We start from the raw sequence: 72,089 nt of genomic DNA, 5'->3' as shown, positions 1-72,089 counted from the left end.
AACAACCAATATTATAAAGATCTGCCAATTTCCCAATAAAAACCCAAATCGGGTATGTCCAAATTAGAGCCAAAAACTTCACAACTTCACAAATTATTAATAAATCTGAAAATGGACATTTTTACAAAAATTTCAGCAGCATCACATCCTACAAAATGACATTTCCAGATTTGTATAGCCTTTACACAACAGCTCACAAATGTAGGGCAAAACTATGCTCAATCGGGCTTCCGAAATTAACACAAAAATGCCCGAAAACACCACAAAACACTCATAAATTATCTCAAAAGTTTAATCACGACCCAATACATATATTTAGCTATATTTTAACATCATAAAGTCTGAAATACAGCAGCAAACCAAACTGATATGAAACACTCAACTGAAAACCCAAACTCAAACCAAAAACAACCCCGAAAACACCCAAATCGGCACTATTCAGCACAAAGGCAAACTCTGTATGAGCATGCTCATGGAATGGCTTCAAACTCCCATCCTTAGCCTTCCTAGAAACTTGCAAACTCCCATTCTTGGGTCTCCTTCTCCACAGGTTTGGCAGCCTCTGAAGAACAACAAGAAAATTAGCAAGAATCAAGATGTAGAATGAGCCCAAAATGCCTCCAAACCCCTTTTAAAGAGGGCATAACCCTAACTCACGTCCAAGAGGGGTTAATAAAATATAATTTAATAATAATTTTTATTTATTAGTTCATTGCTTTCCAAAGATTAACCCCTTTTTCTGAAATTTCACCTTTTTGGAGTCTGCCTGCCTTAACAAAGTTTTTTTTTTTTTTTTTTTTTAATAATTATTTGAATAGGGGACATGACAGATGTTAGCAAGTACGCAAGGTCAAATTTTGCATGTGTGAGAATTTGTAAAGATTGTGAGCCAACAATAAATTGTAATCGTGAAAAGATGAAATATCTTAATGAGATCTTATTATAATTAATTGGGAAAGTCTCAAGGCCGAATCAAGGAATTATTTTGAGGACATGATATAAGGAAGGTCATTTTCCTTGTTCTGATGTATGTATTCAAGTGTGATTGAGGTTGATGTAAGCAAGAAAAAGAAGAGTATTTGGTAAATGCATGTAAGCGATAAGGGATTCTATGATGCAAAGTTAGTGATATGGTATTGAGATCAAAAGAGGTTTGGTCTAATCAAGAGGACAGAAATGAAGCCGAGGTTAATTTATTTCTATTTATTCTACAAGGAATAATATAGAGACCAGTTAGACAATGAGTTCGGTGGTCTTTCCCCTGAAGTTATTTGGACATTGGGTCCATCTACCTTCTACAACTCCTAACAGGGTTGGCACAACTCCTAATAGGGTTGGAATCTCCTAACAGGGATTCAAAGTCTCCTAACAAGGACTAATATGTACTAAATATATTTAATTGGCTCCTAACATAGTCCATTCTCTTACAAGGAACTTTTATATCAATACGTCATTTTGTGGGTTCCATAGTCATCAAGGTTTTCCCTTGAATCAAGGGTTTCCATAGTTAACATATCTAGTGTTATTGAGTATGTATATCTTCTTATGGTTACTAATTATATTGTTCAAATGGTTAAGGATTAATAAGGTTGATAAGTGTTTTAATAGCTGGATAGTTGATTGCCCCCCCACCCTAGTTATCTTGGTGGACTTTACTTTCTAACAATTAGTATCAGAGCATCAGGTCATTGAAGGAAAAGCTTAACAACTAAAGGAGATCAATGGCAGATCACTTTAGAAAAGGAAGTCTGAAGTCTAATGGAGTCACTTTTGATATTCAAAAGATGTAGTTCCTTTGTGAGATATTAGAATTATCTACAAAATAAAGGATTGAGTTTTTAGATCCAAAACATTTTTGTTGCATACAAAAGAGTAAAAGCACAAATGAAGATAGATCTAGATCCAAAGAAGACAAAAAGATCAAAGAAGGAATTCACCTACTTATGAAAATAGAGCCAAAAGGTATGAATTTTTTTCTTCTTCGTTTGTTGGACCTATAAAGAATTTGGTCATTTTTCATCCAAATATCTTAAGAAAGTAAGGAAAATTAGAAAGGATTTTTTTTCTAATGATGATGAATAATTTAAAGCAAGCATGGAAATATTCTTGAATGATAGTGATGATAAAGATAATGAGCTTGAATTGGTTGAGAAAGAGGAAGTGATGGAAGAAACAACTTTAGTAACTATTATTGATGAAGAAGAAGATAATCCCAAACTTGTTATAGAAAATGTTTTTTTTGAGACTAACAATGATTTGTAGAATGATGTTCAAATTTTTGAACAAAGAGAAGAACCAAGATCTAAACCTAGAGAAGAAGTAAGAGTTGAAACAACACCTACACTGAATAGGAATTTGATAAAGAATCAGTCTACTAATCAGATTATTAGAAGCAAAGACAAAGGAGTTATGACAAGAAAAAAAGTACATGAAGAATTGTGTTTGATTTCTCAAGTTGAACCAAAGAGTGTAGATGAGGCGTGCAAATATAATCATCAAGAAATGAAGGAAGAACTAGATCAAAATGTGAAAAATGAGACATGAGAATTGGTTCATAGACCTAAAGACAAGAATGTTATAGGCACTAAATGGGTATTTAGAAATAAGATGAATGAACAAGGTGAGGTTGTGAGAAATAAAGCAGATTGGTATGTAAAGGATATTCACAGCAAGAAGGCATAGATTATGAGAAACATTTGCCCCTATTGCTCGACTTGAAGTAGTAAGAATGTTCTTGGCTTATGCAGCAAGTAAGAAGTTTAAAGTGTATCAGATGGATGTAAAGTCAACACTCCTAAATGAAGAACTTGAAGAAGAGGTCTACATTGAGCAGCGCAAAGGATTTTTGTTGATAGGAGAAAAAGACATGGTATGCAGATTGAAGAAAGCATTATATGGTCTAAAGTAAGCACCTAGAACCTAGTACACAAGATTGGCCAAGTATTTGACAAAATTAGGATTTGCTAAAGGTATGATAGATAGATATTGTATATGAAAGAAATTGAGAATGGATTATTGATCACTGTGATATTTGTTGATGATATAATCTTTGGAGGAAATGATGAAGCAAGTGATAAAACTTCTGATGAAATGAAGAATGAATTTGAGATGAGTATGGTTGCTGAGATGATTTTTTTCTAGGGTCTACAGATTGTATATAATAGTGATTGTATTATCTTATCACAAGCTAAGTATTTGAAAGACTTATTGAAAAGTTTTGGCTTGGAAAGTTGTAATCTTGTTGGTACACCTATGATAACTGGTCACAAGTTATCTAGCAAAGATGAGACACCTACAATTGAGCAAAAGAATTATGGATCTATGATTGGAGGTTTGCAATAGTTGACTCACACTAGACCAAATATAGAAAAATTAGTTGGGATAGTAGAAAGATTTCAAGTTGATCCTAAGGAATCACATTATGCAACAGTAAAGAGAATAATCAGATACTTGAAGGGTACACTTGATTTTGGATTATGGTATGACAGATCAAGTGATTTTAGTTTGTGTGCATATACTGATGCAGATTGGGAAAGCAAAATGGCTGATAGAAATAGCACCAATGGTGGAGCATTTTTCCTTGGGGGAGGATTAGTTTCTTGATTGAGAAAGAAATAGGATTGTCTTTCACAGAGTACAACAAAAGCAGAGTATGTAGCAGCAACAAATAATTGTAATAAGATCATGTGGATGAAGTAGATGCTAAAGGACATTGGGATAGAATTCTCATAGCCAGTTATCATACATTGTGACAACATAAGTAGAGTGAGTATGTCTAAGCATCTCGTGTTGCATTCTAAGACTAAGCATATATCTATTAAGCATCATGTTTTGACAGAAAAACTTACAAAGAAAGATATCATATTAGAGTATGTGAGTACAAAAAAGAAGATTGAAAATATATTTATGAAGCCTTAGCCTAATGATACATTTGATTATTTTTGAGGTATGCTTAGGGTTATGCCCCTACCTACTTCTGAATAAATAATGCAGAGAATGCATCAATCTAGTATTATAGAGCACTATCATTTATCTGAACTGAATACTTATGGACTTCCTATATGGGGGAGTATTTGTGATGAATAGAGTCATCAAGGACTCTTGGTAGTTATTATAAAATAGAATCTTTAGACACTTGAGCTTATTAAAGCCTTTGAGCAGATGATATTGAAACAATGAATCCTTTGTGATTGATGTCAATGGGGGAGAAGTATACATGAAAAACATCTTTTGGTAGTATGTGAGAGATGTATGTCATCTTATGGTAGTATATGGGAAATCTGTATATGGGGGAGAAGTGTTGTAACAATGAGAGAGAAAAACTATTGAAAGTAATTGATGAAAATGGAGAGAAACGTTGAATGGCGGAGAAGTGTGAAAACTGATGGAGACTTGTTCCTAAGAACTAGAGTGTGAACAAATGATGTCAATCCTAAGAATGAGAAAGCATAGATAGAGTAGTGTTCCTGCAAGTTTCAAATTTTATTGATGAAGAGGATTTGAAAAGAAGAGAACACCAACAACAGAGTTTGATTTGGTATTCTTGGAACTTAGATATTTTCATCTACGTTGCCATCAATGCCAAAGGGGGAGATTGTTATCATGAATGTCGATGGTATTCCTTTGGGGGACTATCCTAAGCATTGGAGAGACTATTTACATGATTGACATAGATTCTCTAGACTGTCTCATTTTTGCTTCTATAGATTCTAATCTTCCAAGCAAAGTTTCCTTAGTGAAATATTTGGTGTAGGGCACTACTAGCTTATTCATCTGAGCTATTTTCTTGAATGGTGGTGATAGACTTTTCAAGATATTCCATATAGCCTCATCATCATATTTAGTTCCACCAAGAAATCAAATACCTGCAAAAATTTCTGATATTCTTTCAACATAATTTTTTATGGATTCATCTTCCATTAGCTCAGCATCTTGAAATGCACAAATCCAACTTTCTAATTTCATTCTTTTTGCATGATCACCACCTTCAAAAGTAACTTCTAATGCTTTCCAAATTTCATAAGAAGTTTGAAATGTCTTTACTTGATTGTATTCATTTTTTGGAAGAGATTATAGTAGGGCTTCTTTGGCTCTCATGTTACACATGACCTAATCTCTTTCTCCCTCATTACATTCTTCTAGCTTAGATTCTTCAACAATTGCCTTCTTAGCTTTCGTCAAAAACCAATATCCTGGACCCATGCATAACAAATGAGTCTTCATCTTTTCCTTCCAACTATCATAGTTGGCCCCATCAAATCTTAGACTATCTTTCTTGAACATATTTTCCATTGATCTCCTAAATTTGTTAAGTCTTATCTTTAAGGACTTGACACTTTGATACCAATTGTTAGAATATATAGTCCAATGATATAACTGGGGGGGGGGGGGTTGAATTAGTTATACAATTATCATCACAAACATTAACCTTAAATAAACTTAACCATGTGAGTAATATAAACTAAAACCACAACAAGATACTCATGCACAATTAACACCAGATATGTTAACTAGGGAAACCCTTGATCAGAGGGAAAACCCTGATGGGGATGGTACCCATAAGATGATGTACTAATATAAATATTTTTTGTTAGAGGATACACCTTATTAGGAGTATGTTACAATATTCAGTACATATGAGTCCCTATTAGGGGACTTTGAATCCCTGTTAGGAGATTCCAACCCCGTTAAGAGTTGTGCCAACTTTGTTAGGAGTTGTGGGAGACAACTAGACCCACTGCCCAAACAAATTCAAGGTTAAGATCAAAGAACTCACCATCTAAATGATCTTTATATTATTCCTTGTAGAATAATAGAACTAAAATGTACTTCCTCCCTCCATATCTGTCTTGTCAACTAGACTTTTGCTTCTTCAAATCTTGTAACCAGATCTCATATTGCACATCAAATGATCCCTTGGATCACTTACATGCATTTATTAAGCATTATCCTCCTTCTTGAGCTATGCACTAATACTTCACATTCCACTAGATCCTCTAAATCCAAGTCTCTTTCCAAATAAGGAAAACAACTTTCCTTTATACCATATCTTCATAATAATTCCTTGAGTCGGCCTTGAGGCTTTCCCAATTAATTAAAATAAGATAATTAATTAATTCACAACATTGTTGACTCATAGTCTATACAAAACTTCACACTTGTGAAACCACATCTCATACACATGCTGGCATCATCACACGACTTTTCTCTATCACTGTTATCCATGCATCACCTTTATTGCATCTTGGCTAAAAGATATAATGCAAACATTAGAAATTGTTGCACTGCTTTGAGTAAAACAAGTGTAACTTTTGTGCAACATCGAATCAGACTTGGTCCTTTAAACCACATCATCAGGACAATTAGGAACATGTCCTCCACTACACATCATCTAAAACTTCCTCAACTTTTGTGCATACTAAGATTACTGATTGCTATTCTTCCAGTCTTAACAAAATCACTACTATGTTGACATAAATGACAAATACAATCATGAATGCAACATATCAATACTCTTCAATGCTTAGGATACTCCCCCAATGTAGTATCATCAACATTCACGCTAACAATATACAATTAAGGAGACTTTTGTAAGTTGATCTATTGATCAAATAAGATTAATGTTATCAAAATTTTGGCAAACAAACCCTTCAATTGTGATTTGTGAGCTATAGAAGGAAGGTAATAAAATGATTTACAAAATAAGATGGAGCCTTTAGAAAGATTCAAGGTAAGAATTAATAATTCAATTGAGGAGGTACTAGCACTACAACACATTTATATCCAAGTGCTCGCTATACTAAAAATAGTAAAATGTCCAAACAAAATGGTTGGGGATCAAGGTTAGATTTGGATATAATGAGAATTTAAATGCAATCCAAGGAAAAGGGAGGGATAAGGTTAAATGAAAGCTACTAGAGTTTGGTTGGATATAACTTGATCTTCACGGGGTTGTGAAAGGTAATCCTAGGCCCTTGTGAGAAGAGATTATTGTGCATGATTGGTCAGGAAATACATTGACCTTTGCAACACTAAAATTGGAATAAGGAACAAATAATATGGTAGATGCAATTAAAAATCATCTTGAAAGTATTCTCAAATTATGGTGCAAGCTATTCAGAAAGATAATACACAAGCTTGACATTTACAAATTGCTATAAATGTTATAAGGGAGATGCTAACTTTTTTTGAGGAGTTCAAAATTAGCCATGTGAGGAGGACAAGTAATATGGAGGTTGCTACGTTATCAAAATGGGCTCTTACATTTGATATAGAGATGAAATAAAAATAAAGGACTTATGTTTATTGCATTTAGATTCTTATTAACATGTTTAAACCTTATGTTTTTTTTGACATGGGTGTCTTGTTGCTTGAATGATTCCTTCCCTTGATCATATCTTGAAATGATTTAGAAATGGTAAGTGGTGTCATCATATATTACAAATTAAAGGATCTTTGGAAGGGATTTATGTTTATGTTAAGCTTTCAAGCCTGACTTCAAGTGCGTGAAATGACAAGTAGTGTAATCAATATAATCTACAAAGATTGGGTGGGATTCACTTTTCTATATGAGCCTAATGTGGGTATTATTTAAAAATATGGAAAGGTGAGCCATGTGCGGTTCTAAATAGACAAGAGAAGTGTGAATGATGCCATTATGGCTTGGTGAAAATAATAAAGTGTGTGTGGTTTCAAGTTGTAGAGAAGATTTATTGAGTGAGAAATGGAAGTGACTTTCTTGGTGGACACTAAAAAGTAACAAAAAGGTTTTAAAGACCCTGTATGAAGGGAAAGGTTGATGGGGCTAATTAATGTCAAAGATGAAGTCATTGTGGAAGTTGTGTTTGATGTTAGCAGGAAGCAATTCATGGAAAGGAAGCAAAAAATGGAGGGTCTATTTGGACATGATCTCCATGATTATAGCATGGGGGCTTGAGATCGATGTGACAACTATGATGATAAAATGGGTGGTGACTCCATTATGGAGTGAGCGATTCTAGGGATAAGACTATATATGTTTGAATTCTTTGAAGACAAGGATGAAGGCTAGGTTTTCAGTTTAGTGTTGCTTATCAGATGATGGGAGAAAGTAGATAAAGGTGCTTATAGGGTCAAAATTGCCATTGCTTAGGGCAAACTAAAGCAATTGATAAATGATCATGATGCACTTGTTGTGACATGAGAAATTTTCTAGGGAGGGAAAAGGTTGATGTTTGGACTCTTTTTTGGGGAGCATTTTTTGATTGATGATATGGGATTACAATGATGGCAAGAGCTACGCGCATGTAGTGAAACCTTGAGTTTTGATACACCTAAGGATAGTTTGGAAGTGTAGTGAGGAAGTTGAGGAAGGGTTGAATACAAATACATGCTACGATCATTCAAGATGAATAAAATAGTCTTCATAATTTTGTGTTATGCTGCAATGTGAGTTTGTCAAGCCATAAAAGAGCTTTGTAAGAACTTTGGTCCTAGTCTTTTAGTTGATTACTATAGGTGGATGATAATGTTTGTGTCTCGTTAGGTAGTAAATAATATATTAATGGTAGACTTATCTTAATCTATAGTTTCAGATGGTTCCCTTTGTTTAATATTTATTTAAATATTACAAATAAAATTCTCATAGTGAACAATAAAAAAACAATTGTTAAATAATCATAAAATAAAACAAGAGACGCGATGCATCACAGTTCCTGCCATATGCTACAAAGGAGCTTGGAGTAGATTAGAACAACAAAAAGTAAAATGTAAATACGTACTACTTATGTAGTGATTAGAACACTTGCAATAGCGAAATTGGAGAGGGTGAAGTTTTTCATAAAACGTATCAGAACAACAACAATATAAGAACTTGAAAAATATAAAAGCTATACAAACCCTAAACCATGGAAACCCAAAGCCATGGTTTTCATAACAATTTAGGCCGTCAGCCAATATCTATACTGGAGATATTGTCATTTTTAAGTAATCTGTATAAAGATAGTCTACAAATATGACAAAAATCAAATCGACTGTGCATGTCGACACTTCAAATTTTGCCCAATGTTATTACAGACCAAATAGGCATTCAACCAATAAACATGTATATCTGATATTTGTCTTTACGTGGAAATGACCTGGATTATCCTTTGCAAGTCAGATCATCAATTTCTGCAAGTTAGATACAAATATCAAGTATCACAGCATCTTTAAACTTGTGTCATTATTGTGTATGTCTACATGATAGACAATTACCTCTTTCCATTTCATATAATGAAGCTAATGAATCTGAAACAACCATGCCTTCTGAAACTATCTGATAATGTAGTCAATGGCAAGTTTCTTTTGTGAATGGAGCATCTTATAGTGGTGGTTTTTGCAAAGAGATTTAATTTTTGTTAAATATCATAGAGTATGTGTGATTACATTTTTCAATACTCTTTATTATACATACAGAGTTGCATCTGATTTTTATCATTAACTATAAATGTATCCAGTAGTTAGAATGCAAATAGTTGGTTATTTATAGCCAGTTTCCAAGCTACAAGTAAATAGGAAAGCAATCAAATTTATATTGCTAAAAGACATTCTTTTCTATTATAACTACAATTTTTTGAGTCTTTGCAGGGATGAGCCCTTAAGCACAATTCTTTTTTGAATCTGTTAATTTACAAGGAAATTGGAATAAGTGTGAGAAATGCCAAGTTTTCTGGAAGCCTAGGAACCAGTTGGCATAAAAACATTAGATGAGGCAAAAGATGGGTTAGGTTTTGAGGATGGTAGGCTAAGAAAAGGAAGGCTTTAGGAAATGTGCATGGAAGCTGGACAGAGCAAGACAGACCCAGTTAATGACAGAGAAAGCTCGCAGTCTGTTGCAGGGCTTCTTTCCAATCCTTTAATTGATATCTTAAAGTTCCAAGAAATAATTTTCCCATGTAAGATGAAATAATTTAATATTAATGTTCATACTAGGTTAGTAGAGATACAAAAATTTATTGAATAACTTTCATGTAGGTATTATACAAAAGTGTATATTATATAAAAACTGCAATCGCATATTTTTCATGAACTTCAAACAGTAGTCTTGTCTTAATGCAGTTGCTGCACAAATAATGTGAGCTTGATAGAACTTAAGAATTACAGACAACTAAAAAGCCATGCCAAAAAAAAAATACCATAAAAACAACTTCAGAGTTCTGATGGAAACTAAGGCAAAATTAATTGCAATCAAATCTGTGAATGCATAATCAAATAAAAAATTCTTAAAACACATACGCAATTAATTAGAAAAGCCGGGTATGGTAGATAATATGCAAATCAAATCATGGATAAAACTCTATTACAATATATCTTGATACAGGACTGTACATATATTGTTCTAATATACCAAAAGCAAAACATAATATTGTTGTTATATTAATTAACTGTAGACTTAATAATAAAAGTGCATGTAATTTATGTGCAATAGAATTTGACAACAAATAAATACATTAGCATTGTGCCAATTCTATGACTATCCGTGATATCCACTTTCATAATGCAAAATCTGTATTGTTTTTTATTTCCTGACTTGCATTGCCTTTCCATTTTGTGGAAGAAAGGTCCAACCTGGAATCCTATTTTAGATCCTTGCAAAACAAAATAGTAAAAGAGAAAAAACAACACGAGAAAAATAATAAGTGCGGCCCATATCCTTTCAGATCTAGTAAAAAGAACAAGCTTCTGTTAGAGAGATGAATTGTTAAGTATGTTGATAAATTAAATTAAAATGAAAATAGATAGATGCGAGATAAGTATTGGGGAGGATATCTGGTATTTAAAATATTAAGCATATGACTAGGAAAAATAGTGATATCAAGCTTTGTCCTAAAGCTTATCACAACCTCTAACTCTACACCCTACATGTTATTAAAAATCAATAGATTTCCTGCTAAAAGAAAACCCCAATCTTCAATTTAATGTCTATGATAAATTATCCGAATCCTACCAGATCTAGTAAAAGATGCTATCTAAAACCCATGCTTAAGCAAAAACATGAAGTTCTGAGTAATTTAAACCTAAACTTAAAATAGGCTGCAAAATTTATATAACGTCTGTCAAATCCCATCAGATTTCAATAAGTTTAAAAATCTTGAGCTTCATAAAGGAGTCAAGCTTCTATTTACAAACACTACCTAAAACCAAACATTGCCCTTCATGCAATAAATCCCGCACAAAACCTGATCGAACTGAGACTATACAAACTAAGTCTGTCACTCTACTACGAAAAAATTAAATATTATTAATTTCAGAGTAGTGGGTTTAAATATATTAGATTAAAAGACCAAAACCCCTTACTGTGGTTAAATTTTTTTATCAGTTTTACAGAAAAAGTTTAACATGCTGCACTCCTAGGTAGATTTTTAGATGTTTTTTCAGAAACAAATACTTTTAGAACTGTATCCTCACCTATGATTCAAATAAAGTGAAATTAAAACCTCAAAAATAACTAAATAGCCACTACCAATTTCGCATTTGTAAAGAATTCAAACACAAAAAGGTGGGATTTGAACAGATAAATTAAATGAAGGCTCCAGCTGTGTTTAGGAAAAACAAGCTTCCCTTAGCTAAATCGGCCTTTAAGAAACTCCAATTTTGAATGGAAAAAGTCATTCCTAATCCTCAGAGCAATGAATTTATGACTTCTTGTGTCGTCAACGATAAAGAAAATGCATGAAACCTCAAAACTATAGATAAAGAACGATCATTGCTTGAAGGAATGCATAGGATTTTTAGCTTAAAAGAAAAAAAAATGGGAATTTTAAAAAAGAATCTCACCTTATTCACGTACTCAAAGCTTCCTCGGGCCAAATCATCCTCAATAAAAATCCAAATTTGAACCGAAAAATTGTTCCAAATTAGGACAATGATTTATACTGCCATGCAATAAAAAGTCTACAAGGGGAAAAATAAATAAATAAATAAAAAGTCAAAATTCAAAAGATGCACAAAATTTAAGATGAAATTAAAAAGATGCACAGAATTAGGAGTTTTCCACCACTATGCCAGTTTCTATTCTCAGGTTAAGGGATTCCCCATATAACATCGCGGCCAACAAAAAGATGTTTAACCAACAACTTTTTCAGAATTTATTAAAAAAATTGTAATAACCTATCCGTAAAACACGATTCAATTTCAAAGTTTTGTCAACATTTAAAGGCAGCCCATTGTAGCAATTAAACAATGATTCACAAACTTTACCTATTTCTGTAGCCGCTCGCACAGAAGCCAGCCTGCAAGTGATGAGTATAGAGAAATAACCAAACACAAATGCACAGAATCAACTAAGCAGAAAAGCAGAGATCTTTGCAAATGTAAAAAGTCGAGATAAATGCTCAACGCATCGGTGAAAGATAAAGATAAAGCCAAGCATTTATGAGCATTGAATGAATTCTAAACAACTGACATAAATGAAGAAATCAAAGTCGGACAAATATGCATTGGATATGTTCGGCGTGTAACAATTTTCACCCGATTTTTGTTTGCAAAAACAAATTTTCTCCTTGCCTAAATTGCGTGCAGCCAATGAAATGTAGGATAAATGCTATTAATAATTATTTTTAAAATGGTTACTAAAAATAAACATTAAAGTAGACTTAAGAAATGAAAAAATACATTGATGGCATTGGTCAAATTAAAAAGAAACCTCATACTCATTGTCTTCATCCTCAACATCATGTTGTTTTGTTGCTGCATCTGGATGCTTAGTATCTCATAATTTTCTAAATGTTTCATCCTCAGGTAATTATTCAAAATTTGCGAAGGTCTTAGTGTCCCTGAGATTCTTCCTCATTTCCCAAAAAGCATTAAATTTTCATTGATGCCAATTTGTAGCTACACAGTCTTATTTATGGCATCTAGAAGACTTTTTTACTTGGGTGATCCACTTTTTGGTAGAAATTGTAGGATGTCATAGGCTACACTTTTTCTTTTTGACTGTCCAATTCTTTAATTTGTGTTGACAATTCTTTTATTGAAATATTGTTTTCATTGCACATTTCTCCATCTCTATTGTAACTGCTTCCCAAGAGTCTATGTTTTTAAAATTTTAATCAATAGTATACTCTCATGCTGACATTTGCTTGCAGAGTTCCCATTATGTACAAGCTTTATACCAATTGTGTTTAGTGGATCATACTGCTAGTGCATGTCAACATCAAATTTTAAAAATGTAAAAAAATTGTGTGCCACTTTGAATGCTCTTCTCTCAAATGTGAACCCTCTGCACGTGATAGGCAAGGAAAGAAATTGGTTTTATTTTGCTGACCATGAAAGAGTACATATGTGCTTTCCATATGTCATACATATTCCAATACAAATTCTCTCTCTGTCACATGTATTGGAAGTTTGCAGGGTTCTACCACAAACAGTAAAACCTTAATACAATGTAATCTTCCATAAAGTACCAGTCGACCAATTGGATTTGACATCCCAGTTGAATTAATTGTTTACAAGACATAAGCAATCTAGGCATTGAAGTGCCTATAATTTTATAATAAAGGGGTGACAAAAAGAACTCTATGAAGTGTTTGTAGTGCCTTTGGGGATCACTCATCTTAATCATTGGTGTCCATTTAAATGTTTGTTTACCAAAATCGAGCTAAAGCTCTCTTTTTTTCAAATATTTAACAATAATTTGATAACATTAGATAAAGAAGTAGGTTGTGTATCTAAATGTATTTTGTGAGTGTGACTATAAACTTGTTTTAATCATTAACAATTTGTTCTTGCATGTCATGAACATTGTGCTCAATATAATAATATATTATTGGATCTCATAGACAATAAATATTGAAAACCATTTCCAGAATGTTGGCACCCACTTTCTAGTTACTTTCCAAACCCAAAGACATTGATAGTAGGGATATAGTATCATGAACCCATTGCAAAAAAATTCCAATCCATAAGGTAGTTTATGATCATGAGGCAGATTAAATCTGTCTACTAATCCGTTGATATATAAATGTTTTCTATCTGGTCATAAGTTCTCATATGTTTCTACCAATTTTTCCATGTCAATGTGGGTTGGGTTTTGTGCTTCATATTTGGGTCCAATAAACTAGAAAATTCCCTTTGTGTTATTGACAGAATTACCTCGTGTATTTTGATTGATAATTTTCTTTCTTTTTTCATCGTACTTTTTGACACAAACCATTAAAATTTTTGGACAAGGGATTACTAGAGGAAACCACAAGTAGGTTGTTCCCATAGTTCATGTTGCAAATTTATTTACAATGGACCCTATTATTTTGTTGTCTTTAATATATTTTGACTTCTTTTTTGGATCATTTCACTTATTTTGAATTGCATGTCTGGTTGCCTTCATACTCCTTCCATAGATAATTGGATCACAAATAATATGGAATTCATTAGTAAAACCTAACATTTTAACTAGTTTGTGCAAGTCAAAAAATTATTTCCCCATCCCTATATTTTATTTTGGGTTGTACTTCCACTGCTAGTGCCAGTATTGCTCCTCTTGTATGCATTTGTCATCATTGAAAACTTTACAGAACTATACATAGTCACAAATTACAATTTATAGGCACGATCAATATTTAAACCCTAAATTATAATTATAATATTTTACTTTCATGTTACCTAGCTATTAGAATGTAAATAATTTAGGCTTGTAATTCATAATAAATTAAAAATTAAATCCTAAACTATATGGTCGATACTACATTTGCAACAATTTTTTTAAAAATGTGTTTAGGATCTTACCTTGAAAGTTGAAACTCAAATGTATGTAGTCTGTGAGTTGTCTTAGAAGACTGGGACTACATTGTAACTTGCAAATCATAAGTTTGTGACACCTTTTTGATCAGTGATGCTCCAATGATTTGGCAGATATCATGGTAGTTTGTACAAAGATAAAAAATTGAACAATGAAAACAAAACCTTATGGTCTAGACTCAACACAAAAGAAAATTCTACAAATTGTAGAAGTAGGAGAGCTGAGATTTTGTTTGATATTGATTATTATGTACATTGTATAGTGTAAAACTAGTATAATAATTTATTATGAAACGTGTGACATTACATTATAATTCGAGATTAATTTTGCATATCTTTGAAGAGTTAGAGACTTATTTCTGAAGACTTCTTTTCTCATAAAATTTTGAAGAAATGATTAGTGTAGCCAAAATCATCCCAAAATACATCTCCAACTATTGATATTTGATCATCGAACAGTGGTCCATGCATCAACCATCACCTCTTTAGAGGTTGTGTCAGTGCATAATGTCATACTCATTTCTCATCATACATACCATGTGTCTACTTCCTAGGGGCATTTAAGAAAATGAGTTATTTGTTGCCAAAATTGACCCAAAATACATCTAGAGTCATTGATCACTATTGATTGAATGATGGTCAACATGTCCTCTTAGGGCCCTTTTGATACAATATAAATGATGTCAATGTTGTGCCACTATGTTATATACTATGTCTAAATGAATAGAGATTAGTCACATGTGATACATATATGTTATGTGTCTTCTCTCTAGGGTGATTTGAGGAAACAAGTTGAGTGTTGCCTGAAATACATCTTGAGTTGTTGATCTTTGTTCATCCAATGGTAGTTGGGGCATCCCCTTTATTATATTAACACGTGTGAAATTATATTATATAATAATAATATTAATTATCTAATAATAATAATTATTATTATTATAGACTGCATTTGCAATTATATGGGATTCAAGAAGGGATCATTTTCGTGCAAGAACTTAGATACACACTTAGAAAAAGGGGCAAGGAACACTAAAGACTGGAGTAACATTTTGGATAGAATCGATAAACAAACTAAAAGTTGGAAAGGAAAATGGTTAACCAAGGCTGGTAGAGCCACAAAAATCAAAGCCATCCTCTCAACTATTCCCACTTACCATATGTCATGTCTCCCTTTTCCTAAATATATCAATAAAAAACTAGAATGAAAAATTATAAACTTCTTTTGGGGTGGAACAAAAGAAAAAAAGAAATCTACATTAATAAAATGGGAGAAGATATGTAGACCAAAAGAACTAGGTGGTTTAGGTATTAAGAACTTTAATTGGCAAAATGAAGCCTTAGGAGCAAAACTAGTATGGTGAATGTATCAAGAGAGAGATAGTAAGTGGGCTAAAATTCTATAGAACAAATACTTGAATGTAGAAGACCCATCCTCACTGTTGAGAATTAGGAATCCACCTAAGGGATTAGAGGTGTGGAACTTTATTACTTGTTAGAAAGGACAAGGTTGCTATTGCACCAAAAGATTGAATTGTTAATGCCTGATACAACCAATAGTCTTATAGAACCATAGGAGGTGGTTATGTCATGTTGCACATCCTATGAGGGACATTGTCCCACTGCCAACAATCCCCCTCCCAACGTCACTCACCATGGCCATCAGGATTCGAACCTATGACCAAGCTTTGATACCAACTGTTAGAAAGGATAGGGTTGTCGTTGCACCAAAAGATTGACCTATTAATGTCCAATACAACCAATAGTCTTATAGAACAATAGGAGGCAATTAAGCCATGTTACGAATCTTGCGATAGACACTAGCCCACTGCCAACAATTATTGAGTGTCAATCTTTGATTAATAAATACATAATGTGGGACATAGGGGAAGGGGAAGAAGCTCTATTTTAGAAAGATTCTTGGGATGGGCTTCTGGCTCTAGATAGTCTCAATATTGCCCCAAACATTAAAAACACTTTAGTCAATTTATGGGGTAAATAGGTAGCAAATTATAAACAACTTAATAGGGTGAGTGGGGAGGATATATGGTCATGTAAATCTCTAGAAGGTGTAGGCCTGAACTCTAAAGATAAAGAGATATTAGATCAAATACTCAAATAGAGAAAGGTTAATCATAAAGATGGAGTAGAAAAATTCATTTGTGGGGCTTCGAAGGATGGGAAATATAAGGTAAAGACAAGGTATAACACTATAATCAACTCTTAGAGATGGGAAAATATTAACATTCCTATAAAGTTGTACTAGGATTCAACCTATTTGCTAAAGGAAGGCATCTTTCTATGGGTAGTAACACAAAAAAGTATTCTAACAACAGATAGATTTCAGAAGATGGGATTTGAAGGTACTTCGAGATAAGGGAGGAGACAAAAAAATACCTACTTTTTCAATGCTCCTATGTGAAAGAATGCTAAGATTGGCTTCACCAAAAATTAAACTAGACTTCTCCCATAGCTAGGGATATCGATAGTCAACTAATTGGATAGCCCAATGGTAATTACTCCAAGATATATAATAAATTATGGAACATATCTCCATCTATTCTAGTATGGGAGATCTGGAAAGAATGAAACATGCAGATATTTAGTGATATTAAGCTTAGAACTGCTTCCTTGCTCAATAAGGTAGAAGCAAGCATAACAAAAATCATGAATATTCATTTAAGAAAACAAACTATAGAAGAAGGCACTTTTAACAAATGATATGCTTTAATGAAATAGAATTGTTAATCTAATCAATCCTCCATTAGTATATTATAAGAAAAACCAAAAAGCAAGGGAAGAATGTAGACGAGAACCTCCATCATATGGGTGGAAGAAATTAAATTTTGATGGACCTTCAAGAGGAAATTCAGGTATGGTAGGTATAGGATGTATTATATGCACTGATTCTAGAAATTGGATCATCAAGAGAGCCAAACAACTAGGAATCACAATAAATAATATAACAGAACTAGAAGCTCTCCAGGAAGGACTTAGACTGAGTCTTCAATCGAGTATGAGATTAATTATAGAAGGGGACTCTCAAATCATCCTTAATTCTTAAAGAAAAAGGAAGCCTCCAAATTGAATAATGAATTTGAAGCTTGAGATGTACTAAGTCTCCTTGATAAATTTGAAGATACAAGATTTCAACATATATTTCGAGAAGGAAATATAGAAGCAAATTTTCTAGCAAAAAAAGGTGTAAAGGGAGAGGACTTCACTATTCAAGCTACAAAAAACCATACATAACCTATGTCTAAAGTTACATATTTTCCAATTAAGTTTTTAGACTCTGGCCTTTAATCTTATTTTAGTCAGTTTATTCTTTACCTCTTTAATTGGAAAAATAACTTTTATTTAAAATACTTACTTAAGTGTGTTACGATCTAGAGGGGATCACATACATAACTATTTTAATCATCAAAAAGTTACCTAGAATCTCCATGACTAAGCTTAGTCTTCTAAGTTCTAGAAGTTTCTAGGATGATCGCGAAGGCTTAAGTATTTCGATGCCTATTTATTCAGGCCTTCCTTAAGTATCTTCCTAGTTGTGATCTTTAAATTTCTTTATTAGTTGTCTAGTTTGAGTGTGTTTATGAGCTTAGAATGGAGTTGACTATTTGTTTATTCTACTATATAGAGTCTTGCACCATGGCATTTAAGAGACCTATCAAACATGAAAGATGGAATAAGATTGTAAACCTGATAGACAACATGTCTAGAGTAGTCATGAGTAGGGCTATTGGGGAGTATGATTATGATTATGAATTTGCATGGCGTACCAATAGTTCAGTATTAGGTTCACTTGTAGCATGTCTGGTTAGAGCCCATGTAGGTTGCTAGGAGATTGTCAAGTTATGTCAAAACATCTTTGATCCCTCTTGGTTAGAGGACACGAAACGTGTAGTGTTTGGCATTAATCACCAGATGGAAATCCCTCTTGTAGAAGTGTATATGACGAATCCACCAAGTCATTTGGAACTAGCCAATGTCATTAGATGACCAATTCTTCACATTAGGGATCCCACTTAGTTTAATAGGGAATGACCTAAAATGGAGGCTAGTATCAATTTTCTCCTTCACTGGAGGGGCATAGTTCTAGAATAGAACAAGGATTGGCTTGTTCATTATTTGCATGCTTTTAACAGCTACATCAAACCTAGGGTTGTATTCCATAATCTGAATAGGTTGGACATTTCTCTCCCCAACTTCATCAAATCTAGCAAGACAAAAATAACATTTGTTTTAGCTCTAGGAGCTATGATTACTAAATCAGAGGAAATAGATGACCTAATCATGATTGTTTGGAAGAATGAGGAGATGTGACCCTTTCCTATTATGTTTGTCTCTTTTTTCTATATCACTATCTTTGCTTTCCTCTAGTAGGTAGTATTTTGGGTCTCTCTTATGGTATGGTTAGGGAATCTTCTAGTTCTATTGAGAAATTTTGGTGATTTATATAGGGCATAGGTTAAGTATGTTTGATTTTTAGACTTATTGATAAGATGGATTTTGTATATATTGATAGATATTGCTTAAAGCTAAAGGGATCTCATTCCATTTTGACTCCCAGATCCCTATATATAGACTCGACCTCTATGATATCTAAAGCTTATATATATTCATAATGTCAAGATAATCAATCTACGTTAAGGTGTATAAATGGAGTCTTATGTGAATTATGATTAATAGATGGTTTTGGCTCATTTTCTAAGATTCTTGCTCCATTTTCATAGTATGTAACATAATCAATAGTTTAGATTTCAATAGTTTGAGAACTAATGTATAAAATTTTTGAGAACTAATGTATAAAAATTTTGAGAACTAATATAATCAATAGTTTAGATTCTTGCTCCATTTTATTTGAGAACTAATGTATAAAAATTTTGAGAACTAATGTCTAAAAATAAGTATGGAGTTTTTAAGTTGCAGGGAACCAGGAAGGATCAACATATCAAGATAATCTAACTTGTTACCAATACAACTAGAGGTTTAACATTCGACTTCATTTTGGATATATTAAGCGTAGAAACACCTTATCAAGAGTCATAACATTACAACAAAAGAAGCAAAGGATAGAATACTTTTAAAGAAGTGTATAGTACTAAAGGCATACGTATATAACCATAAACAAAATAGAATTTATATAGCATAGAAGGAAGCATAAAATGATAATGTAGTAAAGAAGAGTTTGCCCATCACATAGATCTAAAACTAGGATAAGCCTCTTTTATTTATGTATTTTGTATGGGACTTAGGTCTCGGGCAAGACTAGAGGTTTTCTTCTCTGGTCTTTCCTACTAGTGTCGGCTTGAATGGAGATATTTGTAATTTTTACCAACTTTATTAATATAATTCATAAGGTTTCGACCATTTACTGATTAAAAAATAATTATTATTATATTATAATAATAATAAAATTGTATTAACACTTGTCCAAAATGATGTAAAGTACATCCTAGATTAAAATTTTAGATTTAAATAAGATCTCTTATGATAAATCAAGTGCCACGTAGTGGCTTGTATTTTTCATAACTTTAACATTTCAATTAAGGAGAGAACATATTTTTATTAAAGATTAAAAAAATCATTAATTAAAAATAAATTGAATAAGGATGTTTTATGTTTTATTTTAAGAAAAAAATTACTTATTTGTGTTATATTTTTTATAAATATTTTGTGATTGAAGAAGAAGACATTCATAGCAAATTAAATAGAAATAAGAATCTATATATTTGTGTATTGAATTTCAAACTTTATCATTTACATTAACAAAATAATTATCTTATTTTATGCTATTGATGATGATTAAAAAATAAATAGTTGGTATGTTATAATCAAATTGTTTGTATGAAATTAAACTAGTTTATGAATATTTAATATATTGATTATTATGTTAGAAAACTACTTCTCTAATTATATTAGGCTATAATTAAGGACCTAATAGAGCTAGTTAAATCAATCTAATTTATATAGCATACTTAAAGTTTTGATTAAAATTTAAAAGTTATTACAATATGAATAATTAAATAATTAAACATCATGATTAATTTATTAGTTATTAGAGTCGACATGAGTCTTCTTTTCAAGTGACATTTATAAAAATGGTTGAGCATTTCCTAGATTTGCTCAAAAATCATATCAGGTCATTGATCTAAGTTGATCAAATGGTGCTAATATGGGTATAGTGATTTCACACTTGATAATGCTTGCCACATGTCATTTTTTTGGGGGCATTTGAAAAAACTAGTCGGTTGTTGCCGAATTCAGCCCAAAATACATCTAGAGCAGTTGATCTTTATTCATCCAATGGTAATCACGACATTATCAAACAATGATCTTTATAATATTAATAACATAGTTCTTAAATATATTAGAATCTTTCTAATTTTTTAAATAAAATAGTTTTTCAATTATACTTTAAATGTGATTATAAAATAAAACCATCTAATCTGGAAATCAATTTGATTGTAAAAGTTAATATCCATTTTGTTTCACATATTCTATTATTCGGTACTAGTGAATACTAAAGTAACTAATTTTTTAATTATATTAAATGTTAAATGTTAAACATCAATATGTTGATTTTTGTATAGATAATAGTTTTGATATATTGATATTCAACAAAAAAAGGTACATTTCTTCTTGCTACATCTATGTAGCCAATATATCAACAAATCAGACACCCCAACTACATTTGATTATCAAAATAGATAAACAATCATCCCCACCCATGCCATAGACACACTACTATCAGAGTAAAGCCATTACATCCTTACTACATAGGATATGACTAGACATGACAAAACTTGATTAGATCACAAATCTTGACTCAATCACAAACCACTTTGCATCCACCTCCTTGGACAAATTTGGAAATTCGATAGCCATAGTTGGATAATTGGACCAATGAGGGCCTTTCTTCCTTGCATATTTCTTGGAGTTGCCTTGAATTGTTTTTTACCCAACAACCACCTCAAAGGTTTTGTCAATCCCACTAATTAGACCAACAGCCATAGGTTCTCCATAGGTTAGCATAGACATCTCCTTTTCCTTCATTCATCCAAATGCATCACAAACCTGCTTCCTAGCACAACCCTGCTTGTTGCTATGCTTCACTTCTAGTTGCCTTCAAATCATTGGCCTACCCATCTCATCAAGAGGCATCATAGATCTTCACGGGGTTACCTTTCAATGATGCAGCATATGGTTTCTCATTAGTACACACTCCAAATTCATGGCCTTGAGGAAATCTAAAATCCTGACCCATCCCCACCTTGCTCTGGGAAGATGGACATGCAATGGAGCATTGGATGCCCACACCACCAAAGGTTAGATTTTACATTGCCTCCATCAATAAGAATCCATGGGTGATGTTTCATGTAGATCTCAACGTCCAACTCAACCCTTTGAATGACATCTTAAATTCCACCCCCATTGAGATATAATGTGCACTCCCTAGCTACATATAGAGCCTTGACTTTTGACTTGGAAACCATCAACGTAAGAGCAAGGAAGAGTGATGAAAGGTCCAAGTTGGTCCTTGGTCACCACTTAGTGATCACATACTCTTCCCAACAGAATAGAGTCAGACCATCCCAAAAATTAGCTCCATCGTACTGAAAAACATGGCTCAATACAATTGCCAAGACATGCTTGGTGAAGGACGGAGCTTGCACACAAGTGAATAATGCTAGATTTACCTCCCTCTGATACCCAAGGCAATACTATGCAAATGTCACTATGGGAAATCCAAATGAAAATGCCAAGTATGGCCTCTCCAGTAAAAGGGAAAGAGGAACCAAGAAGTTTATGTCTGACACGTATGCCTCAGTAATGTGCATTCATTGCTATGAATGATATCAATACCGCTCATACAAAAGCATAGTGTTAGTTGTCAAATCCAATCTGAGCAACATAGAGATCAAACTACTCCTATAAGAAAGGTGTTCTCTCAATTATGACATAGACAAGTGGCCTCCAAATCCATGTCAAACAATTAACTCCCCATAATTAGATATTATGTTGATGCCATTAAGGGGATGTAGGATCATAATTAGGATTCAATTGTAATGAGACAAACACTCCAAGTTTGAACCTTGGAATAGAGTAAAATCCTCCCATATTTCAAAGTTCTCCTCGAGGGAACCACTAACACCAACATTGCAAAGCTTATTCGCAATAATATTCGCGCCTCTAAGAACATGTGACACTTTGAATTCTTCAATCTCCTCTAGGATAATGCATAATTTCTTGATGAATTTTGCCGAGGTGTCAAGAGTCAAGTGACCCTAACAATACCATTAATCACAATCATAGAGTCGACTTCCAAATGTAATTTCCTTGCATCAATCTTCATGCCCATCAATGCAACTTCTACTTTAGCCAAACATTATGTTTGATTGTTTGTGTCATCAATGATTTGTTTTGTACTGAGTGCCAAAATATTTCCTTCCTCATCTTTCGCGACTACCCCAATACTTGAGGACTTAGGATTCTCTTTCAAAGCCCCATTAGAAGTTAATTTTGATCCAACATGGATCCACAGGGATCCATGATGGAAAAATAGGGGAAATGGAAGAATTAACTCTCACAAGCCCATTGATAGGCCCTCAATATGTTAATTTTAATCAATGTTAAATGTTATATTCTATTTCTTAACAATTTAATGGAAAAATTAAAAAATATCAAAACATTGCATAAGTAAGCATGACAATAAAACACAATTTTATATGCAACTCCAAAAAATTCCTTGATATTCCTTGAAAATGAAAAACTGCAGGGAGATGCATGTATAATGATTATAATTTGACAAAATAAAATAGAAAGTGAAACTAGACATAAATGTCAACAAGTTAAAACCTTAGTATAGTTGTATTAGTCCATGTAGAAAGCATGAGCCCTGACTAACGCCGTGAATTCTTGAAGCCACAAGTTGTCCTATGCCACTTCATCTAGATTATACAATATTTGGAGAAAATCCATGCCAATTTGTGCCCGTTTCTTATGGTGCTTCAATTGCCCAACAAAAATGGTTATAGGGCTTCTGGCTAGGTTCCAAAAGCTTATGGGTTTCAATCGCATAAGGGATCCCCACCCCTAATTTTACCCCAAATTTTTTATGAGCAATAATGTCAATGTCATTTCCTAGGTATTCTTCTTTAAAAGTATTCCTTAGGAGCAACAAAATGTTAGCCCCTTTCTTCTCTGAGGTTGAGCAGAGAGGCTAGAAAATGAGACGTAATGTTTGTGCCAAAAAACTTATGCCCTAGAACAATTTTCACAGCAAGAATAGTTAAATCCACAATGGGCACAACCTCATTGCCAATTGACAAGAGGTTTTCATCAGGGACATCCCCTAAAAAGGCCTTTTGGTCCTCTTCCAATTTTCATGTTAGGTGAATTGGAGTATCCATCTTGATTCACAATTTATGAAATAATTAACTATAAAACAATGACTATAGACTACAAAGCAATGAATACCAGTCTACCACATCAAGTAAACCAAACCAGAATTTAATGAGCACTACAACTACCAGATTAGCGACTACCAAAAATAAGATGAGCAATGATGAAAGAAGAATCTCAATTGCCTATAAATAAGATGAGTGGCTAGAAATTTCTTTGATCTTAACTTTGGTGATGGTCCCTAAAGACTTTTCCTTCCAATTTCCAGTTCAATTGTTTTAAATGATTAAATATTTGCAAATCTCCACATGAATACAAGTTTATGCCAAAAAAGTTGTAATGCATGTGTAGGGCGATGGAAGAGGGAATGTCATTGACAATGACAAGACATCTATTTAATGTCCACTACAAGTAGTGTAGGGTGGAAGGAGATGCGTCACCATTCTAAATACTTGAACAAGGTAAAGGCTTTGTTGGAGATGTCTGGTCTAAAATAAATCTTTAATTGTTGATATATAATTAGCAGACAATAGTCTAATAGATGGATGTTACATGCTACACATGTATGTTGGAGATATGACATGTTATTTGAAACATTTCCCAAATATCCATCACTTTAGACATCAATTCTTGCTCGCATGTGTATTGTGTACTAACTAGAAAATTAAATTACGATTCACACAAGTTTGGAAAGTAATAATTAAATACATCATCTGATTTCTATAAATAACTAGAGCCGAAAAGAAAACACCATGCCACTGTAATATCAAAAATATCAAATATCAACAAAAGGGGTTTACTTTGCATTATATTCTCTATATTTACTTTAAATTTTATCTTCACACACACACACACACACACACACACACACTCTACCAAAAATGGTTTCGGTTTCCCTCAAAAAGGGAAGCCACAAGCTTCCAACCATTACATTTCCAATTCATACACTTTTCAATAATATGTTTTACAAAATAAACTCTAACCAGATTGGTGATTCTTCTTGTGATGCTTCTTTTATCCTTCAAAACATCCCAAAAGCATTGAATTTCTAGTTTTTCTATTCCATTGCATTTTCATTTTGTTCTTCAAAATTAGTAGGATCAAGACCCATTTCAACGAACATTGCTCGGAGATCTACCTTTTCCTGCTCCTTTTCTAGCTCTTTGATGGCATCCTCAAGATTAGTAGAGAGAACTTGTGAAGCTGCAATAAACTTAGTAGTAAGATCACTTTGCTCCTAATCTTCCTCCACAGTCAAATCTAGGTTGACAATAGGGCTTGGATTTTCATTTGACAATTCCTCTTCCATAGGCAATCCTATTTTTGGCAATCAACTACGTTTCTAATAATGACAACCACTGACCAAGATGTTTGCAATATAAAAATGTTTTTTCAACCAGATTCCATTATGCCATAAATGTAATAGGACATTTCACATATGTGTCATCCTATAAACACCTCACTGTCTTATCACTCTTTGATTTAATACTAAGTGTAATCTTTTGATAATCTGACAACTAATTTGAAAAACATATGATTAATTTATAGTCGTTGATTCATTGAGTGATCACTTCATTTTCTAGCACATTTGCTAATGCATTATATATGTTTTTTCACTAGATGGAAAAAATCGCCTAATCCAATAAATTTTTTTCCCAATAAACAAGAAAAATTTGCCTAATAAAAAAAATATATATATATCCAATAAACAGGAAAATTTGCCTTATACAATATATATTTTTTCCAATAAACGAGAAAAATTGCCTTATACAACATATATTTTTTCTATTACAAGGGACAAAATTGCCTCAATTTTATGAAAATTTTTAATGGTCGAAGAAAAATTGCATCTAAAATTAAACTTTTCCTGACGTCCGACAAAAATCATGAATAGAAATTAATTCCCCCCTAATTAATGCTGGATTTGTTAAGAATTTATATGTTTTTTGGGGAGGGGGTTTCTTAAAGTTATCCCTGCTCATGAAAAAAAATACATTTAAGATATGAATCAATGTATTGTTGGAATTCTTTTAGAATAACTAAGAGTGGGGGTGAATTAGTTATTCAAGGTCTAGATGTACAAAATAAAACTTTTCACAATTTAGTGAACCCATATAACATTCTTAGTCATGCATGTATTCATTGTGTGTTATCCAAAACTGATATGTTATTGTAACATTAACATGTAGAAATGTAAAGCATAAAACACAACATATCCATCAACACATTTGACACAATGATTTAACATGGAAACCTAACTTGGGAAAAACCACTAGTAACATGCTACTCCTTTTTCACTCTTCTAAAGTGATGCCCTGTTAAAGGCCAACCCTATTAAAGGTTACAACACACACTGTTAAATGTGACCCGATTAAGGGATTTCAATCACCCTATTAAAAGTGAGCCTTGTTAGAGGACTTTAGGCCATTCACTTGGAATGTCACCCTGTTAAAGGATTTTTCAATGGCTGTTAAGTCAATCTTTCTCCAAATGATTTACCCTAATTTGATACAATTGTTAGAAAGTAACAGTAGAGCTTCTATCTGATACAACTTACAACCTTACTTGTAGATTACAGATCACCATTCAGTCCTCAACTTTTCTTGGCTTCCAATCTTTGCAGTTCTGATAGCTTGTTCACCCTTCAATCATTCATCCTCATTAAGCCTTCTTGCTTAGTTTGCCATTGCAGACTTTTCCTCTTGGGTCACTAGATGAAGCAAACCCTTCTTTCTTCACCTTGTTATATTTTTCACATCCAAAACTCTTTGACCTTCATCCAACCTTGCTTCATGACCAGGCACCCCTACATATAGGGAATTAAAACTCTTTTCCAGATCATTATCCATCTCAAAATTTAGGGTTTTTGATGGATTAGGTAGGATACAATGTATCTACCCTATATCTTGTCTTCTCTAGAAACTTCTTCTAGAATCCATTTGAATTCACCTCCAAAATAGTTTACATAAGATTCTATGCCTCCAACTCATCAATCTTATCTTCCTCCTGATTTACAAGTTCCAAGAAAATTAACTTGTCGATTTTTAATTGGTGAATCTTTGATCTTTTTCATAATACAACAGCTCAGCATTATCAATTTATTGATGCTCGACACATACTATGTTACTTGGCATCTATTGTAAAATCACTCGGCATCAACTAGATTTTACTGGTGCTTGACATCTATTGAAAATTACTCGACATCTATTATCTTGCTTGACACCTACTAACTTGCTCGACATCCACTAGTTTACTCGACATCCACTAGAAATTTCTTTCACTTGGCTCCAACTGAATTTTTGCTCGGCCTGCACTAACTTTTCTTGGCACCTTCTATCAACTTGGTCAAGCTTAGAAAATGAACTTTGTTCAACCTTATTCTTCTAAACTTTCTAAGTGTAGCCAATCATTTTATAACCTCAAGTAGATTATCAATACATTATGTTATCACAATCTTAACTAATTCTTACACTTCAATGCATAATCATAACTCAACCTTTCCTCTAGGTACTTTTACATCTTGTTGATCAAATCCTCTTCATCAATCAACTAAGTGATAGTGCTTGAAACATATAAGCAATTGTCTTACCAACATGTATTAGGTTTAACATCAATGATAAAACAATGATTGAAACACATAGTCTTCTTCAACAATTTTCTACTCAAATGATCTTTTCAATCATATATCAACAATCTCCCTCTTTGGCATTGATGGCAAACCAAACTGATCAACCAGTCAAACAAATGATGAATTGACTAGGTCAAAATAGTAAGGCAATACCAAAAAGAAAGCTTGTGAATAAAACTTCTCTCTCTATCAACAACTCCCTCTCAGGTTACAAAATATAACATTCTCTTCTTCCATGAATTAGTAGAATATCATAATATCTCCCTCTTTTTGATCTTTTGCTTTCTCCCTCTTTCTTTCTTTCAGTCTTCTAATCTTTTGATGATGTACTCTCACTTCATTGTTCCTCTTTTGCTAATGTACTTTCTCCCTCTGACTTGATTTTCTGCTTTGATCATCTCCCTCTTGATCAATATGCTCTTGATCAGTTTACTTTACTTTCTCCATCTTTGACAACAATGTCAAAGACATATACTCAACACTTGGCATCTTGATATATGCAGATATAAGCTTTTGCAGGCTCTTTAATTTTCTCCCTCTATGACCTTGCTTGTGACTAATTTGTAATTCCATTTCTATGATTACTTTAGGTAGTTTCTAAAGTAAGATCCACTGCATCAATGTGTATGAAATGAATGTTAGCTTGTTTGATGCAAGGTACTCCCATTGTCTTTTACATAGCCTTTGATAGAGGCATCACCCCTAATTTACCTCTCAGACTCATAAGCATCATTAGGTAATGCTTTGGTGAAGATATCATCAATTTGCTCCTTTGTGTTGATATATTCCATCTTCACCTCTTTGTCTTAAATCAATTCCGTTACATAATGATACTTTATTGCAATGTGATTTGTCTTTGTATGCATTATAGGATTCTTTGATATATTTATAGCACTTGTATTATCACAATAAAGTGTCACTAGTTCAGTGATCTCTTCTTTCATTCCCTTTAGTAGCTGTTTGATCCATACAATGTTTGTGCAATTAATAGCAGCAGCAACATACTCTGCTTCAACAGTAGATTGGGAAGTACAACTCTACTTCTTGCTTGTCCATGTAACAAGTCTTCTGCCTAAGAAGAATGCTCCTCCACTGGTGCTCTTTCTGTCATTAATATTTTCAGCCCAATCTGTATCAGTGTAGGCTTTCAGCTCAAACTTTTCATTCTTCTTATAGTATAAACCATAGTCTTCTGTTCCTTTCAAGTATCTCATTATCCTTTTCACTGCCATCAAGTGATTCTCTCAAGGGTTAGCAGAGAATCTAGCAACTATTCCCACAGCTAATGCAATATCAGGTGTGTTATGTACTACATATTGCAATTTTCCAATCATGGATCTGTCTAATGTTTGATTGACCTTAGTTGAATCATCATTCTTTGATAGCTTGAGTGATGTTACCATAGGTGTACTAATTGGTTTTGAATCCTCAAGTCCAAATGTCTTCAATATCTCCTTGACATATTTTGACTGAGTGATATATACACCATACTTCATTTGATAGACTTGTAATCCCATAAAGAATTTGATTTCACCAAACATTGACATTTCAAACTCTTGCTTCATTTGATTTGCAAAATCTTTACACAAAGCATCTTGTCCTCTAAATATGATGTCATCAACAAATATTTTATATAATAGTATACCTTTTTCTTTATTTATCTTCATGTACAAATTGTTGTTATCATTTATCCTTTCAAATTTAATCTTAATAAGATAAGTATGAAGTCTCTCATACCATGCTTTTGGTGCTTGTTTCAATCCATACAAGGCTTTGTGCAGTCTACATACCATGTTCTTATTTTTTATTATCAACAAATCCTTTTAGCTATTCTATGTAGACCTATTCTTCTAATATTCCATTCAGAAATGCAAACTTAACATCCATCTAATAAACTTTGAAACCTTTATAAGCAGCATAAGCAAGCAGAATTCTTATTCTTTCTATTCTTGCAATAGAGGCAAATGTTTCACTATGGTCTATTCCTTCTTCTTGTGCATACCCTTTGCAGACTAGTCTCGCTTTGTTTCTTGTCACTTCATTCTCATCCAGCTTGTTTTTGAATACCCATTTTGTGCTAATCACATTCTTGTCTTTTGGTCTAGGAGCTAGGCTCCAAGTCTTATTCCTTTCTATCTGTTGAATTTCCTCTTCCATAGCCTTGTACCAATCATCATCTTCCAATGCATCTTTCATTGTCTTAGGTTCCTTCATGCGTAACAAACATGATTCACTTCTCAACCTATTTCTTGTCATTGGCTTTACATCTTTGTCTCCAATGATTTGATATGCAGGATGGTGTCTTTTAACATATTTGGACAATCTAGGCTCAATTCTTGTGGCTGCATTCTATCTCTTAGCTTCAGTATCACTATGTGCATCTTTGTCAGGTGTTTCAACATCTCTTTCATGTGTTGCAATCTCAAATTTAGATTGTGCATTTTCCTCATTCTATAACTTGGCATCTGAATACAACTCGATATTCACAGGATGTGACTAAGCAGTTGTTGATATTTGTTGTTGGTTTGCTGCATGATTTGTAGCATCTTCTTCAGTAGGTATTCCTTCATAATAGTATACAAATGTCTTGTAATCTTCTAGTTCTTTTGTAGGTTCAACTTCATGTGCTTTTGTAAACCCATCAAAATTTACATTTGCACTTTTTACAATTTTGTTAGTATTAGTAATTAAACACTTGTACACTTTACTTCAAGTGGAGTAACCAAGGAATATACCTTCTTCACTCTTTGCATCAAACTTTCCACTCCTACTATTTTTAAGAATATAACATTTGCTTCCAAATACCTTAAAATATTTCACATTAGGTGGATGACCATACCATAGTTCAAAAGGTGTTGAGTGAGTACCTTTCTTTACTTGTACATGGTTCAAGGTGTATATAGCGGTGCTTACAGTTTCTCTCTAGTATTTTAGAGCAATATTTTTCTTCATCACGATTGTTCTAGCATACTCCATTATAGACCTATTTCTTCTTCCAGCAATTTCATTTTGTGGAGGGGTCCTAGGTGCTGATATCTATTTCTTGATTCCTTGGTCATTGCAAAACATCTCAAACTCATGTGAAATGAATTCACCCCCTCTATCTAATCTCAAGCATTTCAAGCTCTTACTCATTTCTTTCTCAACTCTTTCCAAGTACCATTTAAACATTTGAAAAGCATTTGATTTTTGTTTTAGAAACATGACTGACATCATTCTAGAATAATCATCAACAAGCAACATTATATACCTGTCTCCTTTGTAACTTTGCACCTCAATAGATCCACACAAGTTAGTATGAACAATTTCAAGTATTTCCTTAGAGGTATAAACTCTACTTTTAAAGCTTGACTTTGTCATCTTGCCTAGTTGACATTGTTTGCACATTATATTTTTTGGTTTCTTCAACTTAGGAAAACCTCTAACTCTTTTCATGTTACTAATACTAATAAGATTATCAAAGTTAACATGACATAGCCTCTTGTGCCAAAGCCATACATCATCAAATTTTGCAATAAGACAAGTAGCATCTTCTATATCCAAATAGAATAGATTACTCCTAGTTTGATCACCTTTTCCAATCAATTTTCCATTTGTATCATATATATTGGCTGATTTATTTTCAAATTCAACTTTGCATCCCAAATTGTTCAATTGTGACACACTTAACAAGTTATAATTCAATCTTTCAACGTATTGTCACATGAAATCTTGTCTGTGAGCTTGATATACCCTTTTTCTTTTATTAAGTATGGTGCATCATTACCAAATCTTACACTATTTCCATCATAACAAGTTAAGGCAATGAACTTACTTTTGTCTCCAGTCATGTGATGTGAGCATCCACTATCAATGATCCATTTGTCATTCTTGTTCACACAAGTCATAAGTATAGTAGCCTCATCCTCATCTGATTCATCCTTCGTTGCAACATAGACCACTTCATCATCATTTTCATCAAAGTTATTTTCAACAACAATGTAGCATGACTTCTTGCCTTTATCTCTGTAGTCTCTTCCATCATCTTCTCTTCTGTTTTTGTGCTTGTTCCCTTCTCTGAAGTTCTTCTTCTATGTACATCTTGCTACAATATGGCCAACTTCATTGCAATTAAAATAAATGATAGGCATCTTACCTTTGAATTTACCTTTTCCTTTGTGAAATCTTCTTGCCAACAATGCTTCCAATTATTCAATGTCTTCCTCATCTATGCCACTGTCACTGGATGCATACTTTATCTTTCTTTTCTTCTTCTTTGGCTTCACCTCCTCAAAATCCTTTAGTAATAATTTTTCTTTAAAAGCTGATTCAACACTCTCTAGTTGGTAGTTGTCAAAATTAGATAATCAAATGTAGTGAGTATATCCACCATACCTTCAAGGGCTAGATCATTTCCTGGTATACATCTTAACTCTTGAATTGTAGATACTCTAATAGCATACATAGACAACAATGTTCTCAAGACTTTACTTAGCATAGTATCATTATCTATTTCACCAGTTGCACCTTTTATAGCACTAACAACTTCTTTTATTCTAGCAAAATATTGAGCAATGTTTTCACCTTCTTCCATTCTCATGTCATCAAACTTACCTCTGAGGCTCTCTAACTTGGCTCTTTGAACATTTTTGTCTCCTCCATAAATGGTGTTTATGGCATCCCACATCTGCTTTGCACTTTTAAGGTCTTTGATATCATCAAACTCAGCATAGCTTAGGGCAGAGGCAATCTCCAACATCATCTGATTGTGCTCTTTCTTTTTCTTCAAATCTTCAGCAGTGAGGGCTCCTAGCGGATCAACATGTTCTGTTGTAATGCAAGTTTGTGCACAATCTCCAAGTGCTCCAAGGTGTAGCTTCATCAAAATTTTCTATGTAGGAAAGTTATCCTTGTTCAGCTTGGGTACCTCTCTTTTTGACATCTTGATCTTTATGCTTTTAGTACCTTAGAACTAATCCTCTTAAGCAACTATGCTCTGATACCAATTTTTGGAATTCTTTTAGAATACTAAGAGGGGGGGGGGGTGAATCAGTTATTCAAGGTCCAGATGTACAAAATAAAACTTTTCATGATTCATTGAACCCATATAACATTCTTAATCATGCATGTATTCATTACGTGTTATCCAAAACTGATATGTTACTGTAACATTAACATGTAGACATGTAAAGCATAAAACACAATATATCCATCAGCACATTTGACACGATGATTTATCGTGGAAACCCAATTTGGGAAAAACCACTAGTAACATGCTACTCCTTTTTCACTCTTTTGAAGTGATGCCCTGTTAAAGGCCAACCCTATTAACGGTTATAACACACACTGTTAAATGTGACCCGGTTAAGGGATTTCAATCATCCTATTAAAAGTGAGCCTTGTTAGAGGACTTTAGGCCATTCACTTGGAATGCCACCCTGTTAAAGGATTTTTGAATGACTGTTAAGTCAACCTTTCTCCAAAGGATTTACCCTAATCTGATACAATTGTTAGAAAGTAATAATAGAGCTTTGATCTGATACAACTTACAAGCTTACTTGCGGATTACATATCACCATTCAATCCTCAACTTTGCTTGGCTTCCAATCTTTGCAGTTCTGATAGCTTTTTCACCCTTCAAGCATTCGTCCTCATTAAGCCTTCTTGCTTAGTTCGCCATTATAGACTTTTCCTCTTGGGTCACTTGATGAAGCAAACCCTTCTTTATTCACCTTGTTATATTTTTTGCATCCAAAACTCTTTGACCTTTATCCAACCTTGCTTCATGACCAGGCATCCCTACATATAAGGAATTATAACTCTTTTTTCTGCTCATTATCCATCTCAAAATTTAGGGTTTTCGATGGATTAGGTAGGATACAATGTACCATATCTTGTCTTCTCTAGAAACTTCTCCTAGAATCCATTTGAATTCACCTCCAGAACAATTTACATAAGATTTTGTGCCTCCAGCTCATCAATCTTATCTTCCTCCTAATTTACAAGTTCCAAGAAAACAAACTTGTTGGTTTTTAATTAGTAAATCTTTGATCTTTTTCATAATGTAGTAGCTCGACATTATCAATTTACTGATTCTTGGCACATACTGTGTTACTCAGCATCTATTGTAAAATCACTCGGCATCAACTAGATTTTACTGGTGCTCAAAATCTATTGAAAATCACTTGGCATCTACTATCTTGCTCGACACCTACTAACTTGCTTGACATCCACTAGTTTACTCGACATCCACTAAAAATTGCTTTCACTCAGCTCCAATTGACTTTTTGCTTGGCTTGCACTAACTTTGCTTGGCACCTTCTATTAACTTGGTCAAGCTTAGCAAATGAACTTTGTTCAACCTTATTCTTCTAAACTTACTAAGTGTAGCCAATCACTTTGTAACCTCGAGTAGATTATCAATACATTATGTTATCACTGTCTTAACTGATTCTTACACTTCAATACATAATCATAACTCAACCTTTCCTCTAGGTACTTTTGTTACATCTTGTTGATCAAATCCTCTTCATCAATCAACTAAGTGATAGTGCTTGAAACATATAAGTAATTGTCTTACCAACATGTAGCAAGTTTGACATCAGTGACAAAACAATGACTGAAACACATAGTCTTCTTCAACAATTTTCCACTCAAATGATCTTTTCAATCATATATCAACATGTATAAGTGTACATAAACCATGAATCAAACATAAGGCATAAAGTCATATAGATGTACAAAAGCATTAAGCATACATTTCCAACATGAAGCAATATAATTGAATACACACCAAACATGTAGAACATGAAGCAATATAGTTGAATACACACCAAACATCTGAAGCAAGAAGCAATAATATAATATTTGTTATGCATGTAACACATGAAGCAAGCATTAGGTGCATAATGAATGTACAAGCATGACTCACATGATGAATAGACATGGATGATATTTATTTGTCATCAAGCAACATAAGTATACATATGAATGTATGAAGACACACAGGATAAACATTGTTAGATTCCTTCTCATTGAATCTTTACCTTACATGATTACACGACCAAAGCTCTGATACCATTTGTAATGTCCATTAATAGGCTTGTTGCCCGGTTATAAAATTCTTTAAATTTTATAAGCCTCTGTTAATTTCTAAAACTTGCCTAGTTTTAAACATCAAATTGACCATTCTATCTGTGAAATCTGCAAATCCTTAAATCTCCATGTCCCCAGCTTGTTAGCAGTTCCGCACAGCACTTGAGATCATTGAAATCCAGCTTCTGAGCCTCAAAATATAAAAGGTTAATGATTGCCGCCAAAAACACGTATTTCTTAACCTTTAACTCCTTAAAAGTTAATATTAACCATCAAAAACATGTCTTTCTTAACCTCCAAGTAAAAGGTTAATATTAACCACTAAAAATACGTTTTTCCTAACCTCTCCAATAGGTTAATAATAGCGATTAAAAACACGTAATTCTTAACCTCCATAAGATGGTTCTTAACCTATTTGAAATTCCAAATCGGACATGAAGACAGTTCAAAATAGAAAATGGGGATGATAAAGTTATCTTGGCAGAGCATAGAGATAGTCGGGCCGCTCCAACACCATTTAAGGGCAGCACATGTGGTTTTGCAATTTTGTTATAAGATTTGGAGAACGAATCAGTGTGAGAGCCATGACCCAAGTAGAAAACAAAAGAATGTAGTGGAAAACATGGCAACTAAGATCAGAGCCTTGTGTTTAGCCATGGTCAAAGAATGTTGCAGTAGTAATAATGCATAGTTTGGATGTATTTGTGGAGATTTGAAAGCGTCTCCGCGGAGAACACAATGATGAATTTTCCCAAATATCAAGAAGTGTGCAGGTTACCTGTGGATTTCCTAATCAAATTCCATGATAGACAATGATTCCCTATGGAGTGCATGAGCACAAAGATTCTGTGAGTTTTTGTGTGCTCTCGATGATGCAGGTCATGGATTGAACTCAAACTGAAATTCACGTCTAGATGTTGAATAAAATGCCCACATAAATATGTAAGGAAAAGAAGTGAGTCTCAAGCAAACTGTTCATTATTTCCTTTTTGCCTATGCATCAGTGAAATAAATGAAGTTGAGTCATTAATATTGTGATGTTGACTGTGTCAATACCGTACATGAACTATTTGGTAGAATATCTCTATTCTCAGCCCACGGCATGATAATCTCCAATGATGAATGCTATTGGTCATAATGGAAAGCACAACACCATGATTCGAACTTCAGCTCTAGCTCTGACAGATAACAGATTGTGGAGTGAAAACAACATAAATTATTGGTTGATTGGCTTAATATTTGAGGGTGTTGAACGCATAAAATGAGTGATATTTAATCACCCATTCCATTTGAATGCAACATGGAAGCATAGACAATAAAGCGTTTCTCAAATTGTCTAATAAATGCAAAGTAAAACATGTCACTCTACCGCCTTTATCATATTGCTTCATATCCTTGGCACTTGTGAATGCTAGAATAACCTTACAAGAGAAAAAGAAGAAGAAGTCTAAGCACAGTGATGCCATTGTGCCCATCTTTAATTTGTAAGATATAGAAGAGGGAGTAGAAGGAATTGAAATTGAAAAGTCAGCATTGATGTCTCAGAAGAAATTTAAATAATAATAATAATAATAATAATAAATTTGGACAATCCCGTCTTTATTGCTGCTAGCCTTCTTGAGAGCGGTGGTGTACCACAAAATGCCAGCCCTGCTTCACTCTTAAAGGAAGCTATTCATGTTATTAGCTATAGTTATGAAGATAAAACTGACTGGACAAAGGACAGATTTATGGCTCAGTTACAGAAGATATTTTTACAGGATTCAAAATGCACTGACATGGATTGCGATCTATCTATTGTATTCCTCCAAGGCTGAAATTCAAAGGTTCTGCTCCTATTAATCTTTTAGATCGTCTACACCAAGGTTCTATTGAAATTTTCTTGAGCAGGCATTGTTCAGTATGGTATGGGTATGGAGGGTGATTGAAATGGTTAGAAAGGCTGTCATATATAAATGCAACTATATATTCCTGAACATCCATCCTGCTAGTAGCATACTATACTTTTCAGCTGTATGCTTGCTTACTGGAAAATTCATCATACTAGAGCTTAGGAACATAGCAAGTTTATGGTTTTTGGTTATGTTTATTTGTATCTTTACAATGGGTATCCTTGAGATGTGGTGGAGTGGCGTTGGGATTGATGATTGGTGGAGAAATGAGCAGTTTTGGGTGATTGTGTATTTGTATCCTTTCCTAAAAGGTTTGATGAGGGAAGACAAGGACTTGCAAAGGCTCAACTGGAGCGTATTGTAGCATGTAATGGTTTGTCAGAGAATGTGTATGAGATTGCATCTAAAAGCTTGGTACTGTAATTTTGAGGGAGATGACTGTGGAGTAAAATTTGTCTTCATTAGATAAACGATCTAAAGATCGCAAGGGGTCGATAAGAATTGATTATTCATTCTTCTTCTCAAAATATCTAAGGTCCAAGTTTCAGGTCATATAGGTTAATTTTGTAGAGGTTGATTAACCTCACCCAAATCACGTATTTGGGAGGTGGTTATTAACCACGAAGAGGTAGTTATTAACCTCTATGTCTATATAAGGCCTCTTGTTTGCTTTGTAAAAGGACTTTTTGGTTGGAAAAATAAGGGAACACTATGTTGAAATTTTGATCTAGGGATAAATTTTGGAAAGTATGTACACTTTTATCTCTAAATTGAAAAATCTCTATTGTTTTTCTTGGTGCAAGGAAATGAAATGAGATCTACTTTGGGTTTCTTATTTTAAAATCCAAATTGTTATACGTTGTAGTGGACATTCTCATGGTGCTATGCGAATGTTTACAGATGATAATGAATGTGTTTAATAACATTGGTTGCTTTCAAGCGTAGTTCTTGGACACCACCGTTATCGATCTTGCTAACCACAGAGGGTTGTGAGGGCGTGTGGTGCATTCGTCTTCCATGACTTTCTCCTGGAACTTTAAAGTTTGAATTCTTTATTTGAAAATCTGTTAAAAATTATATCATACGAGGGAGCTGCCCCTCAAAACGCAGAGGAAGGCTGGATATCAAGGGCCTATCCAACTGTTGTGAACGATTTGCCGTATATACTCCATTGGGCAAATTCTTCTGTGACAAATCTGTTTACCAACAAGGCTTAGACTTAGTCATTCACCAATTTAACCCGAATTTAACATTTATATCCTAAGGTAAATGGAAAGAGACACAATAATTTAATCTATGATATTCAAAGTAAAAAAATTTATTCATCTAGTTAATAAGATTAATTTATCTACATATATTATTAACATCAATAGTAATCTTATTACTACTTCAACTTAATGAACGAAGGATTAGGTATGTAGTTAAGGTACTCACAAACCAATTATAATAGGCTCCCTCAAAGTTGATAGGTCCAAGCCTAGATCCTAGCTTGGGACTTGCCATTAAAGATTGCAAGATGTTGACCCCTACCCTATTTTGGGAGTAATGCCATTGATTAGATTTATACAATCCTCTCCTTGGAAACATCTTAGCTCCTTTAGTCTCAGGCCAAATTAGTAATAAATTCTAAACATATATTCATATATATAATATAACATGCATATAGAATTTAATGACCAAACACACACATATCATAGTCTCTCATAATAATTGAGGACATTCAATATGATTTTTAAAATTTATTTTGAACATAACCTCTAAATTATTGCATGAAATGATAAATACTAACAAAAAGATTAGTTTTTATATTATATATTTTAAAAATTTTTAACATTTGAACTCTATCTAAAACATATGGACTTTTATCTGTGATCATTCTTAGATGCAACTACTAAAAATAGCAATTAAAAATGTGCATTGCCTTGTTCTTTTAATTGAGAGTTACGCAAAATAAACAAGAGATGTAATGCGTCATAGTTCCCGCCTAACGTATAATGGTTGTAGAGGTGTAGATGAGTGAGAATCTAAATTAACATTATGCATGCATTAATTTTTGCCTAGAAATGCACTTGTGATCTGATAGGATTGCTCATGTTAAATTATCATCCTAGAAATGCACTTGTGATCTGATAGGATGACTCATATTTTGTTGTTAAGTTCTCATGCTATATTATTATATCTTTGGGCATTTAAGCCCAAGAATAAGAGGCTAAAGTCCCCAATATGGCACTAAGTACTTAATACCATACTACGATCAATACATGTGCTTTAGACAAATTTGCACCTTCTACATTGACAACTTATATTATGTGCAATGAGGAAAGATATCCATACCAATATTTGAATTATAGAACTTGAAGAAGTGATGAAGCATTTGGATTATCACATTATATGTTTAAGCATACCATTAATGTTACTAGAGAACCATAAGTAGCTGGAATAACTCCCCCAACTATGTATTATTCTCATCTTGATTATCAAATGGAACTCACACTATTTTTAATCATTAGTATTGGACAAAAACTATGATAGAGATATAGATAGAGATAAATAATAGCATACAACAATAACAACATAAACATATATGTAGAGGAAAAAATGATAGATAATATAGAGGAGGAAGAGGAATAGAGATAAAATAGTAAGATAGAGTGATACCAACATAAGTTGTATGTGTGTGAGAGAGAGAATTAAATATATTTATTTTTCTTAATAAAACAAATAGTCAAAATAAAATCATGGTTATAATAAAGAATTAAAATATATTATGTTTTAATTAATGAAACTAAGAATTTAATTTTTATATTAAAACTCACATTTCTATAAGAAAAAATGAAATGTGTTAAAATATAAAAATATTTTATAAGTAAAACTAATTGTTCAATTTTACAAAATTAGATAAAGTTTACTATTTAATGTTTTGTATTTCCAAAATTTCTATTTTAATTATGAAATAATATCTATATAATTTAATATGTACATTTGTAAATAATAAATAGATGTAATACATATAAATTTATATAAATTTGATGTTGATGAATAAATATGATGCAATAAATAAGAAATAAAATATAATTATTTAATTTTAATACATAGTTTATAAAAACCTAATAATAATTTATATATCTTTTAGAATTGAATTATTTCTATTTTGTGGTTATTTCTTTAGCATGTTTTTGATCTAAAATATAGTTATTAATTTAATATTAAAATATATATTTAAGTTTTAAATGTATTTAAACTAAATGATAAATTGTTTAAATAAATAATAATAACAAATAATATAATTTAAAAATTGTAACACTTATCAATTATACATATTACAAACATTATTATAAAATATAATTAAAAATAATAGTTTAATTTATTTTTATAAAAGTAAAATAATAGTAATAATTTAATTACTTTTATTAAAAAAGTAAAATAAAAAAAAATAAAAAATTTAAATACAAAAATATGATATGATATGATATGATAGATTTTAATGACGTCCACGAGACTAAAGTAGATTATAATAACCTATTGACATTTTATATATATATATATATATATATATATATATATATATATATATATATATATATATATATATATATGAACTTATGCATTACATGAAGTTTTAAAAACAAGTTATATCGAATAGTAAAAAATAAACATCAATGTAAAACTAATAATAAATATATTTAAAATAAGAAATTAAAAATTTAATAAATTGTGACAATTAATATTGATTAGACATGTTGTGTGAGGTGGAAGATAAAATGATTGAAAAAATAAAATCTTTTCAACTTGTCACAAATCTAAAAAGATAAATTTATAATTAATACATTCATTAATGCATTTGCAAGATGAAGTTGTTAGAATGTGATTTATAAAATAATGAAAAATTACAAAAAGATATAAACATTTGAAATCTCATATAATCTTTTAAGTTTTTGGGTTTGATTAGGTTTAATTGGTTAGTGTTAACGTTTAAAATTAATTTTTGTTTTTTTACGAGGAGTGAGAAAAATAGAAACAAACCAAATTTTAAGTTTCTCCGTTCGTCTGGTTGTAAAAGAAGAACAATTTCATATTGTCTGAATATTCTTCATTCATCTCGCGCTGCAGAGACAGGAAAGGAAGATGGGGATGATAGGTGATACGATAGAATCCTTCAAGTCGCTGCAGATCAGGCAAGTCGTTATGCAGGCCATCAGCCTTGGTATGTATGCGTTCCCCTCATAAACACATTTGCTATTCATACAATCATAATTCGTTAGCTTTTTGTAGAGCTTTGGTAAACCCTAGCATGACCATAATTGCAACAGACTATCTCAAAAAACTGGCTCCAAATTCAGGTCAGAACCATTTTGTCTCGTCTGTTAGTTCTGCGAGTTTTCTTAGGGTTTCCGCAATGGAAATTATGTTAGCGAATTCGTTCATGTGTATTGAGCTCATCTGGTAAAAGCGTCACGGGGCTTTTAAATTAGATGATCAGGGAGTTGTTTTGTCTTGGTAGTTATACTTTAGGTACGGAGATAGGAAGAATGCAAAGAGAACATATAATATGGTAACATATATATGTATGATTGTTTGGAATATTCGATTATGGGTGGAAATCTTAGCCTACTGACTTGGGAGAAAATTGACCTTTTTTTCCTTTCAAAAAATCATGAAATACTGTCATAAAAATATCAAATTTGATCTGCTATCGGGGATTTTAAAGCCGAGATGTAAGTTTAAAATTGAAGCTGATATCTGAAATATTCAACTCTGAGATGACCATTTCGCTGCATAGGGCTCTTTAGTTGACTTAGCTGCACTCTCAGAGAAAATTTAGGTATCTTGTCCTGTATTAGAACATTGTTTTAGGTGTAGAATCTAGGAATGTTGAAAATTACATCTCATCTATGAGAATAACCAACAACATATCAATGTGCAAGTGCTCTTCTGGCTTCAACGGTGTGAGATCCTTTTAGCATCAATGTTGTGGATCACACTCTGTGATCCATCATCAGGATGAATAAGAGAAAAGGATAAATAAGAGAGCATGCCAATGTATCTTATAGATCTTCAATGTTTACGATAGAACCTTTCTAAAGGCATATAAACATTCTACATGGGAAATTTGCCATGTACATTCACTTGTGCCACAATCAGATAGAACATTGACATATTACTCAAAAAAGAACAATATAACATACAAATACACTAACAAATAAAAGAGTTGTATAGAAAAACCTAAAAAACTCCCTTGAACTTAAGGGGAAACAATAAAATGATCTAGAGTCTCTGGTAGGTTTTTTTCTGGCTCACAAACTTGTTTTTCCACAAATAGTACTGGTCACCTGCGCTTTTCACCTTGACGTGATCATGTTGAAATATCATCAATCCAATATGCCTCTGACCATCTATATCCTGTATGTGATGTCAACTTTATATAAATTGCTCGATCACAATGATGCTGTCTTTACCTGACCTTTTTGCTCCCATTTTTTCTGTGAGCAACATATGTCAATATGGAGGAAGCATCACAGACAACTGATCATCAGTTTCTCCCTCCCTAGCAGTTGCAAGTGAAAAATGATGACATTCATACAAACCAAAAGATATCATTATATTCATCATCACATAAGAATACAGGAAAGTCAAAGCTGGAACGATGGCATACTGAAACTATTATCACAATCACCAACTAAGAAGCTAATTGTAGAGGAGAATTGTCGTCCATCTTCTGGTGAGTTTTCCGATCTCCATTTGGACCCTCTTTATTTTTTAGAATACTTGATTACCAAACCTATCAGTGTATTGAAAGCTACAATTGCTTGTTCAATTCCTCTTTGAGACATTTTTCTGAAACAGTTGGTGGTAAATAGCCAAATGATTTGTGTTAGATTCTTCACCAATAAATGTATTCGGACTGACACTATTTAAAAATTAAAAGTATTGTCATTTTATGCAAATATAAGAAGAGCCCTCTTCCTTGAAATAGCCAACTCCCATCAACAAGGACTTCAAGAAGAAACTCAAAGGACTTGGTTGTAGATCTACTTGAGATGGTGTTTCCAAGGCAAAACTTCTCTCCAATAATATTGTTGCTCTGTGCTGTTCCAGTATTCACCCACAAAAAGAATTTTATCACTGAAGAAAAGATGAACAAATTAGCATTATTTTTTCTTCCAAGATTTCTGTCAGCAAATCCAGTGGCATAAAGTTTGTCTCTTGTAAAGTCTAATAATTTGTCGTTTATTAAGGCAGCAATCATCGAGATATTAATTTGTCCTATACGATGGCAGCAGTCATTATGGAGAACAGCAAATACATGTAAAATTAACAGTATGCAAAAAACTAGAATTCATAGAACTTATGTAGTAAGATCTAGAGTTTAAACCGACATTTAAGGTTCATGCAGTAAGAGATGAACACTCTACTTCTGGGAGCATTTGGCAGATGAGCTAACATAAGCAGGCTGCTGTCAAGATAACTGCTTGTGATCATTGCCTGTAGAGACCTAATCATATGTGAGCGGAAAAGGGCCACTATCAACAAGTATGGTACAACCAAAGTGCTCTCATTCATCACTGATCATTCTACTTAATTGAAACTGGAAATTCTCTATAGATCAAAGAGTGTTACTAATGGAATCAACCTAAATATTTGTAGAACAAGAGCTAAGAAAATTGTTTTTAGAATAGAGCTATAAAGTCATAAATGATAGCTACTGAAAATACCTCAGAGAAAGAACTGGAGTTGATTTGTGAACATGATGATTTCCTGTATTCTGTTGTACTAAATAGTTTAGGTTGATTGTACAAGGGGTTTGGCAGGTCCATTATAGTTTGGCTCCGGTGGGTCATAGGTTTATCCAGAATAATATTATTGATTTTAAGTTTGTGTTTCAAGTTTCTACATATATAATGCCTTGTATATGTATTCATGCAAAATTTGAACTCTTCTATCCATCAAAAATCAGAATTGTAGAGATCACCATTTTATATGTTTATTGAGCCGTAGATAAAATAATTGTTTGCACTTTTACAGAAAAGAAACTATATTTGAATGCAGTGTGAAGCTACCTAATAAAATATCACCTCCAATCTGAAGCAAATCCACATTTGTTGTTCTCTAATAGTTTTAGCTATTAGGTCTGTGGGTCATGGATAGCATGCCCTTAATAATATTTATCTTTTTTCTGAAGTTGCAGTGGCGATAATGAGGTAAATTTGTAATCTTGTTCAAGTCCTTGGATTTGCAATCTCTCTTATGTGATTTCATTTTTTGCTATATTTCAGGAATGATTGTCACATCAGCACTGATAATATGGAAGGGACTAATGTGCTTCACTGGAAGTGAATCACCAGTTGTGGTTGTTCTTTCTGGAAGCATGGAGCCTGGATTTAAAAGAGTATGTTTGGAATCTAAAAAGTTTCAAATGACCATCTCAATTTTGCACTGGTTAATTGTATCTGTATGCTCCTTTACTTTTCTTGACAGTTGATTATGCAACACAGGGGTGCCTATCTGATCACCAAGGTGGTGATTCTTTTAAGATTGCTCGTACAAAGTTACCCAAAGTAGTTCTGGTCAGACACATTATAGACATGGCTGTGCCTGGAAATTGTATTTCCTAATTACTCAATGAAAGGCCATCTATTTGTAGATTCATTTATTTGCTTGGTTTTGGTATCTGTACTTGAAAGGAATCAAGAGAAACACGTGGAATGCTGTTTGCTATTTTTTTTAATGTGTATGCTTTTAGGCCAATAATAGTTAAAAGCTCACATAAAAAGTTAACCCTTTTTCTATGTAGCTGAAGGGCTCACAGTCTTCATTTGTCTAATCTTATGTAGTTCTCCATGCAGTTTAACCTAGTTATCATCCCCCAAGGTCTGCCCTTTGTTAGTCAATTTGTATGATTAAGAGTTGAATCGTCTTTAAACATGATCAAAGGTGTTAACATGCTTAAGTAATTCACTTGTAATTTGTTTTAGGGTCCTTTCTGACACTAATTTTGTACGGTTTATTTTTGTATCATTAATAATGTTGATTGAGGATGTGCAACAGATTAATGATGCTTGGTGTGTCTTTTGTTAAATGTATTGGTGATTGTTTTGAATACACTATATTGATGAGTTTGTCTTAATTTCCTTTTACAATTGGACAGGTTTGCAATATATGCAGTGTTAATATTTTTATTTTTTTCGCAGGGTGACATATTGTTTCTGCACATGAGCAAAGCACCCATTCGAGCAGGAGAGATCGTTGTATTCCATGTTGATGTATGCATTTTCATTTTAGTTTGAAAAAAAGCAATTATAATTATTAGTAGTAACTGTCAAAAGCTAAAAAGCATGCAATTGTACAGATCAAGTCCGTCATCTGAGATAATAGGAAACTATGTAGAGGATAGGAGAAATTATGCACTTACTACTTCAGAAAGAAGCTAACCAAACACAGACAAGAGCAAGTAACAAAAACATAAATTATAATGCAATACACTTATACAGACACTCTTCTAACTTGTATCTAACTTGCGTTATTCTAGCTTCACTTATATTAAATTGGAATTTCAAGTTTGTAAACTGTTCTTTTGATAAGAGCCATTTCCTGTTTGCTAAGTCTGGCCTTCTCCTTTACCAAATTGTTACAAATGCTCAATGATTGAATTACATGTTTTGGCATGATTCTGTGAATTTTGTTTACATTGTGTATATTCTGTATTCATGTTGTATTTGAATTTTTGATTATCATTCTTGAGTGTGTGGTCGGTATTTTACACTATGTTATCAATCCTAGTGTTCGTTCAGGTTTGGATTTGAGGGCTTTGTCCATGCAAAAACATATAAAAACTGTAAACTATACATATTTGTATCCTAAATTTATTTTAAGAATATTTATAAGCTCATTACAAATTTAATAAAGCTATCAACTCTGTAAATAATATTCTAGTATCATAATTAGTTAATATTAATAACTATTAGTGCCATTAAATTATTAATAATAATAAAATGTGCAAAATAATGTCTATCTTTCCATTGCCAGTTGTATGTGTTTACATGTGTGATATCTCCAATTTGAAATAAGATTTATGATCATAAATTATAAATAATATGATTTTGAAAAGTCTCTAAGAGCATTATTGATATGAATAAAAATATTAGTCCATATGTTATTAATACCATTGATCAATATATGTATAATACTATTGGTAAATATCTATAATAATACAAATAAAACATAATAAAGCATGATATAATGTAATCACAAGTTCAATGAATCATAAACCAATAATGACTAAGCAACAATTTAGTAAATATTAATATTTCACAGGACAGCAGATACAAGAACTGGAAAGCAGAGATAATGTTGCACAGGTCAGCAGCCTGACTGTTTATAAAGAAACACGGTATGGAGTAAACAGCAGTCGGTAATGAATGAGCATGATAGTGGCAGTTTCTTCTAGATGGTAAGGCAGCAGTTATACAAGTAGACTATTCAATATCATGTGTACTACAAAGCGATTTGTTATGCTTTGGAAAGGTACAATTAAGGAAAATCGCAAATTGCAACCAATTCACATAATTATTAATTAGAGAAAGGGGTGCGATGGAATGAAGAGAATTGATTTGTTATGAAGAGGCTTAGCCTGTAGGTGATATGCCTCTTCAGCGATCAAGAGGTTGTTGTCGGTAGAAATTGTGTATCCGCTGACAAGACCCTTCGGAAAAGTTTATGTATCTGGCCGACGGGTACCTTCGGGAAAGTTCTTGTTATGTAGCTGACGGGTAAATAGTTATGTAGTGACATGTTGTATGTGGCTGACGAACTCCTTCGGAAAAGTTCTTCGGAAAGTATTTATAACCCCTTCGGGAAGCGTTGTATTCGGAAGATCATTCAAGCATAATGTAATGTTTTGGCATATGCGAATAATAATAAGAAGAGTTCCGTTGTTCGTGTTCGGGTTCATTGTCTGTGTGCAATTCTTAATTAACTTATGTGGTAAACATTTGGCACCGTTGCTCGATGGACCTGGTACGGTGACAGGCAAATGAAGATTAAATGCCGAATCAGTTGAACAAGAATAAGAATAAATTGAAGGAAAAGGATGAATTACGCGCAGCACAGGAAAATTTAATTTTGGCACAACAGGCTGAACGCAGACGGAGATTTCAGCAAGTTACCGACGGACACAAAAGCACTGAAAAATTGTTGGAAGAGACTTGACAGCGGCTTGATTTGGTGGAAGAAGCAAGGGAGGAGTTTCTGAACCTGCATACGCCACGGGAAGAGAATCCTGACAGAAGGAGATCGACTCACACGGCTCGAAGTGCCAAAGGAACACGAGTGTGGAGTGACCTCTTTGTTCGAGATATACTTTCGAAACGAACAACTTCGGTTGACGAACCCTCTTCTTCACCAAACAGCGCGGAAGTCGAAAACAGCGCGCGTGTTGCAAACAGTGTGGAAGCCAAAAACAGCACGGGTGTTGAAAACAGTGTGGAAGTCGAAAACAACGCGGGTGTTGAAAACAGCGCGGGTGTTGAAAACAACGTGGAAGCCGAAAACAGCGCGGAAGTCTAAAACAACGCGAGTGTTGAAAACAACACGGGTGTTGAAAACAACGCAGAAGCTGAAAACAGCGCGGGTGTGCGGAGCAGCGCGGGTGTGTAGAACAACGCGAGTGTCCAGAATAGCACGGGTGTTGTAAATAGCGCGGGTGCTCAAAACAGCGTGGGAGTGCAAAATAACGTAGGTACACAACAAAACCTTCAACATACAGTGATAATGGTAGATCCGAAAGAAAAGTTGCCTAAATTTGATGGTGATGAAGCAGCCGATCCCATTCGACATTGTAAAACATGTGAAACGATCTGGAGGGCAAATGGCATAACAGATACAAACGAATGGATCCGACAATTTCCTGCTACCCTACGGGTTGTTGCGATTGATTGGTTTACTGATACTGATCCACAAAAGTTAAATTGTTGGGATAACATTAAGGAGTTCATCGCAGAATTTCAACTTTTGCGCGACGATAATGAAATTGTAGTGGAGATATTCAATACCAAACAAAAGAAGAATGAAACAGTATGGGTCTTCGCCAGGAGGTTGAAGGACTTAATCAGTAAAATGGAGAATAAGCCGGAAGATGGGCTCCAGAAAAGATGGTTCATTGAAGGCCTTCACCCGAAGCTGCGGAAAAAGATGAAGATCGTGCCACCATCGACATATACAGAAGCATACAATCGGGCATTGAACCTCAAAAGTGAACAGAAGACAAAGAAGAAGAAGAAGACCAGCTCATCCGATTTAGATGACGACGAGCCTTCAGGAGAAGATAGCAGCGACGATGAAGGCAGCAGCAAGAAAGTTCGTGCTCTTCAGAAGGACATGCTTTGAATGATGAGGGAGTTCAAAAACATGAACAAGGAGACTAAGGGCAACGACCTATGGTGCACAGAGTGCAAGAAAGAAGGCCATACGAAGGGATCATGCCCGAAAGATCAATTTTGTGAGATTTGCCAGATTAGGGGACACCCGGTAAAGGAATGCCCTTTCAATTTGAAAACAAGAACACCACAGCAAGTGTTCCTCACGCAGGAGGGAACGGGAACACCAGTACGGAAGGTGCCACATCGAGTGGATATAGAAACAATCGACATGGTCAAAACAACAACAATAGCAGCAACAACAATAATGCCGGAAGGAGTCGAATTCAATATGATGCGAATGGTCAGTCGATAGTCCAATGCCGCGCATGTAATTTGTGGGGTCACTTCGCTCGAGAGTGTACAACGGCGAACACACCGAAGTTGTTATGTAGATTGTGTGGACCTGGTGATCATGAAGATGCTAGGTGTCCAAAGTCAGGAGTAAACTTGATCACCGTCGGGATAGACGAAGAAGAGGTTCTGGCCATCACGAGGCAGCAAGCGAAAGTATACCCCAACCCGGCAGAAGAAAAGAAGAGACTGGAGGAAGCACGAGCAGAGATCCAGAGAGCAACGCGGGTAGGAACGGCACACCTGAAGGACACGCCGAGTACCTTCGTACGGAACTGCGCAGAACAGAACATTGTACGACAAATATTGCAAGCCGAGATACTCGTCAGGATAAATGATCTGTTGCTCACTATGCCTTAGCTCCGGTCGGCACTCGCAAACATCGTTCCCGCTACTAAACTCCCAGGAGAACATGGAAGGGAGCAGGAAAGTGGAGCAAGTACAGTAGACAAAAAGGAGAAGGAAAGTGGCGCAAGTGCAGAAGATCCGAGGCTGTTAGCCCTCTCATCCGGACGCCATCCGGCAGTCATCGAAATGGGAATCCTCGGGACTGTATTGACGGAAAAGATTGTGGACGAAGGATCCGGTTTCAATGTGTTGCCTGAAGACACCTGGAAAAGCTTGGGACAACCGACATTGTGGCCACCTACCTTCTAGTTTTTAACAACCGATCAACATGGAATCAAGCCGTTGGGAGTACTCACAGCGCAACCAGTGACGATTGGAACACAACTGTTCCTGTTGGACTTTGTCGTGATCCCACTGAAGCGGAGAGGATATGATGCCATTCTGGGCTGGGGGTGGCTGATACAAGCCAAGGCAAAGCATGATTGGAAGAAAAATACTTTATCACTTGAAAGCAAAGGCCGGAAGTATGTCATCGATCTACACACTCAGATGGTTGGAGAAGAAGCTCTATCATCGGATTTCGAAAGAGAAGATGATGAGAGGAGGCAGAGTATGGAACCCGATCAAGAGGGAGTCCTACGATTGGAAGGAGATGACGATCTGGATTCAGTAAATGGTCTTTACCACTGGGAGGATTACGAGCTCTTTCCAAGTTGTAATATGCTAAGGATCGACGAAGGTAAGAAAGAAGAAGGAAATGAATGTCCGAAGGAACACAGAGAAGCCGAAGGAGGAAATGAATGTTCGAAGGAACACAGAGAAGTCGAAGGAGGAAATGAATATCCGAAGGAACACAGAGAAGCCGATGGAGGAAATGAATGTTTGAAGGAACATGGAGAAGCCGAAGGAGGAAATGAATGTTCGAAGCAACACAAAGAAGCCGAAGAAGGAAACACGGGTATGATTGAAGCTGAAGGACAGAACATACAGTACAAACCCAAAAGAAGGAAAGCTTCTACTGTACGACTGCGCCGGAAGAAAGTATTACGTCGAACTACAAATATAGCAGAAAGGTACTAGCAGCAAGGAAGACACACGATACGGTCTGCACAGGCAACAAAGAGGAAGGGTTCAATAAAAGTTGTAGCAGTACAGAGTGAATGTGTTATTGACGGACAGAAGGGGCAGCTGACGGAGTCCATGGTAGTGAGCTTCGGGAACAAACTAGGCGATATGGAGATGATACAGAACAGGCATAGCAGATTTCGACTCGGACAGTGGGTGTTGAAGTACAACGACCGGAATGAGATCAAATCAGGCAAGTTCAAAGTTAAGTGGGTCGGGCCGTATCAGATCCGGGAAGTAGGGGACAATGGAGCAATAAAATTATGGACTTTGGATGGCTCGAAGCTGAAGGTATACCACGGCCGAAAGACTTCTGCGTCAGAGAATGGCCTTCGGGCAACCCCTTCATCGTTGCAAATTGACAATGCCGACGGTCGAAGGGAAAAATGACTTTGCTATTGAAAAAAAAAAAAGAAAAAAAAAAGAAAATGAAAAAAAAAGAAAAGAAAAAGAACAAAAAAAGAAAAAAAAGAAAAAAAAAGTACCGTACGGATTTTGACTGCTCACCGTACGGTTTTCACTTGGTTTTTGAGTTGTACGGGTTCTGAGATTTTGAGATTGTGTACGATTTTTAAGTTGGGAGCCGGTGTACGGTTTTAAATTAAACTTTGAAACACCGTACGTATTTTAACCTGCTCATCGTACGGAGTTTGGAGGAAGAGTACGGTTTTGCAGATTGTAAAGTATGAGATGTATGGCTTTCTCCTGTACGTATTTTCAGCAAGTGTACGGTTTTTCTTTTTGGTGTACGGGTTTCAATATTTGAAGATAGTACGGTTTTCAGGAGCTGCACATTGTAACATCAATTTGAGACCACCATATGGTTTTTTTAAAATAGTTTGAGAATGTACGGGTTTTTTTCACTAAGAGGATTTCACTACTCATCGTACGGATTTTATGAAGACTTGGAGCGTATGGATTTTTTAAAAATCTTATAAACTAGGAGTCTCAGTACGGAATTTTTGGAGGGATTGGAAGTGTATGGATTTTTAGCTATTTTAACCATGCACCATACAGACTTTATGGAAATTACCGTACGGTATCTTTGTATGGATTTTTGAGGAAAGCCATTGACATTGCGAATTTTGGCCGTACGACGTACGGAATTTGGAAGTAAAGACAGCATACGGAAATTACAATTTGGAATGCGAGGTAATTGTACGGATTTTTCAAGCATATCATGTGTATGGATTTGGATTGCAAGATTACAGATTCTGAAGAGTGGGGTTTTGGCGTACGGCTTCTACTTGCTATTTGGTAGCACAAAGGGGTGACGGGAGGTTTTCTATAATTAAAAAAAAAAAAAAAAATGTTGACAAATCAAGAATGCTCAGAATGAGTATCAGATGATGCCACAGAGTAGAGGAAGAACCAACGATTGCCAGAAAGAGTGTAGAATCGACAGAAAATGACAGAAATTGTGTGTTCCGTGCAGTTTTGTGTGGGTTTCAAAGTGCTAATTTGGGGCGCTGCCCCTCGACCTTGTCGGGGGCGTTGCCCCCTGGACCCCTAGTCGTTGCGGATATTAGTCGTGGGAGTCTGATCAGTTGAGAAGACTTGGAGCTGCTGCAGGCATGGAGTGTCTATGTACCAGAGGCACTGCAAGAAGGTGTTGGCCGTGAGGCTGTCTTGGTGGATGCGTAGAGAGCTCGGGAGGAGTTGATCATCCACTTGAAGGCAGTACAACGACACTTGGTTCAGTGTACTCGGAATTGGAATGCAAAAAGCGGCACAGGTGGCTATCAGGGTCAGATGTCAAATTGGCTAAGGTGACAGTGTTGAAGGCCAGTTAGTCAGTCAATGTATTTTGGTTGTTGATTTGTCTCAGAGATTTTGTAATAGTTGTCAGGAGATGACTTTTCTTTTTGGGGGGGATGATGTCGTCGGTAGAAATTGTGTATCAGCCGACAAGACCCTTTGGAAAAGTTTATGTATCTGGCCGACGGGTACCTTCGGGAAAGTTCTTGTTATGTAGCCGACGGGTAAATAGTTATGTAGCGACATGTTGTATGGACTCCTTCGGGAAAGTTCTTCGGAAAGTATTTATAACCCCTTCGAGAAGCACTGTATTCGGGAGATCATTCAAGCATAATGTAATGTTTTGGCATATGCGAATAATAATAAGAAGAGTTTTGCTGTTCGTGTTCGGATTCATTGTCTGTGTGCAATTCTTAATTAACCTATGCCGTAAACAGAGGTGTCATTCTTTCATCTAGCAATGTATAAGATGGAGATCAAACTCATTCCATCTAGGATCATCGATATGGATTTGGGGATAATAAAAAGGAATTATATTTGATACTGATCTTATGGATTAGAAAGGCGTCGATCTGGGAAGATCGTTAAAGAATAAGGATTATAGAATAGAATTATTACTCTTCACAAGTAAGAAATAAGAAAGAATAAGATAATCTAAGTAAATCAAATGCTATGCTGCAAGTATAATATAATAGCAAGGCTGCAACATATCTGGATTGGATGCCGAGTCATAGGATGCTATGTATACATGCTTTGAGGATAGCCTTATAAATATAAATATATAAAGTAATATTGTTATATTAAACATATATATGTAATAATAATCAGACACACATATATAATATCTCCATTCATTAATAATAAGAGAACACACACACACACGTCGATAATGCAGTCATAATTATGCTTTCAGGGTAGGAATCAGCAACCTGGAGAGCATTGAGGCCATAGTCCCAAGATAGGCTAAGGGCTTGGATCTGTAAACTTTGAGGGAGCCCATTGCAGTTTGGGGAATCTAGGCACCTTGGTTACATGCCTAATCCTTCCTTCATCAAATTGAAGTAGTAATAAGGTCAGTATGGATGTTAATAATATATTCAAATAACTTTATTTAATAAGATGAATGGGTCATTATCTTTACTTTGAATGTCTTGGATTGAATCATTATATCTTTATCCATTTAAGCTAGGATATAAATTTTAAATTTGTGTTAAAACAGGCCTGAATGTAGCAGTGGGCATTACAAAATGTTTACAAAGTCTTCTCAATAGATGCTTTTTGTGCATATCCTGCAAGCATGGTGTTCCAAGAGACCACATATTAGTGAGGCATTTTGTCAAACAAGTCAATATCTATCAGGGCACCAGCAAGTTTTAATACCTTAACAAAATCCATTATCAATTTTGCTTTGATGGATATCTATATCATAGTTCCCATATTCAGGCTTGACGTAGGCTAGACAACTTAAAAAAATACTAAGATTTCTAAAAAATATAAATATATGATTTTTAAGCAAGATACACATACAAAATCTATTAGATGAGTCTGGTGGGAGTTTAGGGGCAGACTGATTTTGTTTTACACACTATCAAGTTTTATGCAAGATAAAAATAAAAATACACCTTTTTGATGTTTTTTCTGTGTTTACTACATTTGATAAAAAGCATTGGAACTTCATCAAGAATACCATATTATATACAGCATGCAATTATTTTATTCCATGATGCCACATATTTTTGAGATATTTTGTCAAACAGTATATGTGCATCCTGTTTTTTCTTTTTTTTTCCTTCAAATTTTGCATAAATATTAAATATCTACCTAGACATTTCAAGTACAACATTTGATTGAAAAAGCCATTTTGACTATGGTTTGATAGAAGACTACACTGTGAACCAAGACTCTGATGTTGGTACAATCTGTAGTATGCTGGCAAAAGTGATCCGATTGGCCTAGACACCTGTTTGTTGCATTTGTTAAATTAGTGTCAATTGACATGAGGAACCATGTTTTCTGTTGGCTGCTTATAAGCCTTTAAAAATGGCAAGTGTAATGATGAATTAAATTCCCTATTAGGAAATTAGAAAAGAACACAAAAAGCAACAGATTTGTCATGTTAGGAGCAGGAGGTGAAATTAGTGACCGGTTTATGCGGGTTTATTGCAGAACCCTAGCCAGAGTTGCTGCTGAACCAAATCCGGATCCATATCTGGGCTAGATCAGATCTGAACCTACAGGTCCCATGGCTGAACAAGTAACTGTTTTTATGCCGATGAATGTCTTTGGTTTTTAACTTTTTTGAATGTCTGTCGCTAAACATTTTTAGATATGCTGTCCTCCCTTAAAAGCTACAGTTCTATAGGTGACATCCTTATGATGCAATTGCGTTCTACATTAATATATCCTTTATTAATTGCCTTAGTTTCTTGAGCCAGTATTGTCAAATGACTTGCATTCCCAAGCTTCTAGTTGCTGTTAACTTAATTTGGCTGAGATCATAAAGATTCTTCTTTTCTTTATTTTCACATTCTTTCATTATTGCTTATTATGAGTAACTTTTACTAATTAGCTGAGATTACTCATTGTTTATAATTTTTTCTTATTTTATTTTCTCAACTTATTATGCATCTGTATGAGTATTTCTTAGTGGCTCCAATTATCAATTACAGAAAAAACTAAAGCATAGAAAAAATAGAACTCTATGCAGTGAATTAAGAAACACTTGCTGACATGTGGATAAGTACATTTATACAATTTTAAGTCTCAGAAACTTTTAACACATATATATTAATTTTTCTTGGAACTCTAACCTCACAAAATTTCTCTCACATATCATAGTTCAACTCCATGATTCAATGGATACTTGGGATCATATCTATTAGGTTATTGTTTTGATGACTTATTCTATGCCTACTTTGGCAAATATGCACCCTCTGAACATATAGAAATCTAAGTGCTGAACTCATTGCATCAGACAATGGTTACAAAGTTGAAGCAATCAGATTGGTACTGGCAAAATGAACCATTTCATAGTATCAATTGTCGTCACTGGGACTTGCATAATCAGAATTATCTGGGAGGCGATAATCACACAGTATCAATTCTCACCAATGATTGCATATTTTGCATACTATCTCCAACAACTTATTCGGGTTGTTGGCAAAAATATTTTTTCTTCATACATCTTTTGAAATGTTGGACTCTTAGCATTTTTCTTATATCATACCTTTACCTTTTTCTGGAGAACTTAGACTTCAACAGTTCATGTTTTATTGAACATTTCCACATTCTGAATAAATCTACCTGTAAACAAGGGTATTGACGTGTTTAAATTCATATTCATAATGCCGTTGGGCCTACAAGGCTAAAAAAGTGGCTCTGATAGTGCTGTTAGGAACTAAATCACTGATCTACTGATAAAAATGGAAAAATCTAAAACTGGAATAGAAAATACATGTATTTACATGCATTATGAAATCTTCTTTGTTTTAAGAAATCTACAAAAATTGCACAAAATGATTGGTATTGAAATTTAAAAGAACTATACCAGTATCGAAGTAACATATATATATGGTGCATAGAGAACACTTAGATTACTCCAAGAGATTATTGGTTATGGACTTGGCCAGATAAAAAACATTAGAAACAAGTCAACTCTGAAAGCAAAAGCCTAAAGTTGGCACAGATCACTTTTTCACATGGCTGTAAATAATATGTGCACAATAAAAAGTAGAGAAATTATGGATGAGACAAAATAGATTCTTTGAGTCCTCTTGGATTAGATGCATTGTGAAGCTTTTGTGAGGATAACATGGAATGCATTTTTTTGGTATACTTTGACATCAAACATAATAATTGATTTTATGGAAATAAAAAAATTACCGTTTACTTTCATTTATTGCTTGTACAAATTTGGATTTATCACTGCTTTTCAATTTTATTAGTCATTCAGTATGAAAAATTTGTGTTCTATTTCTGAAAAGAAATCAATGTCTTGTGAAGTTTAGACTCCTGAGCAGTGTGCCACATTCTTGACCCTAACCATTTCTATTGTGAAAATACCTTGCATTTTTTCAGGGTCGGGAAATTCCTATTGTTCATCGGGTTATAAAGGTAATGATGATATAACTGTCTATTATTATTCTAGATTTATTTTTCAGGTTTTCTTATTGAGCACTGCACACAGCTATGCAAATTTAATGTAGAATGCATATGTAAACTTAGTTGGAGATGCACACCAATTCTTTACACACATTAATTTAATCATATTATGCATTGAAAAATAAATAAAATTATTATAGTAGTCAGTGACTGCATCAGTCATATAATAAGAATTATGTTAGTTAGTGACCACTATATACATGCATACATACATAAAACATGTATGTGTGTGACTCACTTAATTCCAGTGATTTGTCACCATTAATTATTTGGTATATTAATTTATGCTACATTAAATTTGTCTGGCACCTAAGGAGCTTTACATTTAAAATTGCACAACTGTTTTTTGAGAAAATGGTTGCCTTAGGGGTTTAACTTTGAATTGGCCCATTTGATTAATTAAAAGAAGCCTATTATCCATTACTCACAGTTCTCTGTTTCTGGGAAATGGATGAAATTTTGTCTAAGAAAACAACATGAAATATACTAATAGTTTGCAATTTATGGTTAGCCTAAATATATATGCTATACCGAATTTTTTTTTGAAGGTTTGGTATGTCCTCCAGCACCATTTGATTTGGCTTTCTGATAATGGTAACCAAGTTTTCTTAATTATTTATGAATGAGCTAGCCTTTTAACTAAAGCTACAAACTTACAATTGTCAAAGCGAACAAAGAGCCCACAAATTAAAATAGTAAGTAACTCAGTCAATCAGAGAAATTTAACAATCTAACATCCTTCAAATAGATTAGTGTCACTTGACTGTCTGCTTGGAATATTAATGGTCATATCCAGTTGTATACATATACTCCTAAAAGACCTTTGGCCACCCAAACACTAATCACAGTGGTGGTGCTAAAACAAGAAGCATCACCATGCTGTACCCAAAAAACACCACCACCAAAGAGGCATCCAAACACCTTGTTTATGGAGATCCCATCTCTGCTCTTGCCCACCACCCCAGCCACACCCCAACTTGTAATATCCTCCACCGCAGTCAAATTCAAGAACTGCTTTGCAAACATTCCTATCATAATAATTGATTGAATTCTCATTGAATGTTAATGGTATGATCCCTACCCTGAATGAATAAGGTATAAAAGACTAAGGCCCTATTGACATGTGAGAAGCAAACATTTTGATTCACTCTTTTGTTAGTCTGGCGCTTGACATGGTATTTTCATATTTTGAAGCAGTATCGAAACTATTTCCTTTTCGATACCTTGTAAAGTTTAGTTGAACTAATTCATCCATTAGGCTGAATTATTCCTTTGAATCTTCCTCCTTTCTTTCTTTTAGAGGATTACTGGAATGCAAGAGTAAGGGTTTTGGAGTGACAAATGGAGATCCTGTACTCTAATCCATCCTGTCCTTGACTCTATCGAAGAGCCGATGCAAACCATCACTTTGTGTATTCTACCTTTTGCTGTCAGCTGTCATGTGTTGTGTCTCTGTCTCACCAGATACTTTATGTATTGATATCCTTTGTTTAATACTAGTGTGGGAGGATATAAAATCCAATCCGAGTGTGTAATGATTAGCGAGGGGGAATAGATTTGGTGATTTATTGTGCTTTTAGCACAACATGCATGCAGGGCAGTGTATTAGTGAAATTCTGTTCGTTTAGCTTTTCCAACAGAGGATGGCAAGAAACTAGAGCTTTATTCATTCTGTTTATTTATGACTGGTAAAGTCTTTAGAGTTTGGTTTGTCAGCGAGACCAATTAAGTGTTGGATAATTTTGGCTAATCACAAATTTGTAACTTGTGCTGTGTAACATAGGCCTGTGTGTCAAGGACAGCTCAACTATAAGACTATATGGGTTGCTGCTCTTACATATTTCCATTTTTAATGGCTTACAAAAGCTGTTTACATTCCATGATGTTGCAGGTACATGAACGACAAGACACTGGTGAGGTTGAAGTTCTTACTAAAGGTAATTCTTTTCTTGATGCAATGGGACACAAGTTTGAAGCAGTAAGGTCCAAAAGGAAGGAATTTATTTAGGTGTTTTAGTATATGCAACTGCGTGTATTACAATTTTAAATGTGGAATACATTTGACTACCTTTTTGTTTTTAGAAAGGCCTTGTATGTATCATGGACATTAAACTTTTTAAATTTTTTTGCCTCCTTAAGTTCCCTTTGTTAGTGCAATGGCTTGTCTAAATTTTTCTAGCATTAGCAGGATGAATCAGAAACTTGAGTTGCATATTGAAATGTTGATTAGGTGAAAACTGTCTTGCAAATGTTGTAGAAACTGTAGCATCAATCTGTAAGCTTTTAGTAGTATCTTGCCTCCTTTTCAATAACTATTAATCAGCGAAGGAACTTTCTGGGCACACGTGACACAAACCTTTTTCATCACAATGGTCCCACTACATAAAAGGAAGACAAGCAAAGAAAAGCCGGGGCTTCTTTCAAGTACTTACTATGCTATTCTTCAATGAAATATTGCAAACTGCATGTATTTGCTTAGTTTTTTTTTGGTTTAATGTTGCTGAACCCAAAATGTCTACTAAGGACACCTTATATTTATTTGAAGAAAATTCTGAGAGCACTCAATATTTGTCATGAAAAGAGTACACTATTAAGTTATCATTGGCGCTGCAGGTGTTTGCAATAATTGTTAATGACATGGAATACCGTGTTTCCGAGGAAGGGCAAAATGCCTCTCCCTGTATCTGAGAAGATTTTTTTTATCACTTATCTGCTAATTTTTCAGCAGAAACAATAGTACGTTAATTAAAAAGCAGTCTAGAAAGTTGTCTACTTTAGACTGGACTAGAGTGGACTCCATGTTTGTGGAAACGTCTGCACTTGCAGCTAAGATCAAGTACTTCCTCATGGCACTTTTGATTTGTGATTTCAATCCAAATATAGCAGTTGCGGTAGATTTTCATGCAAATTTGTGATTTCAATCCAAATATAGCAGATCGTAGATTTTTTTCTATCCCTTCTTTAAGCCTGCCTTTAAAGCTCGCAAACAAGTGCTGTCAATAATTGTTTTGAAACCAAGAACTGCTTCCAAAGAGAGTGTTTCAGATGTTTAGTACTTCATCAATGTTTGATTTGAAATTAAGGCTCATCAAGGCTAGCATATTCTAATTCTGTATGAATTATTGTGGGAGAGGGATATATCTATTGATCATGTTTTCATTTATGCACTAGGAGTTCTTGGCACTTGATTGCAGGGAAAATGCAATTTAAATGTATTCCCTTTTCTCCCCAGCCTGGTCCTCTTTTAGGAGAGAATTGGAATGCAATAGAGTTACAAAGAGATCTGGCAGATACACTGTTTCCGAGAGATTGTGTTTAGGAATCAACACAATGTAACCTTTCATGAGGACAGTTGTCTTTATGCACAGGGGAGTTGAATATTTTTTACTAAGCATATAGCCACGTGTAGGCCAAAACTGATGTTTCTCCAAGAGGCATCTTTGTGACTTCTTAGGGTACACGTGCTAATGTCAGCATATATATCCATTAAAGAGGGCAATTTTCCGTGTAATTTTCTTCTTCCCTGATTTATCCAGTTTCTGTGTAGTTGTAAAAGATTTAAGAAAATTGGGAAGTGTGGGTTTGCTTGGTTTTTTTTCTGAGTTTTTAACTTATCTTGGTAAATAGAAACGTCTATGGAGAAGCCATTCTTCATTTGAGGAATATTTGAGACCCCTTTATGTTTTCTTGGGAACAAATACAAAATTCATCATTAATGGTGCAATCTAGTCATTAACCGAATGAGATCTCGTGCAGAAAGGGCACAAAATTATAATCTGTTTCCTTGCAAAAGTTAACAACTTCCTTGCAGTAGTGCTAGAAGTAGTCTGTGTTCACCAGTATTTGGTAGAACAATTGAGAAAGATTTCTGAATGAGTCTGGAAACCATTCGACGACATGTAGTCACAAATGTAAACAACCAGTACTGAGAACTTCATTAACCAACTTTTCACCATGGCTGCCAAAGTCTGGTAGTAAATTAACAAAAGCCCCTTGAACATCTGTGCAGTTGTTGATAAGTTGTTTCCGGAAATATCCAAAACTGTAACTATCATTGAGGAACATTTCAAATGTTTTTTACATTTTGAAGATGTGGGTATGCTGAGTTGATGTGCCCCTCATCCCCTAATTTGAATGTAACGTAGTTGGCGATGCTTTGACATTTTTTGCAATTCTTGGCACTTTCCCTATTTAAGGGGTACTTGGAGGCATACTGATTTTCTGAAAGTACCAAGTGACGTCTCCTTAGTGCTGTGAAGTTACTGAGGAAGTTTTTAGCTTATTTATGAAATTGGAGAGGGGGTAAAAGGGAATATTATACATTTTTTTCATGACCATTGGTAATATGAAGTCAGATATTCATGTGTGCAAGTTCAAACCTTATGTCAGTGCCTTGCTCAATTTTGCATTTCAATGGTCAATGTCCAATGTTTATTGTTCAATGTTCAACGTTAAAGCTCTTCAAAGTTTAGAACGTTTGATGATCTTTTTAAATATATTACTTAGTGAAAAGCCTAAAACTTTCTTCTTTTATAATTTTGGATATAAAAAAATTGGTAATTTTTTTGTTGTTCTAGAGAAATATTCACATGCATTAACTCTGAATGTGAATGAAATTTGAACTTGTAGTCATTGACAATTATTGATTTATATGTATTGGCATGCGTACCCCACTAATGGGTCTGGGTCTGGACTAGAGAGTTGTTCCCTAACAGTCTTCCGTAAGCAGAGATTGGATGCCCTTGCACCACAGGCATGTCAGGCAGACCCAGTGCATTAAAAACAATGCAAAATTGTTTGATAGAAATAGGGGACACTTTTGTTGCTCTAATCATTGGTTCCTCTGCATGCTAAAGTTTGTTTGAAATCATTAGATTCATTAAGAGTTATTTTCAAACTATTTTGATGGAAAAATCAGGCTAGTATAGAGCTGAGTTTGCCATGTAAAGGTCAATGTTGGCTCTGCAAGGCCATTTAAAAACAATATCTTATAAATATTTAGGTATTAGATTTATGGTTTTACATTTAGCTTTACTTTTAAAATTAAAATCATAAATTAATATTCTTATTGTATAATTTTTTTTTAATAAATTAATCATGGGTTCTATGAGGGCCTTCACCCAAGAAAACACGATAAGTTGATGACATTTGGCAAAATGGCGATGATACCAAATCATAGTAATGAATCGCGGTATTCACACAATTCGGTGATTCAATTCAAGCCAAATGATTTTTTGTGAATCGGTGAATTGAATCAGCGATAAAGGGTTTATGAATTAAGTTACTAAATTTCGAGGGTTTTTAAAATTTGCCAATTCGTGGCCGATTTGATTCCGAGTCATGGCCGATTCACGATTTGATTTGGCCTTGCTGATTCTGATCCGATTCCGATTCTCGTTACTTTGTACCAAATATATAAAATGGCTACAAATTAGTGTTAGCATGAAAACCTATAACAATAAGTTTTAACCATGGCCACTAAAGAGATGTTGGGACAGATGGAGTTCCAAAATTGCTGTGTTCTTATACCAGAATACGGGGGGGGAAATTTGCCATACTTGTGAAGCTGAACCTTAACTGAACTGGCAACTTAGATAATATGTAGAGGACACGTCAAATTACAACAGAAAAATTTGGTTTAAGAAGAGAGGATATCTGGGTTCCAATTGCAAGGAAATTCATTTGTGATAGTTCATTCCTGAACTGATTTTAATTTATAAAAAGCTATGCAAAATGAACTTCATGATCTGGTATTAATACCCAGCAATTCACCATATTCTTTTCTGACAAATTCACTTATTCTAGGCTGAAACCAGAAAATATTCATCATTCTTTAAATTTTATCAGGTTAAAGGAGATGCTGAGTAGTTTCCCCTAATAAGAAGTTTCACTATTTATTTTTTAGTTGTATTTAATTATCCCTTAACTGTAGCTACCGGATAAAATATAGTAGCATGTTCTAAATCAACAATGTTAGTTACTCTGTTCTGATTGGGGCATTCTGAATTTGTTGATAATTATGAGACAGAGTTTGAAAGTTTAGCTCTTTTGTGAAGCACCTAATGGACTGTGCATGTGTTGATTCTTCATCATTTTACAGGGGATAACAACTTTGGGGATGATAGGCTTTTGTATGCTAATGGTCAGCTTTGGCTTCAGAAGCATCATATTATGGGTCGTGCTGTTGGGTAAACTATTTTTCGAATATTTGAATTTTTTTCTCAGTAATATAATGAAGTCAAAGGCATGCTCATCTTTTTCTCTCTAGATTGTCATACACAAAGTTGTTCTCATAGTAGCAAAAATAATTTTCAGGATTAATTTGGCAGTCCAAAATATCAGATTTTTAAGAAAATGCTAAAAAAGTGGATTGGGTTTTAAAAAAAGGATATATGCTTAACTTATTATTTGTTTCTCCCTTCCAATTGTGTAACTAGGAAGAAGTAAATTTGGGTTTGAATTACATTTGTCTTCCACTCAAGGCTGTATTGAACAATAAAAATCGTTTAATCTATATGGTGCTTTTACTTGGAATATATTTTCATCTGATTATGGTTGTATATTAGTCCATTGCTAGTTTTGAACCTAGTTATTTTGTGGAAATATTATACTGTTATGAATACACACTATTATTTACAAACAAATGTCTGGTATGCAGGTTCTTACCGTATGTTGGTTGGGTGACAATCATCATGACTGAAAAACCCATCATCAAGGTATGTATATGGAATTTTATTGACTTCATTCAATTTGTAAATATTGATCTCAACGGTAGTATATGTCCTTACCTAGATAATAATTAAATGAATATTTTTGAGACCTTGTCCAATTAAAAAAATATTATTCCAAAACTTATAGCTGTTGTATGCTTGACATGTCAAATGGCTTGTTTTACCAGTACATACTAATAGGAGCTTTGGGTTTGCTGGTAATCACATCGAAAGAATAGGGATACAGTCAGTCATTTTTTATTTGAAGGTAAATTCCACCCCTTAGTTTTTGCATTGTACATTTTGATTAGTTTAACTGCTGGAATTGTGTTCATATCAGTTAATGATTTCATTATTTCTTCTATGAAACAAAGTCAAACCATGCATCATCATCCCTTGATTTCATTTATTTTCTGAAAGGCAGTGCATCTTATGTTTCATCAACTTAATTATGGATTGCAGGTTCTTAATGGATCTTGTTGCAACCTAGACGTATTCTTTTGAATGTGAGGCAAAGAATACAAGACAATTTTTTGAGGGCATGCTTTGTAACATTCTTAATTATCATGTCAGAGGTTTTTAATTCTAATGGAAATTACATACCCTTCAAATAATTATTGTTTGGAGCTGTTAATTTGATTGTGATGAGAGACATTTTGCATCCTTTTTAAAATTTGGTTCTTAAAGATGTTGCCTTTATCTTTTCATTTATGGCGGGTTCCATTTAGATTATTTTACATAGCTGTGAAGTTTGTCACATAAGAACATATTGCTGCTACCACAAGCATGTTAAAAAGTATTAAATTACAAATAATTGCTATTAACTAAGCAATTCAACAAACCTCTAACAAACGTTTCCAAGGGAGAGGACAAAGAAAAGGATTTGGTCAATTCCATCGTGATAGATAGCCCAATGCTGCAGGACCTTTTCAAGAAAATATAAATGTCGTCTATATTTTCTATTTTGATGTTTTTTGTAAGGCAAGTAGTTGAACTAAAAAACACCGCAATCTTCTTTTATAAAAATGGACACCCTCATAACTGATATTATCTCATCTATTAGATGGTATATGTTTTGGTCCAACATTTGATCACTTTTAAAAGGGTTGTTTTTCAATGTTGTACTCTTTACAAAGGATTTTATCTGATTGTTCGCATAAACAGTGTGTGGAAAAAAAAAACAGTTTCTAGACTTGGAGTTCAAAGAATATTTGGAAGGTCATTTTTTAAAAACTTGACAAACAATTTAGAGAGTTGCAAAGTTTAACCATGGGAAACTCCATAGTTAAGCGTGCTCAAGTTGGAGGAGAACTGGGATGGGTAACCTCTTGGGAAGTCCTAGTGCTTAACATTTATTCTCATGTGATAGATTCACATGAATCACTACTCTATCAAACATGGGTCAATGTGTTTGACCCAAAAATTACACAATTAAATCTTAGTATCATTATCACAATTTGACTTGTCATGGAAAATATCTCCTAGTCAATTGATGAGCTTAAGGGGCTATTTAATGAATGGTTCATAAGTCACATCGCTTGGTGAAGGTTTTGCAAATGAGGTTGCAAGTAGAGTGAATTTAACCATGGAGGAAACTCTATAGATAAGTGTGCTCAAGTTGGAGTAGTACTCGGATGGGTGACCTAGGATGGGTGGCTTCTTGGGGAGTCCCAGTGCTTCACTTCTATGATCATCACCCACATCCAATGAGTGCTAGTGTTCCATTTATTCTAATGGGAGATGGATTCGTGTGAATCACTACTCATGAAACATGGGTCAGTAAGTTTGACCAAAAAACTACATAGTTAAAACTCGATGGCAATATTACAACTTAGAGAGTACTAATTTTTTTGTTTGTAAAATTCAATTGCAAAATGTATTAAATTAAAAATTGACATCTCAAAAGAGAAAATGCATGGTTTTATAATAATAAATCATACAAAAATGTATGGATAATGTGTTTTAAACTCCAGTTTTATTTGTTATTTTTCATGTGTCTATAAAAGTGTATTTCATCTCAAAATTCCCACTTGTAATCATTGTGAATTTCAGCTGATTTAAACTTCTTGGGTAACATTTTATGTTTATTTCAAGGAATTGGAAACTCTATTTTCAGTTACAAGGATGATTGTTCTTTTCATTATATCTATTTCTTTCATGTTACTTCTACCATGTGCCCGCAAGATGGAAGATAGTTTTTGGAGACATTAGGATCTTAAGCAAAGATTTGATTTGAATCTTGGAAGAATTGGTTGGAAGGGAGTTGCATAGGTTGTTTTTATTGAAATGTTGGACTTTCCTAAACTAAGCAAATAATGATTTCATATGATAAATTTTACTTTAACTAAAAAAGCTTACGGCCTAGTGCTAATAAAAATATTAGCGAGACAACTTGTAAAAACACGAAGAACAAAAAAACATAAAAAGTACTCAACAACTTAGAGAGTGCTTGCATAATTTGGAAGCAATGGTTGCAAAAGATGAAAAATGATAAAAGGCACTTGGTTGATAGACATAAGAGATTTAATTAAATAATGAGGTGTTGAAGAAACAAATTGAAAGATAATTTATATTAATTTTAAAATGTTGTTTGGTGATTAATTTTAGTGTCTTGAGGCTCATGGTATAAAGGTGATGGAAATGAGATATTAGTTATAAATTTTCAACTTAAAAGAAATCCCATGCATTTTTATTATAATTATTTTTACTTAAATTTCAAATAAGAGTGTTGCAAGAATGAATGTGTGCTCTTTTTTTGGTTTGAAGATATAGACTATATAGAATTTTGAAGTTCTCTGGATGACACTCAAGTTTAGGGTAATCCTATTTATTTATTTTTCAAAATTATAATGAATTTTATTTTTGCAAAATATTCTCAATAAAAGAAAATCTTAATATTGATATAAGGAGACCTCATTTTTCAAGTATCTTTTATTTTATATACTCAACAAACAATTATATACAAAGTTGGTATGATATACACATATGTAGTCTAATATATACATATGTACATGTCAAATCAACTTTATATATGTTTTAAAAGGAGATTGAAATGCATGAACTATTCTATGTAATTTTGAATAGAGGTTTATATATCTAGTTATTTGATTAATTGTGTAGATTTTGTAAAGAACAGTGTCATGTTCTAAAAGTTTTCCCCTTCAATGTGGCTTTTAGGATTTTGCTAGTTTCTTGCAAATTTTTTTTGCTGATTAACTCTTTTTTTGATCATTCGAAAACTTTTGATCAAAAAGTCTTTGTTTTTTTAGGGAATAAATCACCCACATATATTACTATAGGCTAAATACTTGCACCTCTTTTTGGTGCAAGTGCTACTTATTATATTTGACATGTTTTGAAATTCTTATTCATTTTTCTATCTTGAATTGAGTTGATATATTTTCACGAGATTATTATTTTTTAGTGGTATTTGAAGACATTAATTTATATATAAGAAATATCTTTTAAGTAAGAATGATTTGACTTCTTAGAAGATATGATGACCAATTATTACAAAAACATTTTAATTTGTAAATTGTAAAGAATTACATTTATTTTAATAAATCTTGAAAAGGTGGAATAGTTGGTTGAGGACTTTGAGGTCTCCTATATAGCTAGAGAAAGATTCTCCCCACTTGAATTTATTTTAGAGAGCATCTTGTTTGGATCCAATTTGTTATGCTAAAAGATTATAAGGAACTTGTATTGAAATTGTTAGTGAATTATATTACTATTTTATAAAATATTACTATTTAAAAAAATTTAAAAACATTTTATAGATCTAAACATTTAACATTGAATGTGAAAACTAACTAATTACAAATATCTTTGAATAAATGATGTAATAAAATTTTTAATTACTTATAAAAAATAAACTTAAACAATTTGAAATATGTCCTTCTTTAGTTAAAAAAATTGTTCCTTATCTCATATGTTTAATTTTATAGTCACAATATTATTGTATTAAGTTTTGGAATTATTTTAGTTTAAAAATGATGTTTGTTTTAGTTTTAAATACAATTTTAATTTTACTTAAGATCAATTGTATATCTTTCTACCCATGAGCTTGCGCCAGTGCCTTCCCGGGCCTCCCTGTGAGCCCGAGCCCTGTTCCTGTCATGTGTTGTGGGCCATGCCAGGGCATGTTTGTGAGCTGTGTATGGTTGTGCCAGTGCGGTGTGCTGTAGGGCCATTCTCTTCCTTTCTTGCAAGTGCTGCACCATTATGCTTTTTATTGCAGGGTACTAGGTGCAAGAGCCATTTGCTCCACATAGACCTACACATTTCCATTGCACTAGATCACTTTGTATAGGAGAATTGTAGGGTCTTATTCTTGGAGCAATGGAATTTGCAAGTCAAGTTGCTGGAATAGCATTGGAATTTCCCCTGGTTTTATTGTTGGATTTTTGTGGCATTTTAGTTCATTGCAAAGAACCCACACACCCACCAGATTCTTGAAACCATTGGTTTGTCGTTATTACGAGTTGTAGTTGAACTGTTTGCGTGAATGTCTCAGCAATGTATGGCACTACTATGTCAGCATGACAATTGTTTGTTATAATGCCTGAAATTAACCGTTGCTTCCTGTAACTCAAATAGTTTTTCGTGTTGCTTCATGAATCATGGAACCCCCACCCAATCTTGCAACACTACAATAGATTGTTGACCGCTTGACATTATTAGAGAAGGATAATGCAGCTCTGAAAGTCACAACTCTTTATCTCAGCAGTTCCCAAGGTCTCTTAGTGCAGTTATAGAAGTACGAATCAGTGAATCAAACTCTCAAGGACACTATTCACTCCCTATCTCAATCATTGAATGATTTGAACCAATAGGTTGTGGCTAATTCCTTACGCATCCAAGACCTCTCTGAAACTTTTACCACACAAACAATAGGCATTACAAAAGATATCAAGTCCATTATTAAAGACTTCAGGGATATGGGAAACCTCAAGGACAAGTAAACCAAACTTGTTAATAAACAAACATCTCTTTTGACTGAAACAAAGTAGCAAATTAAAACTTGGGCCTCCACTTGCAAAAACTCTAGCACTACTCCTCTGCTTGAGGTTGAAAAAATTGTCTAAGAGAAGTAGGTAGAGGATCGGGTTAGGCGCTTTAGGGAACTCAACCTTCGGATTAGAGGTCTTCCTTTATCCTCCATTGATCCTCTCCCCACAGGCTACTCAATTCTCAGCGATCAACTAGGTATTTCCGATATTACATCAGATAGAGCATGGTTTGGACACAATGACACCCTTTTTATTAGGTTTCTCTCACTGGTTGATCGACTACAAGCTCTCAGGGAAAAGAAGAAGCTCTTCCTTCTTCCCACAAAGATATTTCTTCATGAGGACCTCACAAAATCACAGGTAGTTGAACTAAAGCACTCTTGGAGCCTCATGGTATAAGCAAGGAGTAACGGGAAATGGGCAGTAATAAGAATCTAAAAGCAGCTATTCGTGACTCACCTCCCAAGGGTTGGGATGCAAGACATACCCAAGCCAAATGATAGTCTGAGCACCAACAGTTGGACAAGTCTAAGCCCTCCATTGGCTCTCTGCTTGTCAACTGTTGGAATGGCAATGACTCCCTATGGTCTTTGCCAGGCTTACTTCATGATGCAGTTGGGTATGCTGATTTGTTGGTTGTTTTCGAGACTCATGAGAGTCGTGCTTGGCCCCTTCCAGGTTACACATGATATTAGTGGTTTTCAATTTGTAGAGAGGAGGTCTGCGCTTCAAGTGGTGTGCGTGGTTCCAGTGAGGTTGCTTGTTTGATTAGAGATGATTTGTTTAGTACTACCACATCGGTTCTTTCTGACTCTCAGGCCAAATTTATGTGGATTTGGGTTGGTGGCACCAGTCGTCGTTAGAGAGATATGTTCATTGCCATTTGTTACTTTTTGCCAACTTCCTCACCTTACGCCATTCATAGTGTTGAGGACGAAAACCCTTTTACAAACTTATTCAAGAGCATCTCCAAGTTTGGGGCTATGGGTGACATCATCATCTTAGGAAATTTTAATGCACAAACTAAAGATCTCTATGACCATGGATCTGACTTGATTTGTACTACTAAGAGGGATCCTACTAGTATGGGGCTTTAGCATTTGTCCAAGGATCACATTGGACCTCTAACTTGCTATGGTCACCACCTTCTCTAGCTCTGTGAGTCCTCTGATTTGGTGATTCTGAATGGCCTCTCTTGCTTCTTGGGTTCTGAGCTTTTTACGTGTTGGCCTCATAGTGGGGGTGCGAGTGTGGTTGATTATATCCTCATTGTTTCTTCTTTCCTCCCCTCCATCCAAAACTTTACTATCTCCCATCTTCCCCTGGTGGATCATGCCCTCCTTAGCCTTTTGGTTTGTGTTTTTTCCCACCCTCTTCCACCCATCTCTAGTCATCCTTCCCAGAACCACCCCCTTAACTATTTTTTGTTTTGAGGATAGTGATCAAGACCTCTTCATTTTCTATTTGAGAAGATTCCTCTGCCCCACTAGCTTCATGGATCACAGTCAGGTGCCCACCATGTTTTACTCACTAGCTACCACGATTTGGGAGTTGACTTTCCTCTCTATCCCTCACTACTCCATTCCCAACATTCCCAGATTCATTCGACAGAATACTTTTCCCATGAACCAGTGGTTTTATGATGCCTATCAAACTTTCCACCACTCCTTACACTTGGATTCTGATACTCATTCCCCCGCTTTCACCAATTTACGACTCTCCTACAAATGCTTTCTTCACCATAAGCAATGATTATTTATTACTTTGCAGGGCAGATACCTTTGTGACACACTTATTCAGTATCCCAAGTTGTTTTGGTGCATCATGTTCCCTGGCATAGCCAACCCTAGTCCACCCTCAACCTTCACCTCCTTGCCTCTCATGTCTCCATGTTGTATGATATCTCGGGTCAACTTGCTCCCCTTCCTAACCCACTCCCCTAGTGTCACTTATTCTCCACCTCTAGCATTTACGAGGCCATCAGACTTATGAGATGTAGCAGGGCGGCTAATGAGGAGGGTTTTCAGGCTAAGCTCTTCAAGCTTGACACCATGATCCCGAGCCCTTATCTCTCTACACTCTTTAATAGAGTGTTTTGTTTTGGTTTTTCAAACTCTTGGTCGAGACATGTTATTCACTCGATCCATAAGTTTGGGTTGACCTCTGATCCTAGAAATTATAGGACCATTATGATTGGGCATACATTTGTAAAACTTTATGCTACAACATTGAATACTATTTTATCCAGTAAGCTTGACAGGAGGAATTGTAGGGCTAAGGGTCAAGCTAGATTCAGGGCAGACTACCAGACCATGGATCATATCTTTACACTACAGGCTATTATTGAGGAGGCTTGGCATCACTCGAAGAAAGTCTATTTCTATTTTGTGGATTTTCATAAGGCTTTTGATTCCATCGCCAGAGTGGCCCTTTTTCAAAGATAGAGATATTGGTATTTCTGAGATCTTATTGATGACTATCATGAGGTTATATGAGACAGTGATTGGTAGAATCAGGACCAAAGAGGTCCTCTTCAACCCTATCCAGAGCACCATTGGGGTGAAGTAGGGCTGCCCTCTCTCGCTCACCTTGTTCGAGATCTATATTGATGAACTCGAGATTTTTCTCACTGACTCCTTGCTTCCAGGTGATGGTTGTCATCTAAACTAGGTATTGATCTCCATCCTTCTCTTTGCTGATGATGTGGTTCTTCTTGCTTCTTCTCGTGAGGGCCTTTGGAGGATTTTGGATAAACTTGGATCTTTTTGTGACATGAGACAACTGGTCGTGAACCTAGAGAAGACTCGTGTTATGGTCTTCAATGGTTTGAAGATCTCACATCTCCATTTTCACTTCCAAGGTCAGGAAGTTGAGATTATATCATCTTACACATACCTTGGGGTTAAGTTTTTTGGATCTTGTTTTAGCTTGAGATCAACTATTTAGCCTCAGATTAGTAAAGGGTTAGGTTCCCTTGCCATGCTCAAGAGATAGTGCTTTAGACACCACTTTTAGGACACATCATCTAAGCTATCCCTCCTGGATTCCTTAGTAAGACCCATAGTGCTTTATGGTGCAATGGTTTGGGTCCTTCACTTTTAGACTCAGATTAGGCCATGATTGAGTGTACCCAAACTCTGCTCCTTCGTCGGATTATCAGATGTCATAGATCTACCCCCCCACAGTATTATTTTGGCTGAGTTTGGAGCTCACCCATTCAAGCTTGCAGCCACTTTTGACATGATCTGATTTCTCCACTGTCTTCATGGTTTTGCAAACTCAGCTGAAGGCCAACACAGATACCCTTACTTAGCCTACTGCTCCTCAGCTGCTATTACAGACTCCGATCCAACCACTAGAGCTCGTTGTTGGTATGCTCAGGCTACTATCCTGTTGAGTTTAGTTCGGATCGACATCAACCATCTCCCTCCATACCAATTCTCATTAGACATTCTTGCTCATCTACTTCCCTCGTGATAGGAGTTGAACAGGCATGTCAGACTTGACATTTACAAGCAGTATATCATATGGACTTGGGTGGATCCTCCAGGGGGACTACGTCTGAGGATGGCTTTCTACACCGACCACTTCTTAGATATTTGGGATGGGATTATTGTTCGGCCTAAGTACTTACATAGATATTAGACACGCCCTATGTATCTCCCTTGGCTCCTTCAGGGTGGGCTCGCATAAATTCCAAATCTAAGTCGATCACCATATTGCTAGAGAGCATCGGGTGTGCATACTTTGTACCTTAGCTAAGGCAAAGTCTGAGACTCATTTTCTTTTCTGATGCCCCATATACTATGAGATTAGAGGGAGATTTTACTATCTGTTTAGAGATTTCAAATCCCTCTCAATTTTTTTCAAGTACACTGATCAGCGTTACATTGCACTCTATCTCAGTGAGTCCTTGCAGCTTCATGATCATACTTTACATCTTTCATCTCCCAGGAGTCAGGCCCAGACACAACTTATTACAACCTTCTTCTCACTCTTAACTCTGGTTCGAGGTGTGAAGCGTCCATATAGTTTCCTTAATATGGGTCATTCTAGATCTGTGAGACTCCGCAGGGGACCTCTTCACCAACACTCCTCTCGTAGCACTCAGCTTCATCACAAGGCCTCTGGTAGCCGCACTGATCAATCGTTGTTAGAATTTTTCCCTGCGAAGACAGATACCTACTCTTTTCCATGATGTCTCCTACTTTCAAACTTCTTTTGTTGTACTTATTCTTTTGTAGACATTGTTTGGTGCTCCGTTTGTTTGCTATTTTCTTGGTGTAAGGTTCCAGTCCCATAGACTCTCGTTGTGGTCTTTTGTTAAACATTAGCAATATTATCTTATCTTATATCGGCTATATTGTTGCACCTCTTTTTGGTGCAAATGCTAGTTATTAAAATTGTCACAAGTGGTTAATTAAAAATGTGGGGCTTATGATAAAAATAGTGTT

The 72,089-nt window shown here is 34.4% G+C and overlaps 1 protein-coding gene across 2 annotated transcripts; it reads left to right on the top strand.

Annotated features, from left to right (window-relative positions):
• Positions 1-40,713: 40,713 nt before the first annotated feature.
• On the top strand, positions 40,714-63,309 carry LOC149555108 (uncharacterized). 2 transcript variants are annotated; one of them, XM_089829114.1, is made up of 9 exons: positions 40,714-40,960; positions 44,031-44,143; positions 44,946-45,017; positions 55,830-55,865; positions 57,805-57,850; positions 62,014-62,101; positions 62,572-62,629; positions 62,812-62,891; positions 63,086-63,309. In XM_089829114.1, the coding sequence occupies exons 1-8, from the start codon at positions 40,882-40,884 to the stop codon at positions 62,860-62,862; spliced, it is 543 nt and encodes a 180-aa protein (XP_089685240.1). In that variant the 5' UTR covers positions 40,714-40,881; the 3' UTR covers positions 62,863-62,891; positions 63,086-63,309. The 2 variants fall into 2 exon arrangements, with proteins under 2 accessions (XP_089685240.1, XP_089685241.1); XM_089829115.1 differs by lacking the exon at positions 55,830-55,865 and having other exon boundaries at positions 40,746-40,960.
• The last annotated feature ends 8,780 nt before the right edge of the window (positions 63,310-72,089 follow it).

The sequence above is a fragment of the Cupressus sempervirens genome, chromosome 5 (assembly GCF_028749045.1).
Source record: "Cupressus sempervirens isolate cs-2001-9-10 chromosome 5, ASM2874904v1, whole genome shotgun sequence".
Classification (NCBI taxonomy): domain Eukaryota; kingdom Viridiplantae; phylum Streptophyta; class Pinopsida; order Cupressales; family Cupressaceae; genus Cupressus; species Cupressus sempervirens.
This window is presented reverse-complemented; position numbering and strand designations above follow the sequence as displayed.

Coding starts and splice junctions, on each gene's coding strand:
- LOC149555108 (XM_089829114.1), top strand. CDS start 40,882: ATGGGGATGATAGGTGATACGATAGAATCCTTCAAGTCGCTGCAGATC. Junction 44,144..44,945: donor TGGAGCCTGGATTTAAAAGA/GTATGTTTGGAA, acceptor TTTTTTTCGCAG/GGTGACATATTGTTTCTGCA. Junction 57,851..62,013: donor GGTTGAAGTTCTTACTAAAG/GTAATTCTTTTC, acceptor ATCATTTTACAG/GGGATAACAACTTTGGGGAT.